General features: G+C 45.2%; 4 protein-coding genes and 1 long non-coding RNA gene across 8 annotated transcripts; all 5 read left to right on the top strand.

The window, feature by feature from the left end:
- The first annotated feature begins 5,299 nt into the window (after positions 1-5,299).
- Positions 5,300-15,728, top strand: LOC109764097 (uncharacterized). 2 transcript variants are annotated; one of them, XM_020322943.4, is made up of 7 exons: positions 5,301-5,630; positions 11,879-12,103; positions 12,232-12,481; positions 13,047-13,269; positions 13,372-13,492; positions 14,168-15,058; positions 15,165-15,481. In XM_020322943.4, exons 2-7 carry the CDS (start codon positions 11,939-11,941, stop codon positions 15,225-15,227), a joined length of 1,713 nt encoding a protein of 570 aa, XP_020178532.1. In that variant the 5' UTR covers positions 5,301-5,630; positions 11,879-11,938; the 3' UTR covers positions 15,228-15,481. The 2 variants fall into 2 exon arrangements, with proteins under 2 accessions (XP_020178531.1, XP_020178532.1); XM_020322942.4 differs by having other exon boundaries at positions 5,300-5,630; positions 14,168-15,728.
- A 4,688-nt stretch (positions 15,729-20,416) lies between these two features.
- On the top strand, positions 20,417-27,236 carry LOC109764098 (uncharacterized). Of its 2 annotated transcripts, none has more exons than XM_020322948.3 (6): positions 20,417-20,693; positions 22,978-23,168; positions 23,298-23,553; positions 24,710-24,932; positions 25,050-25,170; positions 25,626-27,236. In XM_020322948.3, exons 2-6 carry the CDS (start codon positions 23,004-23,006, stop codon positions 27,039-27,041), a joined length of 2,181 nt encoding a protein of 726 aa, XP_020178537.1. In that variant the 5' UTR covers positions 20,417-20,693; positions 22,978-23,003; the 3' UTR covers positions 27,042-27,236. The 2 variants fall into 2 exon arrangements, with proteins under 2 accessions (XP_020178537.1, XP_073356967.1); XM_073500866.1 differs by having other exon boundaries at positions 20,449-20,655.
- Positions 27,237-31,259: 4,023 nt separating this feature from the next.
- On the top strand, positions 31,260-34,383 carry LOC141025287 (uncharacterized). 2 transcript variants are annotated; one of them, XR_012186763.1, is made up of 3 exons: positions 31,260-31,844; positions 31,936-33,307; positions 33,397-34,383. It is a non-coding gene; the product is annotated as an uncharacterized lncRNA (long non-coding RNA). The 2 variants fall into 2 exon arrangements; XR_012186762.1 differs by having other exon boundaries at positions 31,936-34,383.
- Positions 34,384-37,389: 3,006 nt separating this feature from the next.
- Positions 37,390-41,597, top strand: LOC109764099 (uncharacterized). The gene is made up of 6 exons (XM_073500868.1): positions 37,390-37,641; positions 37,771-38,026; positions 38,599-38,821; positions 38,911-39,028; positions 39,709-40,216; positions 40,258-41,597. Exons 1-6 carry the CDS (start codon positions 37,477-37,479, stop codon positions 41,214-41,216), a joined length of 2,229 nt encoding a protein of 742 aa, XP_073356969.1. The 5' UTR covers positions 37,390-37,476; the 3' UTR covers positions 41,217-41,597.
- Positions 41,598-43,155: 1,558 nt separating this feature from the next.
- Positions 43,156-47,721, top strand: LOC109764100 (probable serine/threonine-protein kinase PBL28). Its single transcript, XM_073500867.1, has 3 exons — positions 43,156-44,099; positions 44,663-44,872; positions 46,151-47,721. The coding sequence occupies exon 3, from the start codon at positions 46,166-46,168 to the stop codon at positions 47,510-47,512; it is 1,347 nt and encodes a 448-aa protein (XP_073356968.1). The 5' UTR covers positions 43,156-44,099; positions 44,663-44,872; positions 46,151-46,165; the 3' UTR covers positions 47,513-47,721.
- Positions 47,722-57,646: the final 9,925 nt, after the last annotated feature.

Raw genomic sequence — 57,646 nt, 5'->3', positions numbered from 1 at the left:
GGCGAGTCTTTGAAACTAGACCCCCCATGAGTATGTTTTGACGAAAAAAATTAATGCCAATTTTGATGCTATATTGTGCAACTTTAGTACTACATTATACAACTTTTGTATTGAATGGTTCAACTTTTTTTACAAACTTAGTTTTTGTAGCTGCATGATCCAATTTTCCATGAGGTTGCAACCTAACCATGAGAACGTAATGTGCAACTAGTCTACTGTCCGACCAACAACCTAGTAGTCGATGTGAACCCTCATCCTTACTCGTGGATGTGTAGTTTTTTGTGCTTTGCACACCCTGCCCACCCCCTGCTAGTGCTATGTGCAATTTAGTCTGTTGTTCACGCCAACAGCTTATTAGTCGATGTGCAACTCCTTCCCCTCCCTTGTTGTGGATATGTAGTTTCAGTTGGCGGAGGCAATATACGGGGTTGCACAAGTCCGCCACGCAGTTGGCCGGGCCAACATACGAAGTTGCACATCTCACAGGCAGGATAGTTTGATGGTGAAACTCCACATTCATGAGGATAGTGAAAAGTTGCATATAGACAGGACGCTAAAGTTGTACATCTCACTAGCAGGGGTGGTTCGGCCTAGGTGCTAGCAGGAAAACTACACATCTATGGGATACAAGAAAAAGTTGCACATCACTGTTAGACAGTTGGCCGTGACAGTATCTTAAGTTGCACATCCACTGGTAGATAGTTGGCTGATGCAGCAAACAGCGAAAACATTCAACGCGGTTATGGGGGGTGCACACGCGCGGCGACTACCGGGCATGCAGTTGGCCAGGGCACCGGGGCAACAGACGAAATTGCATATTTCACTGTTAGAGAGTAGTTAGGGTGGTGCCACACTAGTGAAAATTGCATGGCCTAGGCAACAAATGAAGTTGCACATCTCACTAGAAGGAGGCAGTTTGGGGGTGGAGGTATCATAGAGGAAAACTGCACGTGTACGGTGTGCGATAAAAGTTGCACATCCCTCTCAGGTAGTTGCACATCAACGGCTAGTCAGTTGCACAAAACGGGGTCAAAATTGCTCAAAAAAAAATTCATCGAAACATACTCATGTGGGATCTAGTTTCGAAGAGCATGCCGCGAGAGTTCTAACAGTGAAAACGGATCTTAATTCCGACGCGCGGTTTAAAAGTTATGGTTTTTTATAAATTTAAAAATTTGAATTAATGCGTTTACATGGATGGTTTTATAATGCACTTTCCCTTTTCCTGTTTACGTGGTTTTTTTTTAATATGGAATGAAATTTTGCCATATAGGAGTATTAATTAGGGGACAAAATTAGATTAGAGGACCAAATTTTTTCTTTTTAGGCCGGCCGCTCCGAACAGCCAGGGAGCAGCCGGCCGCTGCGTAGACCTGTCCTAAAAAAATACAAACCCTGTTTAGAAAAGTAGTAGACCTCTTCTATTGTTGGCCTCTCTGTATTCACTCGCTGACAGTTTGGTATAATCTTTTTTCTGATTATAAATCTTTCATTTGCTGGCACGTGAACAAGATCCTCTTAACTAAACTATCAGGCTCTGGTTGTGGCTGGCGGTAAATTCCTTTGCAGTGGAGATAATGTTCGATTGTGTACTTGCTGCCTGTCAAATAAGAAAGAAAAGTTTATGGCCAGTGCTACAAATCAGCCGGATAATTTTCTAACAAAATCATCCGCCTCGTCGGCCGTCTGATCTGGCGCTAGTGGCCTTTCGATCTCAGCAACACAGCCCGACATCTTCTCTCCTCTCATCCCATCCAGCACACGCATTCAGTTCGATACCTGCATCTGCTCTGAAGACGACGATGTTGCAGAGCAACCCAACACCCCGCCGTGGTACCTGCGCCTGTGACATCGCAGCACCGGAGCCGCCGGTGCGCGCTGCATCACAGCTCCCAGAGCCACCGGCGACGCTGCATCGCAGCACCACGAGCCACCGAAGGCCTGCTCCATGGCAAGACCGAGCGCGACGCCACCGGCAAAGCTTCATTGCAGCTCCGGGGAAGCTTCATTGCAGCCCTGCCGGAGTCCGTTCCATCCTCATCGCCGCTTCAATGACCGCGGCGGCGCTCCAGTGCAGCCTCGGGCAGTGCTCCAATGCAGTCCCAACGGCGCGACAGAAAGCTCCAACGCAGCATCTCATGTGTGCGGCGTTGCAGCACCGGTGGTGAGCGCGCCCGCCTCCTCCCTTCGTGCTGCCTTGCAACACCGGCGGCGAGTAGCCCAGCCTCCTCCTGCATGCTGCGTTGCAGCACCGGTGGCGAGCGACGCCCGCCTCCGATTTTCGTGCTTCATTGCAACACCGGTGCGCAACGGTACACTGGTGGCCGGCGTCGCCCTTCCTGCTCGCAACGATGGCGTTGTTCAACACCGACAGCAGTTAGGCAGCGCGCGGGGAACTACAGGTCGACGCGGGTGCTGCAGGTCGCCGACTCCAGGAGTGCGGCAAGTCGCGGCCGAGGGCTGCAAGCTGCCCGCAGTTTGCTCCGACGAGGGCTAACGGCGGAGAGGTCGGGCGGCTGGCTCCGACGAGGTAATGGGGAAGTGGTGGACGACATGTGCGACAAGACAGAGGTAGGAGCGAGGGGATAGAGAAAAGGGGATCTCGGTCAGTTGGGAAAAGGAAACAAGCGCGTTGACGCAAGAGATAAGAGAAGGGACTGCACGGGAGCGTGGCGTGGCCCCATGAGGACGCGTGGCGTCCAGGCGACACGGCTGAATTCTGAAGAAATCAGCCGGATGTTTTAGAACGTTTTCCAAAGTTTATGTACGAGACTTGTAACTTCCGGATGCATCGCTTCGGCCTGGCCTTTCCCCACCCACCCTCCCGCGTCGCTCCCGTGAGCGACGGGGAGGGAACCCTAGCCGCCGGGGCAGCATCACCCCTCCTCCCCCGCCCCCGCCGGATGGCGTTGACGGGCAAAGCCCGGTTGGCGCGGCGGCGACAGGTCTCTGCTCCTCTCTACCTGTGGTGCGGTTGGCGTGGGACAACGACATCGGGCGGTGGCGCTGGGCTGTCGTGGGGCTTAGCAGGACGGTGGCGCGCCTATGGTGCGGGGTGTGGTCCTCTTCCAGATGGATACGTGCGGGCCGCCTACAGCCAGATCCGGCCAGGTCTGATGCTGTGGGGCTGGCGTGCGGCGTGGGGCGGGTGCAGCGGCGGCCTGGCTTGGCGGCTGTGGTGCTGGTGCGGGGCCATCTAGGCTCGGCTGGGTCGTGGTGGCGCCCTCTGCGGGCCGGAGGTTCCGGGCGGATCTGAGCTTCCGTCGGGCTGTGGTGGTGCGGTGTCTTCTCGCGGGTGTGGCGGTGAGGTAGAGGTCCGGTGGTGGTGGCCTTGGTTTGGACGGTGCTGACGAAGCTCTGTGTGGGAGCTGATGGGGGCGGGTGCGCCGGACGGCTGCTCGCGGCTGGAGTTGCCGGCTGCCATGAGCGGACGTCGTCCGCCTTTTCCGGGTGCGGTTGCTAGCTATGGGCTGGTGCGGTAGACTCGCCACCGGGAAGGAGTTTGACGTGGTCCTCTAGCCTGGGGTTGGTTGCTCCTCATGTGAGTTCCGAAGCGGTGTCTCCTTGGAGTCAGGTTGCTCGGCTCTGGGTTGCCTCCGTCTAGCCAAGGTGGGAGTTTGCGGCTTGGTTGGGGACGTGTCTTTACATTGTGGCGTCGGTGCGGGCCCGTGGCGTCGGTGGTGGCGGTGGTCGTGTTAGCGTTGCGTCGATGCGCGGATCGGCGCCGGTGACCACGGATATGGCGTCGTGTAAGCTCGCATGGCCATGGGATCGAGGCTCGCTCGCAAGCGGCCATCGACAGTCTCAGAGTCGTGTCCCCTCAATCAACCGGGCATTGGCTGGGGACACATGTGTGGGTGACTCCTACGATAGAGGCGCCTACCCAGACTCAGGGACTGATGCCGGGCTAGGAGTAGATGGAGTGTCGTCGCTATTCCTACCACGGTTGTGTGCGTTGTGATGTGAGCAGCGTATGGTATCTCACGACAGGGATGCTGGGGCGGCGGCCTCGGATGGCGGTCCGAATGGTTGCTCTTCAGAGGGGCATCATTGCGGTGGTGGCATGGAATGGCGTCCAAGTACCCCAAGGCGGCAAGGCCATTGCAGTTGCACTTTCTTGCCACCTCGATCAATGACTGGTGGGACAAAACCATTTTGCTCAAGCGAAAAGGAGAAGTGATTGACGAATGCGTGGCAATGACTTATGTGGCATGGAGCATTTGAAACGAGAGGAACAGGCGTATCTTTAGGAACGAGCATAAATCGGTTGAGAGGGTTTGCTTGGCAAGGGAGTGGTCCTATAAGGCATGTATAGCTGGGGTGTTTGATGCAGTACCGGACCTATTTTCTTTTGAATTTTCTTGCTGTGTCTATCCCGGTTTGTACAGTTTGCCCCCCTCCTATAATGAAAAAGGCAGAGCACCTCCCGCATTCAAAAAGTTTGAGCAACATGTATGTTGTGTTTTTGATAAAGGGCGCTTTAACATGTATGTTGTGTTGAGTAAGCTTCTGATAGGCGCACTACATGTAAGCGTGTGATGATCGAAGTGCTGCTGTGAACAGATACTGTTTGAAATCCCACCTGTAAAGTGCGACAAAGCACGCCCTCTCATGCCTCCAGTAAGAAAAGCTCAGTCGGGTTGTTGGTTATGCTTCTCTGGTGTTTATTACCTGGTGTGGATTTGTGGCTTCCATTTTATTCGCACCAACAACCTTATGATGTCAGTGATTAATTTTATTATGTTAGATATTAATTCTTGCAGTGTGTACTGTTGACTCTGTTCGTAGGGTTTGGTTAATGCTGATTGAGTTCACAACTTCACATCATCTTGCCACCAAACCAACTGCAACTGGCGTGTGTGGTGATATGAGCAGTGAGTCAGTCTCCATTCCTTTATTGTAGTCTCCACTCCTTTATTTTGTAGTCTCCATTCCTTATGGAACCTGCAGTGCAATGCGTGTTACGGACGACGATAGTGGTGTTGGCACTGAAACGATCGAGATTCAGACTTGATAGTTCAGTCAGGTTCTTCGGCTGTCCATCCTTTCGGCTAATCAACCAAACCCGGTGTAGTAGAGTAGTTTGCACCTCTCGTTGCTTGCCATGTGTTGCCGACTTGCCGTGTACTCCCTCCATAAACTAATGTAAGAGCGTTTAGATCACTACTTCAGTGTTCTAAACGTTTTTATATTAGTTTACAGAGGAAGTACCACCTACCACGCGGTGATAGAAATACTATATGGAATCTTCTACACAGTATGACGATTAAAAACAAACGCACATGGGTAGGATTGAGTTGACGACGACCGCTGGATTGAAAATTGGAAAGTACATACCGTATGTGGCGAAGTTTCGGATATACTACTAAGCGCCCCCCCCCTCCCCCCTAATCATGAACTCAGCCCAGTGATGCTTACCTCTCTACAACAACAGCACCAACCGCGGAAGTTCACAAAGCTTGAGAAACATTCCATAAGAAACCACGACCATCGAGCTGCTGCCTACACGGAGGCGACGCGCCGGAGAATTCGCTGCTGACTACGGCAGCGCGGAGGCGACGCGCCGGAGGTGGAGCTGCTGCTGCTTCTGGTCGGCCGTACGTCAAGCCGCTGCGTCGGGTACCAAATCGGTGAGTGGCTATTTCGCTCTTCCTCCAGACCCATGGATCCATCGGCGGATTCTTGTCGATTCTTTAGCGATTTCGGGATCAACCAAGCGCCGGTATAATCCATATATAACTGAAAATCACCAGAAAGGGGTCCGATTATCGTTAAGATATAGAAAAAAATAAAATAGTCCAGAACAAAATATTTAGAACAGATACAAAAAATAGACTACATGGCCAACCTCCTCTCCTCAGAATCCTTCTTAGGGCATCTCCAAAGCAGACACTCAAACCTCGAGCAAGTGTCTAGACCGCGCTATTCGGACGCACTTTGTCATCCAACACATATTCATATCGGTATGCTGACACGTCCGGACATCTGTTTTTCCGTAAATCGGAACCAAACAAAGGGAGGCTTTGCGGTAGTTAGGACATATGCTTGAGGAAACGAAAACCACCACGTACACTCTCCTCCGTATCTGCGGAAGGCCGTGATGCTATTTGACTGGTGCATGTTGCTTTTGCGGAAAGTAATCAGATAACATGTTGTTTGGCGAAAAGTGATAGCATACCTACATGTTGTTTGGCGGAAAGTTTAGCATGCATGCATGTTGTTGGTGGAAGGTAAGCTTGCATCCATGTTGTTTGTACTTTTTTTTCAAGTGCTTTTATCAATGTAAAGTGTGATTGCTTCTCACATATTTGGTGGACGATTGTTACTGTACGGAAGGCGGACAAATATTTGAGCTATAGGATTGAATGAATGGCTCTCGTATCCATGTTTGCACGACAAGCCGGACCGATTTTCCATGTCCGCTTAGGGGTCGGCTTAGCCAGAATTGGGACCAGTAGCAGAAACGTTGGCCACAGGATGGAATTTTGTCTGGCGGTGGGAAAGTTGGGCGTCTTGCGGACGGCGCTCGTGGCAGTCTAGGCGGCGGATGCCGGTGTTCCTCCTCGGTGACCAGCTGCGGGAACAAGATGCATCGGAGGATTTCCATGCGATGGTGCCGCTCCCACCGGCAGCGGAGCTTGTGGAGGAAGGATAAGATGAAGATAGGAGGAGGCCAAATGGTCAACTGGGTTAGAATCCTATGAAATATACAGTAACGGATTATAAGAATTAGCAAATTCTCATCTAACTTCTATACTATTTAATCAAACAAAAAAACAAAGAAAAAATTCCTCATGTATCTCCATGTAAACTATAACAATGTATACGTGAGTTAGACCAGACATAGTTATTTCTCATCTAGATAAGAGCTGGCCACACTCATAGAGTTAAGTACACAGTAAGTCAAGGTACCAACAACTCCAATCATACCTCTGAACTATTTTAAACCTTGTTGTTAGAGAACCGAGGACATGGCCGGTCGATCTTTTTTTATCTAAAACGAAATGACGTAAGGAAGCCAATCACCCCATTAGTTTAGTGGACGCAACGACCATCATCGTCTATATACGATTAACTAGAGCCCAACTTACTTTACATCCAACACTAATCTGGCCGGACATTTAAGCACGACCAAAAGCGTTGACGCGGCGAGCTAGGCAGCCTGGGGTCTTCCTCAAAGCACACGAGCACCGTGGTGATCCGATAGTTCTTTGCTCACCGGGCCAGCGGATTCTACAGAACTTGTTACTTCACAATACTTCGTTGCCGTGGTATGTATTTGTCGAAAAAGGGCTTTCGCCCTGTTATATATATAAAGCAATAATCAATTAATAGGAAGCATGCGAACACACAATAACACCAACCCTACTGGGATACTAGCTAGACAAGAGAAGCTCATTCGGATGAACATGAAACTAACAACGTGAACCAAGCAAAGCTAAATGAAGCACTAAACAAAAGAAGCTTGCTTGTTCCTAGCAATGTGCATAAGTCTTCCCGGAACGCCACGAGACCGCTTACCAAGCAGGCCACTGCTCCCATGGCACGCTCCTATTGCTGGGCGGGAGGTATAGAATTATATCATCAGTTTGAAGGAGGAGGGGTCCAAATAACGATGAAACAGGGAACTAAAAAACATGGACAAAGCAAAGCTAAAGCATTATAACTAAAGGAGCTTGTTTTTCCTAGCAATGAGCACGAGTCTTTTCGGAGCGCCTCGACATATCTCGCTGAGCAGCCCACCGCTCCCAAGGCACACTCCAATTGTTGGGACAGTCAATATGGGATGATACCATCAGGTTGAAGGAGAAGGGGTTCAAATAACGATGAAACAGTGAACTAAAGGACATGGACAAACAAAGCTAAAGCACTATAACTGAAGGAGCCTGCTTTTCCTAGCAATGAGCGCAAGTCTTTTCGGAGCGCCTCGACACATCTCGCCAAGCAGCCCACTGCTCCCAAGACACACTCCAATTGTTGGGCCAGGCAATATAGGATGATACCATTAGTTTGAAGGAGGAGGGGTCCAAATAATGACGAAATAGGGAACTAAAAAACATGGACAAAGCAAAGCTAAAGCACTATAACTAAAGGAGCTTGCTTGTTCCTAGCAATGTGCACAAGTCTTTTCGGAGCGCCTCGACACATCTCACCAAGCATCCCACCACTCCCAAGGCACAATACAATTGTTGGGCCAAGCGATATAGGACGATACCATCAGTTTGAAGGAGGAGGGGTGAAATAAACATCGCTTCCAATGAAGAGAATAACATCCACAGACGTCGTCGTCATCTGCCTGACCAAGGTCAAGCATGGTTGCTAGCGCCCCGCCATCCAAACCCAGAGAGCATCAATGGCAACCAACAATCACACCAATGCATCTTGGCTAAACGATACCTCCGGTAGCCTGTCAGCATGACGCTAATCCCAGCAACCCCTGGTCCCGGGATGGCCTCGTACGCCCAGAAGACTACCGTCTAAAAGAGGCCAATGACACATTAAGGTAAATCATCGGCGACAAGAAGGTCCTAGAGCAACCTTGGTATCAACATACATAGACAGACACCACCGAATGAGACACCGACGACGGGTGGCCGAAGCAGTGGTGAAGACGTCTGATGGCCTCGGATGGAGGGACGGGAAGCAAAGCCTTAGAGGAGGAGAACGTCATTCGTAGATGTCGTCGCCACCAGCAATGGTCAAAGCCTTGTGCAAGAGCCATTCACCGGCGACCCATCCTCCCTAGTCACTACATCATTCCCGCAATGTCGTGGAAGAGCGCACAGCTAACCGGCGTCCAGAAGACTACCGTCCCAAGCAAGGCGTCGGTCCCTGCCAAGCTAACCGGCCATAACCGGCTCTCCCATGCCTCGGCCACCCCGCCAGAATGCATAGTGAATCCAGCACGCTCAAGCATACACGTACAACCAACCTCCTTTTGAACCGCCGGCGAGGCGCTGCACGGGGGCTCCAGATATGCCCCCTCCAGATCCATGTCGGGGCCTCGGACAGGGCCAGAGCACATATGCGCCCCATGTCGCGAGAGAGGGAGGGTGGCCCAGACGGCCAGATCCGAGACACCTGCACCTGGCCACCGCACCAGATCCACAAACAGCGGGGGTGGAACGACCCAGGGAAGGAGGAAGGAACCCGAGAGGACGGGAGGAGCACGGAGAGGAAGGTTGCCGACGCGAGCCCCCTCCTGCCCCACGACCAGGATGCGACCGCCAACCAGCGTGCCACCCTGCCGCAACGAGTAAATTGCACAAAACCACCACTTTGAAGGCTAGGTTTGCATAAAACACTACGTTACATATTTTTTGCAGAAAACACCACGTCTTGTGTAATCGTTTTGCAAAAATCACTGATCGGCGGATTTGACCCTGTTAAGTGAGATTATGACAGGCGGGGCCCTTTTGTGCATACGTGGCGTAACGGCTCCACTCAAACGGCGTTTGATGATGGATTTGTCTAAATTTACAAACTAGTCCATGTAATTGTACAGGGACACCCCTTCAATCAAAACTAAAAAAGCAATCAGCTCCATGGATCTGGCCGGCCCAAGCACGCGAGCAGAGAAGCGGTCGGACGTTGTGTCTCGTCGCCGGAGAGGGGGCGCGCCGTCAGGATCTTGGAGGAGTGGCTGCGGCGCAGCAAGCCGGCGATGCTTGGGGCGATGGCCAGGGAGATGGTCGCCGGCAGCCGGCGTGGCTGTGCGGGCATGGCGGCGGCATCCATGGCGCTCGCCCGTGGCGTTGTGGCCCGGGCTGCTGTGACTCGGGGCCGATCCGGTCGACAGGGAGGAGTAGAGGGAGGGGAGAGGAGCCGCAGGGGCCGGCGGGCGCGCCGGTGACGCCGGCGGGCGCCGTGGTCGCTCAGGCATCGTCAAGGAGCCCTGCGGGGAAGCGCCCTCTGCTCTAGGAGCCCGTGGCGTCGCCGAAATCCCACGATGCGGCGGGACGACGTGCACGTGCAGGGGCTCACCCTCGTCGTCGAAATCCCTCTGCTCATCGGGGCACCGTGGCCGGCGATCTTGGCTCCGAGGAGGGAGTTCGTGGCTGCAGCACCTCACCTCAGTGGATCCCGTGGTGGAACTGACCCGGTCAAAAGCAACAGTCAGAGGAGGAGCTGTGGTTGCAGCACCTCACCTCAGTGGATCCCGTGGCAATCGGGCTCAACGGCGAAGGATCTGACCGGCGGCGCAGGAGGCTGTCCGTGGGGAAGAGCTCGCCCGTCGGCCGCTCCGAGGAGTGAGAAAGGGAACTAGAAAGTGGAGGATTTTTGTTTTTGACTAAAAGGACTTTTTGGTGAGAGGAAGAAAGAAGGATTGGAGAAGAAGACCCAACTGACAGGTGGACCCCGTGTCCTGTCTAACGCCGTCTGACTAGAGCCGTTACGCCACGTATGCAAAATGGGGACCCACCTGTCATAATCTCACTTAACAAGGCCGGATCCGCCGATCAGTGGTTTTTTACAAAACGATTACACAAGATGCGGTGTTTTCTGCAAAACTAGTCTTCAAAGTGGTGGTTTTGTGCAACACAATAACCGGTCGGTCTCCACCACCTTCCTCAGGCGCCGGACAGACTTGCCTGCCGGCTCCTCTTGCAACGGTGAGGGGGAGAGGGTAGGGGAGGGTGCGGCGTCATTTGACACCTCATCAAAATCCTATGTGGAAGAACGAGAAAGCAGGAGCGAGAGTGAAGCGGGCTACACATATGTTGCTCGGCTGCAGCAGCTTGGATGCAGCTCGTCAAATGCAAAAGAGCGGGCGCTAGCTCCTTTCCTTCCAATCATCTACCTTCATTCACATGCATGCATTAAATACTACTCCCTCCGTTCCTAAATATAAATCTTTTTAGACATTTCAAATGGACTACAACATATGGATGTATGTAGACATATTTTAGAGTGTAGATTCACTCATTTTGCTCCGTATGTACTCACTTGTTGGAATATCTAAAAAGACTTATATTTGGGAACGGAGAGTATAATCAATTACTCCTTCCCTCTCATAATATAATCATAATATAACATGTTTTTTTTCGAAAATCCATCTCTGCATCTGAGCTCATCTGCACTGCGCTGACGAAAAAAATCAAAACAAATACTAAAAATATTAAAAAAATTACATTTTTTTTGTGTGGTAGACAATTTGATGCGTGAGGTCCGCTCCAATTTTCAATTCATTTGGACATCTGAGGAGCTCTCAGCAAAAAAGACAAATTGGGGGTGTGTAAAAATGTTTACTGTTTATGTACTATTTTGGTCCGATTTGTCGTTTTTGTTGAGAGCTCCCAGATGTCCAAATGACGTGAAATTCGGTGCGGGCGTCATGCATCAAATTGTCTAGCACACAAAAAAATTGGAATTTTTTGATTTTGTTTTGATTTTTTACGAATTTGTTTCTAATGAGCCTCGGCACCGAAACGCCCTACTCGCTTTTTTGGCACTAGTGTAGTATCGAGAAACATCTTATATTATTTGACGGAGGGAGTATTAGCTACTACCTCTGTTCTGGTTTATAGATCCCCTTAGTATTTTGTACTAAATTTTGATCATGGATTTAATTAACAAAATGTTAATGCATGTCACAAAAAATAATATTTCCTCATATGGTCAAATTTGGGCGCAAAATACAAAGAGGGCTAATAAACCAGGACGGAGATAGTAATCTACAGCTAACTTACTATACCAGTGGACTTTTTCATGGGCTTTAGGTGATATAGCCAACAACACGCTTTGTTATTAATTAACCATGCTCTAGTAGAGTTAGTTGGACCACAAAAATAAAGGGCCCAAATTAATTTGATGTATCGTGAAAGGACTCGTTATTTATTACTTGAGTAAAAGCTAATAGTTGTCCTGTTGTCAACAGAGGGGGAAAAGATAACAGTTATCTTGTTTCAAAAGTACTGTGCTCTGGTATTGATTACAAATGGATACCAAAATCGGTACTATAAACAAGGTTCATCTAGAGCGCATGGTGCTTGATCGAAGTGCAGAGCCAACATACCTGCCGTTATCACTTTTGGAAGACATCACAGACTGTTTTTCCGATGATCAACAAATTGGCAGCGGTGGATTTTCCATAGTTTATAAGGTCAGAATTACCCCTGGCTAGTAACCTTCCTCAATTCCAGTTGAAGTTGATATAAAAAGTAAACGACATATGCACATGACAGTCAGACCACCACATGTGCACATATGTAATGCACGTTATGGTTGCAGGGAATGGTGGGGAAAAAGATGGTCGCTGTGAAGAAACTATCCCAAACGATGCATGAGAATAAATTCCACAGAGAAGTTGAATGCATTACGAAGGCCAAGCACAAAAACATAGTGCGTTTCCTTGGATACTGTTCTGACACGCAAGGGAGAATTGAAGATTACCAAGGAAAGTTTGTCATGGCAGATGTACGAAACTGGTTGCTATGTTTTGAGTACGTACCGAATGGAAGTCTCATCGAGTATATTACCGGTATGATCACAATGTTTACATATTTATGTCTTTACTAAAGGTCATTTTATTGTGTTCGATATATTAGCAATTATTCGTATAATTTAACTCATAATAAAAACAGAATTCTGATCAAAATACTACTCTCTTCGTTCCTAAATATAAGTCTTTTTAGATATTCCAATAGGGACTATATATGGAGTGAAATGGGTGAATCTACACTCTAAAACACACACACACACATATATATTTCTATTTCTATTTTGTACAAGATCTCTAAAAAGACTTATATTTAGGAATGGAGGGAGAATAATTTAAGGGGAAAATATTTCTATTTTGTCAGAGCAGATGCATGCAGTAAAGTAACGAGGTTTGAGGAAGTTAATTTTCAATCTTGTGGAACGCAGAAATGATCCAGCATAAAAAAAATGAGGGGAGACCCACTATACATTTGGGAAAGTTAAGAAACCATCGAGTATTATTCACTGCTTGTTTATGAATTTTGAGGGTAGGTTGGGACATATTTAGAAAAACTAATTTATTTATTACATTAAATTATCTCTAGTATAAAAAAATTCCTCCACAGATCCATCTCGTGGACTTGAATGGAGAGAGCGATACCAAATAATTAAGGGAATCTGTGAGGGACTACTTCATCTTCACGAGAAGCGTATCCTCCACCTAGATCTCAAGCCTAGTAATGTATTGATTGATATTCACATGGTACCCAAAATTGCTGATTTTGGCCTCTCAAGGTGCCTTGATAAAGACCAAACCCGTGACTTCACTTCAAACATATGTGGATCACTGTAAGTCAGTCTCCTGAAAGCTTTTTTTTTTCCTTTTGTTTGACACATGAACTTATATTTGTGTGCACATTCATGGATCAAACTTCATAAATCTTTTTGTAGGGGATACATGGCACCCGAATTCTTCATAGGACAAGTCACTTTTGCATCAGACATATACAGTCTTGGTATTATAATTATGGAGATTCTGACAGGAGAGAAGGGGTATCAGGAAGAACAGGATGTAAGCATAGTTTTAAGCATGTGCTCCATGTTAAGGATATATTTTCAAGTAAAGTACGCCAACGGGATAACTTAACTTGGAGATATTACCAAAATCATGCATATGCGGAGTGCTATAAATGTGATCTTAATGCTTGGGCATAGGCCAACATGGCTTAATTAAACATGCAAGGTGGTACCAAAGGCGGAGTCATTAAGGTTGCATTTGTACCACTTTATTCTCAGTAGTTTACCAAAATATTTAAGTTATGAAGAAAATGTTGAAAATGCACTAATATATCAACACTTCTCGGCATGTGTAACTCTCAAAGGCCTATATTTGGACTGAAAATGATTGCATTTTACATTTTAAATTGTGCTAGCATGTTGTTGAGCTTATCACCGAGACGGAGTTGTGTTTTATACACGAACAACTAGCTCAGCCGTTAGCTCAGACTCACGACAACCCGTGATAAATGCACTTAAGTAGGCTTCAAAAAATAAAACATCGAACTTATAACATATATGTCCATGTGAATGCATAACGGCTATATATGATCTTCTCTTCTAGGCTTTCCAGTGTATTTTTTCTCTTTCTATAGTAGCTATAAACCATCTGTAAATAGAGTTCCTGTCTTTTTTTTGAGGATTAATAGAGTTCCTATCTTGATCTGAACTCACCATTGCATCTTTAAAGGTAGTTGAGAATTGGATGAATCGGTTGGAGGCAGCAGATCAAAAGGAGACGCAGTTGGAGCAAGTAAGAGTATGCACTACGATAGGGATAGAGTGCATGGACCCTAACCCAAAGAAGAGACCGTTTGCACATCATATAGTCAATAAGCTTGATAAAACGGCAAGTATCGTCGAAACTGGCATCACTAGTCCATCTGTTGAGCAGCAGGTTAGATCCCTAAAAGAACAACACAGTCAAAGGAAAATTGTGGATCTTTCACTTGAGTATCTCCTAGAAGAACAACACAGTCAAAGGAAAATTGTGGATCTTTCATTTGAGTATCTCATAAAAGATATGAACGGGCGCACTAAAACGGAAGAACTCATGGAATTTATTGGGGCATTTAAAGATCATTGGCGGCACGCGAAAGAACATCGGTGGTCACTACGGGGAGTGCATCGTACAAAGCAAAATACCAGCCAACAACAAGGGGCAAGTATTTCTAGCTCTAACTCTGTTGTGCTCAACAAGTTGAACATCTTTAGTACAAAAGCACGCAGGAATTATGCCAGGAATGGTGGGCCTATGCTTGAGAAAATAGATATGTTGAAACTTTTCAAGAAGGAGGAGCTTAAGCCAGCTATTAAGGACAAGAACCGTATTGGAAGAGATGTCTTTGAAGAAGTTTACATAGGCCTTGTTGATAGAGTACCAGTCATAGTAAAGAAGCAGATTAGTGGTATTGTGCTACAAAATGGACAGTTTGCAAAGGAAGTCATTATCCAATCTCAAGTCCTCCACAAGAACATTGTTAGGCTCATAGGTTGTTGCGTGGAAGTTGACATCCCGATGCTAGTATATGAGTATCTCTCCAATGACAGCCTCCATGACATTCTTCACAGCAATTGCAAGGTACGTCTCAACTTGGGCGTGCGTTTAAATATTGCCACAGAATCAGCACGTGGTCTAGCTTATATGCATTCAAGGCACAATATCTTACATGGTAATATTAAATCAGAAAATATACTCTTGGATGACCATTTTGTGCCAAAGATCTCAAATTTTTGCATATCAAGATTGACCGGGAGAGGCTACAAACACACCAGAATAGCCAAGGGTGACGATGCTTATATGGATCCAGTATACCTACAAACAGGCCTACTTAGCGAATATAGTGATGTGTACAGTTTTGGAGTCGTTATATTGGAACTTCTTAGCAGGAAGAAGGCCACACACTCGGACAATAATAGCTTAGTAAGGAATTTCCTTGAGAATCACAAGCAGAGTAGGAAATCAACCGAGCTATTTGATGAGAAAATTGCAGTGGTGGAGAATCTGGAGCTTCTTGACAATCTGACACAACTTGTTGTGGAATGTCTTAGCAAAAACTTGGATCTAAGACCGAAAATGATAGATGTTGCAAAGCGGCTCCACATACTGAATGAATCTCGTGGCCAGTGGGTCTTAAGTTGACAAGTCGATGCATTTACTAGTTTAGTTTGAACTTTAAACGACATATATGTAGCATCGAATAAGCTTCTGATAGGTGCAATTAGAGTGATGTGTGATGATCGACGTGTAATTTATGTATTTTGTTGTTGCGAACAAGTCTTTGAAATCCTATACAGCTGTAAAAGTAAAACACGCTAAAAGCAACGCCTCGCAGGCCTCCTCAGCCCTGTCGACCCACTGGTACAAAAAGCTCTGTCAGATTGTTCGCTCCGTTAAATTCTCTGGCAATTTATCCGTGCTTACCGGGTCTAGATATGTGGATCCAGTTATTCTTACCCTTCCTTATGATGTTAAGAGGAGCAGCTGTACAAGAGTTAATTAGTATGGGCAATTATTTTCTGCTGATGGAGCCTATTCATAGGTGATTTATGCTGATGGAGTTCAAATCACGTTGCCAGCAAACCATTTGTATGAATTTTCGCCGTGAGTATACCTAGCAGGCTATCAAATGAGGCTTTTAATAAATGTTAAATGTGTACAGACCAAATATTTCTGATGTATACAAAAAATATACAACGTGTATGGAAAAAGTCGACATCAAAAGATATAAGTTTTCAAAATTGTTATCATGTATTTCAAAAAAATGTTAAACGTGTATACAATTTTTTTTCCTGGCGACACAAAAATGTACAACGTGTATGGAAAAAGTGAACATCCAAAAATATATGTTTAAAAAAATATTAATCGTGTATTTGGAAAATGTCAAACATGTATATAAAAATATTAAACATGTATAAAAAATGTATCAGATGTATAACAAAAATATACGATGTTTACGAAGAAAAGTAGACATCAAAGATATACTCTAAAAACTGTTAACCATATATATGAAAAATGTTAAACCACAGCTTCAAAAAAATGTTAAACTAATATTAAAATTGGTTTTGCTTGTATAAAAAATGTACAATGTGTATGAAAACAAAAGAAATTGAAACATCTTTTGGAAAAAAAATTAATCATGTACTCCCTCCATCTCATATTAATTGGTGCTAAAATAAACGTATCTAGACGTATTTCAGTGTTATATACATCCATTTTAGTGTGTCTAAGATACATATATTTTAGCATCAATTCATATGGTATGGAGGAAGTATTCGAAAAATATTAAACATGTATTTAAAAAGTATTCTCAATTTATAAAAAATAATGTACAATATGTAACAAATATGTAGATATATGTTAAAAAGGAAAAGGAGTAACCAAAGAGAAAATGGGAAAAGGAAAACAAAAAAAAAATGCAAAAAGGAGAAGGAAACAAAGAAAACAAAATGGTCAAAGAAAAGCCAGGAAAGAAACAAAAAACCATAGGAAAACAAGGAATTTTTTGAGAAAACCGATAAAGAAACTAAGAAAACATGTAAAAACAAAGAAAACTGATAAAGAAACAAATAAAACCGGAGTTAACCAAACTAAAACTAAAAACAGAAAAAAATATATTAAAAATCGCAGTCACGTTACTGGCTTTGCCCATATGTGTTCTCGCTGGGGACTCTATGCGTGAGACGGATGCTATACTTGCTATAAGTAAGATACGTGGCACCTATTTGGCGGGTAGGTCGTTGTATAGGGACCTAGCGTATACCCCCGTTTCGCGCCTGTCCAGCGGGTGGGCCGCCCAGTCTGGTCTTTTTCCCTCCGGTCTTAGGAATGTTTGATGGACCGACTTTTTCTTTTTTATTTGATTTTTCTTTCATTTTTATTTTTATTTTATTGTTTCATTATGTATTTCTTTTCTTTGTTTCTTGTTCGTTTTTTCTTTTGGTTGGGCTAGACCAAATTTGACATGGGAGGAATACATAAAAGGAGATCTGAAGGACTGGTGTATCACCAAATAACTAGCCATTGACACGTATCCGTGGAAACTTGCTATCCATGTCAAGAGCCATGAGTTGGTAGCTAGAATTTAAGGGTTTCACGCGTACCCCAACTTGTTTGGGACTAAAGGCTTTGTTGTTGTCTTTTATTTAATTTTTATTATTTCATTTTTATTTCTTTCTTTAATTTTATTTGCATTTTCATTTTATGAATATCTTTATAATTCGTGAACATTTTTATAAAAAATTAAATATTTAGGAAAACACAAACATATTTTTAAAAAATTCTGAATTGTTTTACAAATTTCTGAACATTCTCTGAAACATGAGCATCTTTAACAAATTGCCGTCATTTTTTAAACTGTGAATTTTTTTTAAATTTTTGGAACAACTTTTAAAATTCAAAAACAGTTTTTCTTTGAAAAATATTTTTTGAAATGCATGAACATTCTGGAATCATTGAACATTGTTTGAATATATGAACTGCATTTGAAATTCATGATTTTTTTATTTTTTGTTGGCGTTTAGAAAAATCATGAACATTTTTTCAAATTCAGAATTTGTTCTTAATACGCGAACATTTTTTGATTTCCTTAACATTATTTCCAAATCATGAACATTTTTTGAATATGCGGACATTATTTTCAAAATCTTATATTTTTCGAATCTGCGAACATTTTATAACTTCACGAACAATTTTCAAAATCATGAACAGTTTTTAATTCAGGGACAGTTAATGATTTCTCAAACATTCGTTTTCTGAATTTCGGTATTTTTTCAAAGTTGGATCTTTTTAAAAATTTCGAATTATTTTAAAGTTGAAAAATGAAAATGAAAGAAAAGAAAAGGAAAAAAAAAGTAATAAAAGACAGGGTCGTTCCGCCCTGCACATGGGCGGGCCCAAAAAGACGTCAACCGAAGCGAGGTATAGCATTCACGGTGGTAGGTAGTCTTTTCTTAGGGAAACTACATTGCTTTATTGATCAACAAGGTCCAAAGGAACTGTTACAATGCCATGTGGCTCATTGAGCGACACATGTCTACCCAACTCGAGAGAAAAGGGAAATTAGCTAGATTGTCTGCTTCAAAGTTTCTACTCTTATGATTCATGAATAAAATTATAGCTCTCAAACTACACAACATCGGCCTTGATTTCTCTGATGATCGCACCATGGATGCTGTGAGTATTCTCCGCAAGATCCTTGATCACCGTCTGGCAGTTTGATGACCCAATAATTCGTCTAGCAAGTAGATCCTCTGCCAGAGCTAAAGCCTCTTTACAAGTATCTGTCTTGGGCGTTGGGACATCAGTTATACCTGCAAAAGTAATCAAAGAAGACTACTAATAATCACGGAGGGAGGGAGTGTGTCTCAAAGAAAAATTACACCATGTTCAAGAATCTCATCATGTTCTAAAAAAAATCACCAAGCACGTGTTAACACCACAATGTGTTACATGTGTTGATAAATGCGTCTTTGTCATCGCCCTCCTGCCATGGATCTTCTCAACAACGATCCATTCGTTTTAATTCTTCTTTTATTGTACTCCTTAGGACTAAAAGAGAAGAAGATTCACATACTTTTCAAGATTCAAGTTTAACCACAATTTTAACCAATAAAATGGACAAAACTTAAACCATTAAATTAGTATCTGGATTTTCCCCCATGGTATGAATTTGAAGTTACAGGACTTATGCATTACTAGTCCAATTACTACTTAAAGTAAGTCTTGAAAACCGCATACATTATTATGGACTGCGGCTGGTTATTTATGTTTGTATTTGAGATTGTCTTGACCCGCCTATGTATTTGTATCCGGTCACTATTTTCTACATTGCGTGCCGCCACTCCCTCGCTTCTCCATTGTGCACACACCCTTACTCATTGATGTCATCCACAATGTGTGGAAGCTAGACGCCCTCTCTTGCCAACGACATCCATTCCGCCTTCATGTGCACCCATCGTTGATGTGTTGCAGCGATCTTCATCGCCCTGGTAGTTCGTCGGTTTTTAGGTAATGGTGGTGCTGAGCCAGAGCTCGTGCTCATGGGGCAAGTATTGTATATCCGCCCATGACTATCTTAGTCAACTACTGTTGAAACTTCTTGAGAAAAAATTGTTCACTTGTCTTTCTTGCGAAGAAGAATTAAACGAGAGTTGGCCGGTGGGTGCTGGTTCACAAAACTGAACCTCCACTCGGGATCACCAAAAGTTAGAAGGTACCCTAAGATTTAAGATTCAATAATATCAGTAATTCAATAATCATAATTTATTTTTCAACTATACTCTAGAAATCTGCAACACTTGAATTAAAACTAATGCTCAAAACACAATCATCATTCTCTATTGAAACTAAAATGTCGTTGTTTCATTCACTAAAACCCAAAACCTGCGGACATTGAAATTTGTATTATCAGACTTTGGGTTCCTATAATACTTTAAAATGACACATTTTATTTTTGAATATTGTAGTACAATTTTTCATAAATTCCAGCCTAGATCTTTGATTAAAAACAGTAGAAAACCAGAGCCGGTTCCTTTTTTATTTCACATTTTAGTTGGGAGCATTTGAGTTAATTATCATTAGTATTTACCCCACAGTTTTTTTATCATTATTATTATAATTGTTTGTGAGCATCTATGTCGTACTGTGTTTTGAAAACCAAATAGAGAACAACACTTTTATGATATAAATGAGAGGGTAATTAACCCACCCTTGCAGTGGCCTCGGACAATAATAATCTTCTGAAATATTGTACCTACACACCGTGTGGAATGACTCTCAGTTGAGTAGACACTTCTGCTTCGGTACAAAAATACTACACATATCAATTCAAAAAGGAAGTATACAAAGAGTACACAATATATCTCACTAGTCTTGAATTTATCTGTGGACGACATTTAAGCCTTCTCCGCAACCATATCCCAAGGATGTCTTTTTGAGGTCGAACAGCAGGCGCATATATCACCTCTATCTTCTCCAATTTCTTTCCCCTGTCTCAGCCTTCTCCACACAATTTCCTCCCCATTCTACACCAGACCGTCATCTAGCTGCGCTCTACCATCACGCGTTGTCGCTGCAGGCTAAGGCCGTCTGGGGTCATTGTCATCGACCATCTTCCTAAGAGCTCGGGCAGGACGCGGCGATCCAGATTTCACTGATCTCTGCACACTGGCCGGCAGGTTCTACTTCTACAGGACTAGTTAGCTTCGCTGCCGTGGTATGTATGTGCATGTGACGGGATGGCCTCTATCAACAGTTCAACACCCTACTGTATATGCTGTGTTTTTGGCTTCCTCTCAAGTAATTTTGGTCATCGATCCATCCTTCCTTCATGTGCTTGCTAATTCCTATGTCACCAGTGCTACTATAGTAAATCAAAAGACAGCTAATTAATCCAGATCAACTGAGGCTAGCGACATAAGAATCGGTTACTGTTGCTGAATTATTTACTTTACTTTTAAATCGCTCATTTGTTATACTTTGAAACCAGGCTAGCAAAATAGTGATCTTCATATTATACTTGAGTAACTAGCTAGCGAGACGAGATGCATGTACGTAAATGTGTTGTCTTTCATGATTGGGTTCGAGAGAGGCGTTTTGGCACATGGGAGCATATGCTCCTGGTTTTTAAAATATGTTTTAAACATATTTTGAAATGTCACAAAATTATGACAAAATGATTCCCGACTACATTTCAACATTCTACGTGCACAGAAACTCGTTTTGCGGAAAACCAACAACTTTATGTCAGATGTAAAAATATAAAAATAAGTGTTAAAAAGGCTTTTCATGAGACATTATTTTGTCTTTGGGAAACGCTTGTATACGGTCGACCGGCCGAGCGTTCGGCCGGTCCGCTCGCTCGCGTTGCTAGGCAGCCCAGGCCCACTACCGACTAAGCTTATCTCTATCCCCACCACTTCCATCTTATCCGCTCGCACTTTCTAGAGACCACACCAGGCATCCTCACCCTGCTCGTCCTTCAATCCCCCGGCTCTCAATCTCTCCTCCTTCTCCTTCGTGTGTTCTCTCCAGAAATCTCCCCATCAATTTGAGCTCGTTTTTACTGCCTTCTCTGCTTCCTGCAGCATTTTTCCGTCATAGATCCATGAGAGGGGTCAGCTCGTCCTTGCTTTTTTTTACCTTCTCTCTCATGCCATGTGCAGTCCGCCATGGATCCCACGAGGTTGGGCTCAAGCACATGCAGCACGCACGCTCTGCTCTTGGGAAAGGAGATTGTTGTTTCTTTTCTTGCCGTTCATCTCGGAGCTGCACCGGCATGCGATGATGCTGGAACCAGTGTTCCTTGATGTTGGAACCATTAATCCTTTTTGCTACCACAAGCGTTTGGTTTTGCTGGAACCAATACTCTTTTTTGCCATCACAGGTGCTTTGTTTTGCTACCACTGGCTTTCTGGTTTGCTGGAACGAGCTTGATTTTTTGCTACATCCGTGTTTTTTTACTTTTGCTGGGGGACAACTTCCATTTTTGTTTTGCAATATTTTGCTACCACTGTTTTCTTATTTTGCTGGATACAATGCAATTTTTTGCTACAATTCAATCGGGTGGATGGGAGCTGCATCGTTAGTTCTTTGCTGGAGCCGGCAACACATATAGCTACTACCGGCGATTTGTTTTGCTTCAACGGCGATGGGACCTAGAGAGTTTTGCTGGAACCAAATTTCTTCATGAGGTGTGGCGGCGAGATGCATTTTTTAGTTTTTATGCTGCATTTTGTTCCTTTTTGCTGGAACCATTATTTGATTTTGCTACAACGAGCATTTGATTTTGCTGGAACCGCGAATCAGAGCTGGGACCAGTTTTTCTAGCAACTGAATTTTGCTGCAACCATCCAATCGGCAAGCGGGACTGGTGAGTGGCCTCGGCAAGTGGCGACGGCGAGCCGGTGAGCTCGCGAGCAGTGGCCAGAGCTGCAATCGCCGCCACGGGGAGCTGCAACCACGGGCTCGCTTTTGCTGGTGAGAAACGCAGGAGGCGACAGCGGCGACCGGTGACGACGACGGCGACCGGCGACGAGCACAACGACAAGGGAGACGCAGGGGAGGTGCTTCGAGGCTGGCGCGTCGTCATCCATGGCGGCGCATAGGAAGCTTTTTCTTATAGAAGACGACGCCCGAGGAAGAGAAAGATGGGAATCGTGCGGCTCCTTATTATTTAATCGTACGGTGCTGGTACGACCGGCCCAAATTTGGGCCGGCACGCCGGCGCCTAACACTCGCCTTTGTCTTTTTTACACAAGGCGTATAAAATGTCGGTTTTTCACTAAACTTGGCGTGCGCACATACAATGTTGAGATGTACGTGTCAAATTTGTGTTTGGATTTTTTTGACATTTTGAAATATATTTTTCAATGGCAGGAGCATATGCTCCCATGTGCCAAAGTGAATACTTGACTACTTGAGAAAAATTCTAATAGTTGTCTTATTGTCAACGACACACACAAACTAAAAGCTAATAGTTGTGTTGTCTTGTTTCAAAGGTACTGCACTCTGGCATTGATTGCAAATGGATACCAAAATAAGAACAATACACAAGGTTGACCTAGAGCGCATGGTGCTTGATGAAAGTGCAGAGCCAACATACCTGCCATTATCACTTTTACAAGAAATCACAGATAGTTTCTCTGATGATCAACAAATTGGCAGTGGTGGGTCTGCGATTGTTTATAAGGTACGGATTACTCCCGCTTGTAAGCTTTCTCATTCCTTATCATTGTTGATCTAAAAGATAAATGACGTGCACATCACAATGACACACCACCACGTGCACACACATTGGTAATTCACATTGTGACTGCAGGGAACGGTGGGAAAAGGAATGGTCGCTGTGAAGAAGTTGTCCATAACAATTGACATGCATGAGAATAATTTCCACAAAGAGGTCGAGTGCCTAATGAAGGCCAAGCACAAGAACATAGTTCGTTTTTTGGGATATTGTTCTGACACGCAAGGGATGGTGGGGGACTATGACGGGAAATTTGTCATGGCAGATGTACGAAACTGGGTGCTATGTTTTGAGTACATACCTAACGGAAGTCTCGATAAGTATATTACCGGTATGATCGTGAAGCTTATTTCTATGTTTTTTTTCCAGGTCACTACATAGTCATAGCATCCCATATTTTGTGATAGTCCTAGCATACCATATTTTTGTGACGGTGGGGTCATGGACGAGCGCACCCTATTGCGTGTTGGGGGCCACTTGAAGGAGTCAACAAGGCAGCCATACAAAGGTGTTGGCAGTGCCTATACCAATGTGTCGGCACCGGACAAATCCTTGGGTGGTGGTACAGATGTCATATTTTCCTTTGGCACAACGATGAGCTAGGGGCAGGGCTTGGATATGGTGGCGGCGGCAGGACAGTCCTCTCCCCCTCATTCTCGGGTGCGGCGGTGAGCCCAGGGTGAAGCATGTGACCATCACTATTGTATTGTCAGGAAGGCGACAAATGCAAATGGCAGTGTCACTGCCTATGATCGCTGTAGAGGGGTGGGTTCGTTGGGGGAGAACCTTGGCGGAGCTTAGTGTACACCAACCCGGCCGTCGCACCCTCCATAGAGTAGGAGATCTCTTCATGTGGCCTTCCATTCGATTCTATTTTCATTGCAGTCTGTTTGTTTCACAAAACCGGCCGCAAGGTTGCATTTGATATAGGTTTTGCATTCATTTTTGTATTTATATTTGGAGTATTTCTATTCATTTCCATGTCCGTAAATACATAAAAATACATACAGTATAACTAATATAGATTGGTATTGTAGACTAGAACTCACCAGAAAAGTGTAGGCATATTATCCATGAATTATTTCCTCCCTTGAGTAAGGGTAGTGTTGGTCCATTACATGTGGGGCAACTAATAATGGTGATCAAAACTACCAGCGTCCGGTTTTTTCTTAACAGTTTTTTGGGTCAAAGTGCTAATCTATGTGAGAAGATATGTTTATTTTCTTCCTTGGAATAATATCATTGAATAAAATAGCAAGTGGGGAAGTTAATTTAATTAATCAATTAGAAAGTGACATGCTATAGTTGGGTGTAAACCTGCCTTTGCATATTTGAACACCGAACGTCTCAGATTTATTCTCTACTCTTCTTTGACACTAATTTCGACATCTTTGAAAACATATTGGAAATGCTTTCTATGGCATGCATCAATTGATTCACATTATTATCTCTAAGGTACGCAAATGTGGAACCCCTTTCCTCCGCAGATGCGTCTTGTGGACTTAAATGGAGAGATCGTTATCGTATTATCAAGGGAACCTGTGAGGGCTTACTTCATCTTCATGAGAACCGTATTCTTCATTTAGATCTCAAGCCCGGAAATATATTGATAGCTGATCACATGGTACCTAAAATTGCTGATTTTGGACTCTCAAGGTGCCTCGATGAAGACCAAACCCGAGCTTTTACTTCACATCTATGTGGATCTCAGTAAGCCACCGTCTCGAAAGCTCTTTTTTTTGCGGGGGTTTGAAATCTCTTATTTATTCTGCACACATCTCTATTGTGTGCACATTAATTTATTGGGCCGTATAAATTTTCTTGTAGGGGATACTTAGCACCAGAATTCTATAGAGGACAATTCACATTTGCGTCGGACATATATAGTCTTGGCATTATAATTGTGGAGATACTAACAGGAGAGAAGGGGTATCCAGAAGAGGAGAATGTAAGAACAATTTAAGTGTTTGCGCATGTTAATGATAGATTTTCAAATGAAATATGCTATGTTTTAACTGAACCTTAGAGTAATTGCAGAAATCATGTATTCCCAAACAAGAACGGTCTAAACCAATATCCACTTTTGTAGCACTGTGCCTTCAGCAGACCACATTGCATGTTTAATTAAGCCTTTGTGAGCACTAAGATCACATCCATGGCAGCCTGCAAAAGGGTAGTTTCACCCAAAAGATTGAATTTACAAAGAAATATGGAAATGCGCTTATAAATGTCAAACCACTTTTTGCATCTGTAGTTGAGTAGTCGCTGCTGCTATAAAGTTCACCATCTACTCCCTCCGTTCCATATTACTTGTCGCTGATTTAGTACAACTTTGTACTAAATCAGGGACAAGTAATATGGAACGGAGGGAGTACATTTTAACTCCTAGCTGCAACTTTGTAGGTAGTTGCAAATTGGATGAATCAGTTGGAGGCATCAGATCAGTGGCATACACAGTTGGAGCAAGTAAGAGTATGCACTAAGATAGGGATACAATGCATGGACTTGAACCCAAAGAAGAGACCAGTTGCACGCCATATACTTGATAGACTAGATAAAACAGAAATTACCATCGAAACTGGCATAAGTGGTTCATCAGTTGAGCAGCAGGTTAGTTTCCTAAAGGAACAGTATTGCCAAGAGAAAAACTCAAAGCTTTCTTATCAGTACCTTGGAAAGGAAATCAAGGAACACGCTGGAACAGAAGGACTTGCAGAATATGTAGAGATACCTAGAGAAGATCATTGGCAGCAAGGGGAGCAAGAAGCTTCCAGTGATCAGTGGCCATTAAGGGGAGTGCAAGATGTAAAGAAAACTGTAAGCCCACAAGGTGCAAGTATTTCTAGCTCTAACAATGGCGTGCTCTACAAGTTGAACAATTTGGACATCTTCGACAGAAAAGCACACAGGAATCACGTGCGGTATGGTGGGCCTACATTGGAGAATGTAAATTTTGTGAAACTTTTCAAAAAAAAGGAGCTCAGTCCAATTTTAAAGAATAAGAATCTTATTAGAAGAGATAGCTTTGGAGTAGTTTACATGGGCCTTGTTGATAGTGTGCCGGTTACAATAAGGAAGCTATTTAGTGGTAGTGTGGTACAGAATGAAGATTTTGCAAATGAAGTCATCATCCAGTCTCAAGTCATTCACGGAAATATGGTTAGGCTCATAGGTTGTTGCCTTGAATTTGAAGTCCCGATGCTAGTCCATGAGTTTCACTCTACAGCTAACCTCCATTACATTCTTCACATCAACATCAAGGTGCCTCTTAACCTTGGCGTGCGATTAAGTATTGCTGCAACATCGGCAGGTGCTCTAGCTTATGTGCATTCTGCATTTGCTACGAAAATATTACACGGTGATGTTAAACCATCAAATATACTCTTGGATAACAACTTTGTGCCAAAGATCTCAGACATCGGCATATCAAGGTTGATCGTGAGAGGCCATGAACATAGCGGAGTATGCATTGGTGACATGGCTTATATGGATCCTCTATATGTACGAACAGGCCTACTGACCGAACAAAGTGATGTCTACAGTTTTGGAGTTATCATCTTGGAGCTTGTTACTAGGAGAAAGGCCACACATATGGACAAAAACAGCTTAGTAATTAATTTCCTTGAGAACCACAAGCAGGGGAGGAAATCGACCGAGTTGTTTGACAAGGAAATTGCAGTGGCAGAAAATTTGGAGCTTCTTGACACTCTGGCAGGAATTGCTGCTGAATGCCTTAATTTTGATGTGGACCTAAGACCAACAATGGTAGATGTCGCAAATCGTCTATCCATGCTGAATCAATCATGTAATTTGAGTTGACAAGTTGATGCATTTACTAGTGGAGTTTTAACATGTATGATGTGTTGAATAAGCTTCTGATAGGTACAACTATGTATAAATGTGTGATGATCGAAGTGTGGTTGTGAAGAAATATTTTAAGTCCCACCTGTTAAGTGTGCTAAAGCACGCCCTCCCAGGCCTCCGGTAAGAAAAGCTCAGTCCGATTGTTGGTTATGCTTCTGTGGTGTTTACCTGGTCTGGATTTGTGGCTTACATCATATTCGTACCGTCCTTATGATGTTAGTGATTAAATTCTTGGACTGTTTACTGTTGACACTGTTCATAGGGTTTGGTTAACGCTGATGGACTTCACATCACGTTGCCACCAAATCAATTGTATGAATTTGCATGGTGACATGAACAATAATTCTGCGAGTAGCGGCAGCAACGCATACAGTCTGTGCTGCTAATAACCCTGCAGTGCAATGCTTGCCCAGCACAGTCCACCGTCTTGTGTTACGGACGATGACGGTGGTGTTTTGCATTGATTTCAGGTGGCCTATGCCCTACGGCCCGATATCCAGAGCAAATGTAAATTTGCATTCAGGTCGCATCTGCTGCCTCCCAAGCCAAACCTGAAAGGGGAATTAAATTCAGATTCACACAGCTGCACGCCTGCACCTCATTCAGACTTGGATATGTCTGATGTGATCTTGCTCCTACGGAGTAGTATATCAGCTGATAGTGACACGGCACCACCAAACAGATTCATCTCAGCTGCAACAGCCAAAAAAGACTGAAACGATCAAGATTCAGAGCAGCTGAGAGAGGATTCAGTCAGATTCTTGGGCTGTCAACCGGTTGACCAGCCCAACCCAACTTTTTTTAGTTCAAATTTGCATTCCTCGTTGCTGCTTGTTGTCACGCTCCTCGCACGTTTTTTTTCCCTCTGAACCTGAACTCACATCACCAATGTGCTAACGATCATTGGCGCTCGTCGGCGACAGGGGTTTCCTTTACCAAAAAGGCTTCCGCCCCGTTTTACATATAAAGCAAAGATCACCAACATCCCGATACAAACGCACGCCATCACAACAACACACATACCCAAGGCATGATACACAGGCGCTGAACGCAGCAACACCACCCCTAACTACGAAGAGATGAAGCCGCATAAGTGGACTCCAAGGTGGCGCCTTCAGCAAAGATACGACACCGAAACGCCGCCACCGCCCGATCCAAGGATCAGAGTTTTCCCTGAAGCACACGATGGGCAATGAGAGCCGCGACGACGCCTTCAAGAAGGGAACGAGTTTCGCCACCGCCGGTCTGTCCGCAGAGAGAACAGGTTTTCACCCCGGCCACACCTCACTGCCACCGAATGCCGCACCCCGGCTGCCACACCGCCCGCACGACCATGGCCACCGGGCAGCACCAAGCCGCGGGCTCTGCCCAAAAGCACCGCGCTACCACCACCGGGGCCGCCGCCCTGGCACCCAAGACCAAGGCACCACCTGACCGGAGACCCGCCGCTAGTCCAGCCGAAGAGACGAGCGAAAAGGCCCCGCCTTTCGCACCCATGGACCACCCCCAACGCCGAGACCCAAAAGGCCAGCCAAAACTAGCCTCCACCGCTCGTCCTGCAGCCCCGAGCGCGAGACGAGATCCGTCCTACCGCCGGGAACGAGACGAGCCCCGTCCTGCTGCCGGGCGCGAGACAAGCTCCGTCCTGCGGCCGGGCGCGAAACGAGCGCCGTCCTGCAGCTCCGGGCACAAGACGAGTGATGGACCGCAGCTGGGAGAGAGCCAGCCTTCCATCGAAGTATCGCCCGGACGACGAGGAGATGGAGCGATGGTCGAAGCGGTCTGACCGCAAACGAGCCGACGCCGGGGAAAGCCGCCCGTCACAGCGGGCAGATCCGCCAAACCATCGTGTAGCCGCCACGCTCCCGGGAGGCCACCACCACGTGCCGGACCTCCGCGCGCCGCCGCCCACGGCCAGAGCAACGGCTATCCCAGGGCACTGCCCCGCCCACGCCGTCCACCTGGATCCCACCGCCAGTTCCAGGACGGACGCGCCGCCACCCGCCTCGCAGCCTGAGCCGCACCACAGCGACGGGCGCGTGCTGCCCCGCTGGATCCACACCGGCAGCATGCACCCACCGCCCCCGCGCCCTGGCCCTGCGCCGTCAGCCAATCCCGTGCCAGATCTGGCAGGGATAAGGTCAACCCGCCACCACCGAAGATGCAGCCACCACACCACCAAGGAACAGCAAGGCACCGTCGCCGGGCTCCGCCGCCAGACGCCGCCTCACGCGCCCGCAGTTGTGCCGCCGAGCCCCGCAGCAGCCCGACGCCCCCGACGGCAGGTTGTCCCGCGCCAACCCGAGCCCCCGCGCGGAGAGGAAGAAGAGGCCCCGCCGCCGCCTACGCCGGCTGGGCTTCGCCAGGCGGCGGCGGGAGGGAGAGGGACGGGTCCGGAGGGCTATGGATTCCCCCGTCCGCTCGCGGGAGCGGAGCGGGTGGTCGGGTTAGTTAGCAGTGGGGATTCTTTCAGTCACGCTAGGTCATTCTATCAGGGGGTTTCCTTTCCCGCCGGCGGGGATGATGAAGGATAAAATGCCGTGTCAGCTGATGTTGAAGGATAAAATGACGTGTCAGCTGAGCATAGGAGGAGGAATATTGTAAGGCAAGGTATTACCAATTCAAATTGCAAGTCCATATGCCAGAGCATGCGATTGGAGAACGGAGAGCATGGCCGGTCGAATTACTTTATTTGATTTGATTTGAAGAAGTACGACGTCAGGAAAGGGACACGCCATTAGTTTAGTCTGTTTTCCCCGCAAAAAAAATAGTTTAGTCTGTAGACACGTCACCATGTTTTATATATGTGTTGCAGCTCAACTTGCTCTACTACTGACCACACTAATCTGCGCCCCACCATCACAGCGTTGACGTTGGGTCGTCGTCGTCTTCCTCAAACCTCAGGAGCGCCGTGGTGATCCAGATCTCACCGATCTCCGCTCAACGGCGGACAGGTTCTACAGGATTAGTCCGTTCATTACACTTCGCTGCCGTGGTATGTATGTATGTATGTTTGTACATGTGGCTTTTGTTTCAATTCCTAGATGGATGGCCTTTTGCTATCTATCAACACCCTACTGAATATATACTGTGTTTTTGTTTTGGTCTTGATTAATTTTGTTCTACCCCAATCTATTCATCCTTCCTTTTTATTTTGCGGGAGATTCATCCTTCCTTTATGAGGTTCCTAATATCTTGTTGTGCTGAATCATGCTATATAGTTTCGCGCTAGAAAAAAGAATCATGCTATAAACGATGCAGGGACGCCGATAACAACCGAACGTTCGGTCTGGGAGTTACCCAGATCGAACGATTCGTTCGCTCCCGGGGTGGGCATCGATGGAACAAACTCGTGCGCGCGCTCCATTCTAGGCTGGCCCATATAACTTCTTTTTTTTTTTCTCAATTATAAAAACCAAAAACAGTGCGGCCATTCGGGTTCAAACTCACAACCTCAGCGTTCTAAGGGTACAACAACAACCACTAGGCTATTCACCCGCTTGTGCACATTATTTTTCTCCTTCCCTTTTATTTCTTTCTTTAGTTTGCGGTTTTTTTGGGTTCCCTTGTAATTTTCCAAAAGTTTTTATTTAGTTTCTCTTTTTTCCTTTTTTTTCTTAAATAAGCAGTCTTATTTTCAAATTTGTAAAAAAATCAAAATCAATGAACTTTTATTGAAAATCGTGATTTTTTTTTCAAATTGCCTGAATGTTTTTCAAATTTGATGTTTTTTTGTAAATTTTGATGAACTTTTTCAGTTTTTCGTGAATGTTTTATCAAAATGGATAAATTTCTTTTTCAATTAGATGAACTTTTGTCCAACCCTTTTAAAAATCGATGAACATTTATCCAAAATTGATGAGCATTTTTAAAATTGAATGAAACTTTTTCCAAAACTGATGAATATGTTTTAAAAATCAATGAACTTATTTTCAAATTGTATGGACTTTTTTCATATTCAACGATTTTTTTTTCAAAATTGATGAATCTTTTCAAAACCATAAAAAATCTAAACAATTAAGATTCTTATTTTCAAATTTGTAAAAACAATTCAAAATTGATGAAATTTTATTCAAATTTATGATTTTTTTAAAAATTGCATGATTGTTTTTTTTAATTTGATGCTTTTTTTGAAAATTGATGAACTTTTTCAGTTTTTTGTGAACGTTTTCCCAAAATTGATGATTTTTTTTCAAATAGATGAACTTTTTTTCTAGAATCGATGACTATTCAAAATCGATGAACCTTTTAAAAAAATTGATGAACATTTTTTTAAATTGAATTAAACTTTCCCCAAAGTCGATGATTTTTTTTTCGAAATTAGTGAACTTATTTTCAAATTGGATGAACGTTTTTATATTCGATGAACTATTTTTTTCAATTAACATTTTTCATAACCTATGAACTTTCTTCACATCTAAAAGTGGATGAACTATTTTCTAAATAGCTTAAATTTATTTTTCAGAATATATGAACTTTTTTTGAAAGTTTTGAACCTTTTTAAAATTGATGAACTTTTTTCAAACGTACTAAAGTCCAAATAAAGAGGCAGCGGACTTTCCCCTTTCCGACTTCTTCGGGAGCAGCTCGACTAGCGTTGCACCAGCACCTGCTCCTGCACCGGCTCCCGCACCAGCTCCTGCACCGGCTCCCACACCAGCTACTGCACCGGCTCCCGCACCTGCTCATAGCAACTCGTCCTTCGTCTCGGACATGCTCGGCAATGCTTCATCTTTGGCTGAGCTCGACGCCCTCACGGTACATGTCACACCGGCCCTCTTCAATAAATGTATAATCTCCCGTTTCCGCTGTCTTTCGGATGTCTCACGTCGTAGACATGTCTTTGCAGGCCGACCTAACCCCGTGCACCATATTGTACACCATCAGCGGCCAGAAGTTTGACATGGGGAAGGCGACGATAGTGAAGCCGAAGGAACAACTGTTCCACAGCCGGCCGATCCCCCTGACGTCTTCAAGGTTTCTGTGGCCAGTGTCAAACCGGGCCACGAGAATTTGGCTCCTCCGATACTAGGGGAGATGACGACGAGACCCCGCGGCGGCTTGGCGATTGCAAGAGGTGGGTCCTGTTGTGGCCAAAGAGTCTGCTTCGTCTGGAGGCGGCCGGGAGCATGAGTAGGCCTGTTGCCGGGATGTCCCATTAAAAAGGCAGGTCCCATATTTGAAATACAAAAATAAGATCAGATAGCGCTCAAGAGGTTTTTCTCCATACGAGAAATCCTTCACTCGCAGGGAATTCAAATAGATGTGTTGAAGATCATCAAAGAAAGGAGAAGACTAAGCAGCTCAATAGGGTCTCGAGTACGACTATAGTACCACCCACAACCACGCAACCTCAGCAAGGTATGAACATCAACACCCCACCTACCCAATTAGCGTCGCCTGTCGTGTCGGGTGATAGCGGACGGGGTGAGGAAGAGGCTTCATTAGTCGCTGATGACGTCGCCGCCGTCGAAGAAGCAATGCATGATATCGATGCCATCGAATAGGATGAGGATGACGATGACACTCTACAGTATCTAAATACTGGCGCCTATGACGATGGAGGATTGATGGCTCAGCAGTATGAGTACTCAGGGTTTGAGCGTCATGAGTCGGTGCCTGAATTGCCGGAGGATGAACGTATTATATATAATCTTCCAGTAGCAAAGAAGCATAGGAAGGGACCGAGGAAAGGCAACAAAGTTGCTTCTATGATCCAGCCGCCTCAGCAGCCTCGGGTTCAAGATCGTATAGCTATCCTCGGTGCGGCAAAATGCCATATCCCCGGTCATCCGATCCTACCTAAGGCAGCGGTAGAGGCCATATATGGTGATCTAAGGAGACTTCATGATGATGTGCTGCGGAGAGAGAAAAGCCTAATCGCCTCAGAAAATCCAGGATACCCATTGTACGTGGTTAACGTGCCACGGCAAAGGTTTTACGTCGACATATTCCCCGCGGAAAATTTCTTCCTTCGATTCGATTACATCTTCGACACATTTCACTTGAAAAAGCTGGATTTTACGTTTGTCCGCCTTTTTGCCTTGTACATGAACTACATTATCGGGATTGAGCAGATACCTTATATCTGTGTCGCTGACCCGTACTTCATGCACGAGGGCTTCTTGGCAGTCTGCCCAGAGCACCGTGAGGGACTACATCGCCGATTTCATGGTCGCCAATAAGGACAAGGAGACGATTCTCGTGCCTTATCATCCCATGTAAGTCATCCACGCGGATATCCTTCCTTCGATTTCAATCATTCATTTGCACGATGGAGGCTAATTTGAGGTGTACTTATTTTGCGCAGCCACGGGAGCGCCGTCCTCATCATCCTTTACCCCCGATTCTCCCACGCTCTTTGCTTGGATTCGTCGAAGAACATGAACAAAAGGATTACACCCACATCAAGTTTGTTCTCGACAGTGCTATCTTTATCTACGGCGTACGGGGTGGAGAGATCAAGACCAGGAAGACAAGGAACCGCAGGTCTGCCTTCGGCCATAATACCGACTTCTGCTGCATCCAGCAACCGAGTGGTACTCTTAGTGATGGATTCTATGTCCTACACCACATGCTGGAGTACAGACAGGATTAGCAGAACCTTCGCATGTCACCTACATCCGGTGATGCCCATATTCTGCAATGGGTAAAGAACCTAGGAGATATCCTGGATCATCGACTTCGAGCTGAGTTCTATCACATCCAATGTGAACTTGCCAAAATCATCATGAAGGAGGTCCTCGAAAAAACAGGGATGTTTTACGAAAAAGGGCAAATGCCGCCGGAAGACGTCCGAACACGCGTAGCCGCTCAGCGTCTCGACCTGAAGCCTTTCACTAAGCTCGGGGACTATCTACCTGACTTGGATGGATGGCACGACATGTTGGAGTGATTGACGATATATGACAATGTGTCCATTTAGTCCATACTTTCTGTATCACAAAACTTTGAGTTATGCACGATGAAACTTTATTTGTGATGTAATTAAACCGTCCTCCTCAGCTAGCAAAGATCACTCTAGTTAGGGCATTTTGGGTACGATGAACTTTGTTATTTATGCTTATGATATGTTGCTTCCATTTTTGCCAAGTTTGTCTCTTTCTGTTGCCCAACTATATATCTTTCATATCATCGACTCATGTGACGATGTAGGTGCATAGATCATCGATGGCGAAGAAGTGCTACGCCAGGAGTATACGACGAGTGGCCGGAGTGTCAGGCCCAGGTGTACCGGTTTCCGAGCGACAGGCAGTAGTTAGTTTAGAAAATAGAAAACACCCTTAAAAAAAGAAAATAGGAAACACCGAAGCAACGAGATTAATTGCGTGTCGCCAGGAATAGACCCGCCCTTGGATTTCATTCGCTCGGTGGCCTCCGAGATGAAGAACTCCAGCAGCCTCATGTCGAGGTGACCTCCACCGGCTCCTGCGACGCCACCACCTCTACGGCAACATCTCCATTCATCGCCGTCGTCATCTATCTGGCCTCTCCGACCTCTTTAAACGTGCTCATGATGGGCACGCGGCTGTGTCTCTCTCCTTCCTCTCCTCCCTGTGCCCCGTAATCTCCTGCAGGAGCTCACAGTCGCCATGCGCCGCCGCTTGCCGTCGCCGTACGACGCCATGGGCGGTCCTCTCGGTCCGGCCCGAGCTTTACCACCGGCGGTCCGGTCCATGGAAAGCGGACCGCGGGACTGCTCGGTCCGGTCCGGTCCGGTCCGCCGGCGGCCGGTCCAGACGGCGGCTCGGTCAGGGCCCGGACCGGCCCGGACCGTGTCCACCCTGAAGTTTGAGTTGGCTTGGTCGGGGTTTTCGCCTGATTGTCCCTTAATAAATCAAGCAATTGTGTGGTTTTTGGACTAGTTTTTTTATAAATCCGATCAACTCTATTCCTTTTATGAAATTACAGGAGCACCCTGCCCTTAAGAAAGTTCCCTAAAAAAATACAAATGTATGGTAGTTACTTATCAGATATTACGCAGCCTTCGTTCACCTCATGCGCCAGTGACGCAACGGGTGGAATGTAGTAACTCAAAATATTTTACACCGTGTTGTCAGACAATGGCGAACCCGGCCGGCCGGCCGGCCAAATTTTGTTATCTAAAAGGAAATGACGTGTAAGGGTGTTACTCACACCATTAGGTTAGTGGACGCAACGACCATCATCATTTCTATATGATTATAGTTGGTGAGTTGGGGCTCAACTTGCTCTACATCTAACACCCTTACACCCTTAATCTGGCTGGAGCAAAATCTACGCTCTGCCATCAACGTTGACGCTGCAGGCTAGGGCATGCAGCCTGGGGTTGTTGTCGTCGTCGATCTTCCTCAAAGCACATGAGCGCCAGATCTCATCGATCACTGCTCAGCGGGCGCCTGGTTCTACAGGATTAGTTACATATCTTGCTTCCGCTGCGGTATGTATTTACATCTCTGTTTCTCTCTTGAATTTTTCAGATGATCTGTGCAGACTTGTGGCTAGCAATAAAATCTTCCTTTTCAAGACTAAATTAAACAAAGAATATGTTTCTGTTGCTGAATGATTTAATTTTAAATCGCTAAGGCCTCGTTAGTTTTGAAGGATTTTCGTAGGAAAAACATAGGATCAAGGATTCCAGAGGAAAATTTCTGCAAGATGCATAGAAAACGCGTACAGAAATTTTATTAGGAATACTATTTATTTTCTATGTTTTTGAGGACGGGCTGCCATCTGGTTAAAACGAAGGGAGAAAACGACCCAGTCAATTCCTGAAGACAGGATGCTGCTGTCTCTGAGTAGGAATCCTACCCGGTCAAACTCAGCAGGGGGTAAGGTATGAACAACTTCCGATTAGAGAATGTAGAGCATGGCCCATAGGATTTCTTTATCCCTAGTGTATCTCAGTCACACCATTTTCAGTTTAGTGGATACGACGACCATCATCGTGTAGAATTGCAGCTCAGCTTGCTCTACTACAACCCACACTAACTAATCTGGCTGCAGGACCACTACGCTCTAGCATCGAAGCGTTGACGCTGCAGCCTGGGGTCATCGTCGTCTTCCTCAAAACTCAGGCAGGCCGCGGCGATCCAAAGCTCGCCGATCTCTGCTGTCTGCTCACTGGCCGGCAGGTGGGTTCTACAGGACTAGTTGGTTCATTATACTTTGTTGCCGTTGGTATGTATAGTACATGTGGCTTCTTCTCTCTATCTCTCTTAGTTTCTGAATCGAATGGCCTCTGTCGTCAGCACCATGCTGCATATATAGTGTTTTGCTCTCATGGCGAGCAGCTAGAACGGTTCTCCGCTCCGTAGTGGAGGAGTGGAGGGTTGCCGAACAGGGTCTTAATTAGTTTCTGAATTGAATGGCCTCTGTCAGCACCATATGCTGCATATATAGTGTTTTGATTTCATCGTAATTAACTTTGGCCTACCTCTTCCCGCCGATTTCTTGTCGCGTGTGCTAGTATAGCAGCTCAAAATGACAACTAGTCTAGATCAAATCAGGCTTAGCTATATAAGCATCTGTTACTGTTGCTGAATGATTGATGCACATTAAAATCACTAACTGCTTGTCCTTGTACAGAGTCAAATTAATCATACGAGAAAATTGCTAGTCTCTACGGTAGATCTTGATCTTGTATTTCAGGCTCTTGTCATCAAATCATCAACTCGGCCGATCCATATTTGTGCTAGCTAATTAAAACAAAACAAACTGCTCACGAAGTGGTGACTTGTATCATCAACCTACTAGGATTTGTTTTTATGGAACCTCGTCAAGAGGGCAGGGTGCTACTGCAATTTCGTAAACAAGAATAGAGTTGGCTCGGTTTATAAGAAAAACTAGGCCAAAAACCACACGATTGCTTTATTAAGGGACAATCACGCGAAAACACACAGCAAAGCCCCAACTCAAACTCCACCGCCTACTCGCCCGCTACCCGGAAAGAAGTGAGTGAGCTCTTTCGAGACGCCTTGAAGAAAGAAACACGACGTCTGCAGACACCGTCGTCGCTGGCATTGACCCCATCGATCAATAAAGCTTTCTCCCAAAATTCGCCCACAACTCCCTGCAAAACCTGGTCTGGCCACACCAACAACCACCATGACAATTCAAGAAATAACCAACCATGGCCTAGTGGAGAGGAGGAACTCTTTGGCGAACACTCCAAAGGAAAAGGCCCAACCTATTAGGATTCAAGCATGCGAGCTAGCAAAATACTAGTTGTCTTTTATGATACTTGAGTAATTCACTAGCTAATGTGGAGTTGAGATGCATGTGTATACATGATCTTCGTTCTTCCACTCTGTTTTCATGGTTTAGTTATGCAATGGGGTATATGGTGGACTTAAAGTAATGTTATATATTGCTCTTGTTTTGAAGGTGTTGCACCGGGTGTTGATTGTGAATGGATAGCGACATTTGTATCAGACACAAAGTTGACCTGGAGCGGATGCTGCTTGATGAAAGTACAGAGCCAACGCGCCTGGCGTTATCGCTTTTAGAAGACATCACAAACTGTTTCTCTGATGATGAGCAAATTGGCAGCGGTGGGTTCGCCATGGTTTATAAGGTACAAATTACCTCTAGCATGATATCTCTTTCCTGATCCATTGGTGTGATCTAAAACATGAACGACATGTGCACATCAGAATCATACAACAACACATGTGCAGACAAGTAATGCGTGTTGTTACTGTAGGGAATGGTGGGAAAAGGGATGGTCGCTGTGAAGAAGCTGTCCAACACATTTGGTGTGCATGAGAATAAATTCTATAAAGAGGTTGAGTGCCTAATGAAGGTCAAGCACAAAAACATAGTGCGTTTCTTGGGATATTGTTCCGACACGCAAGGGAGAACTGCAAATTACGAAGGGAAGTTTGTCATGGCAGAGCTGCGAAATTGGTTGCTATGTTTTGAGTATGTAACGAATGGAAGCCTCGATAAGTATATTACTGGTAATGATCATAATGCCAATTCTTATATTTATTTTTATCAAATGTCATTGCGGTACCAGAGTCCAACTCAAACAATACATCTATTTGAAATGAGAAATTTCAAGATGCTCCTGAACTATTTTTAACCACCTACTCATTTTGATCTCCAACAACCTGTCAAAGTTTGTGATGTTTTATTTACTTCACGTCAGTATCTTGCATAGCTCCCAGTTATATTTATATGTAGAATATTTTTATTCATTTCCGTATACAATAAACAACGTGAAATTACATCTGATAGGACCGTTATCTGTTGGTATTCACTCTGTTTTGGGCTCTTACTGTAGACTAGAAATTCACTAGAAAAATACCCTGCTCTAGCAGGTTACTTGCACATGAGCATAAATTTGGCTTCGCCTGTTTTATTAACAAATAGTTTACTGAGTTTTATTAGCTATTCTTGGCTCTTTGAGGATAAGTTAGAACATCTTAAATGAGAACTCATTAGATGCATTGCATGATTAGGAATTTGTAGATTTACATTACATTATGAGCATCTAAGAGGCGAAATATGAAAAACCTTTGCTCCGCAGACGCATATCGCGGACTTGAATGGAGGGAGCGCTATAATATTATCAAGGGAATATGTGAGGGCTTACTTCATCTTCACGAGAAACGCATTCTCCACTTAGACCTGAAGCCTGGTAATATATTGGTAGATGATCACATGGTACCCAAAATTGCTGATTTTGGTCTATCAAGGTGCCTTGATAAAGAGCAAACCCGGGCTTCTACCTTGAACCCATGTGGATCGATGTAAGCCAGTCTCTTGAAAGCCCTTTTTTGTTTGGCACGAAGTGATATTTGAGTGCACATTTGTTGATGACGATCTAAACTTCTTGCAGGGGATATTTGGCACCAGAATCCTTCGGAGGGAAACTAACATTCGCATCAGACATATATAGTCTTGGTGTTATCATAATGGAAATAATGACAGGAGAGAAGGGATATCCAGAAGTGGATGTAAGAACAATTTAAGTGTTTGCTCGATGTTGAAGGATTCAAATAACTACATATCTTATACTCTAGTTTACCTTACAGAAACTGTAATTAAATCTCCCCAAAAGAACAGAATTTTTAAAAATCACGTCCCACTTGCATGGTATAGTCTAAAACAGTATATATTTTTGTGGCACCCCACCTTCAGTACCACATTGCTTTCTTAATTAACAAAAAATAAACTTGCATATAAGCCTCTTTGGCCTAAGATATAGCACTAGAATCGCATTTGTAGCACCACACTTACACTTGTCCTTGCCGGTCCACCTAAAAGATCGAACTTCATGAGGAAATGTAGAAAAAAGCGGCCAGCCCTGTGGCTCCCTTAGGCCTAACACCGACTGAAAGTAGGCTACAATTTTTTTAATTGTGCTAGCCCATTCTTGAACTCAAGATCTCTTTACACGCATACCATGTTGTGTTTCATACACCAACCAGCTTACTCAGGTCAATCTAACGTGGACAAATGTGAGAAATGCACTTATTCTTCAACAAATACAACGTCCAACTGACAGCATAGCTCAATTTATAATATATAATGGCTACATTTTTTCCATATTAGAATTTTGAGCATGTCTCTCTACATAGATCACTTGTCGTCGTAGTTTATTTTCTAGGTCTAAGTCACAACTGCAATTTTGTAGGTGGTTAAGACTTGGATGAATCGGTTGGAGGGATCAGATCAAATGGAGGCACACTTGGAGCAAGTGAGAGTATGCATTAAGATAGGGATGGAATGCATTGACTCGGACCCAAAGAAGAGACCAGTTGCACGGCATGTAAAGGATAGGCTTGATAAAATCACAAGTACCATGGAAACTGGCATCAGTAGTTCATCATTTGAACAAGTTAGTCTCCTAAAGGAACAATGTTGTGAAGAGAAAGTTGCAAAGCTTTCATCTGAGTACCTTGGAAAGGACATCAAGGAACATGCTGAAACAGAAGAACTTGCAAAATATATTGGGGCACCTAAAGAAGATCATTGGCAGCAAATTCGAGAAAAAGCTCCAGGTGATCAATGGTCATTATGGGGAGCGCAAGATACAAATCAAAATGTCATCCCACATTGGCAGCAAGGTCGAGAAGAAGTTCCAGGTGATCAGTGGCCATTATGGGGAGCGCAAGATACAAAGCGGATTGACATCCCACAAGGTGCAAGCAGTTCTAGCTCTAACTCTGGTTTCCTCTACAAGCTAAACAATTTGGACATCTTCAACACAAAAGCACGCAGGAACTACGAGCGGTACGGTGGGCTTACATTGGAGAAGACAAGAACTGTGAGACTTTCAGAAAGGGTGAGCTCAAACCATTTTTAAAGGATAAGAATTTGATTGGAAAAGGACGCTATGGAGAAGTTTACAGGGGACTTGTTGATGATTTTGCACCAGTCGTAGTAAGGAAGCTGATTAGTGGTACTGTGCCGGAGGATGGGGGACTATTTCCAAATGAAGTCGAGATCCAATGCCGGGTCATTCACAAAAACATCGTTAGGCTCATAGGTTGTTGCTTGGAAGTTGACACCCCGATGCTAGTCTATGAGTTTCTCTCTAGAGGTAGCCTCAGTGACATTCTTCACAGCAACAAGGTGTCTCTCAACTTGGATTTGCGTTTAAGTATTGCTGCAAAATCATCACATGGTTTAGCTTATATGCATTCAATGGCCAGTAGTAGCAATATCTTACATGGTAATTTTAGACCATCAAATATACTCTTGAATGACAACTTTGAGCCTAAGATCTCAGACTTTGGCATGTCAAGGATGGCTGTGCCACACACTGGAATAGTTGCTGGTGACATGGTTTATATGGATCCGGTATACCTACAAACAGGCGTGCTAACCAAACAAGGTGATGTGTACAGCTTTGGAGTTACCATCTTGGAGCTTGTTACTAGGAAGAGGGCCAACAGCTTAGTAAGGATATTCCTTGAGAATCACAAGCAGGGTAAGAAATCAACCGACTTGTTTGATAAACAAATTGCGGTGACGGAAGATTTGGAGCTTCTTGACACTCTGGCAAGAATTGCTGTGGAATGCCTCAACCATGATGAGGACCTAAGGCCGACAATGGTAGATGTTGCAAAGCGTCTATCTATACTGAACCGATCCCGTAATGTGGGTGGACTAGTTGATGCATCTACTAGTGGAGTTTGAACAACATGTATGTTGTGTCGAATAAGCTTCTGATAGGCACAACTATATGTTAACGTGTGATGATCGAAGTGTTGCTGTGAAAAAATCTTTGGAATGCCAACTGTAAACTGTGATGAAAGCACGCCCTCTCAGGTCTCTGTCGGATTGTTGGTTCCACTTTCTAGGAATTGTGGCTTCCATTTTATTCATACCATCCATCCTTATGATGCTAGTGATTAATTCTTGCAATGTGTACTACTTGAGTGTTGACTCTGTTCATAGGGGGTTCATTTTGATGGAGTTCATATCACACTGCCACCAACCAGTTGTATGAATTTGCAATTTTGCATGGTGATATGAACAATCAGTTAATCTATATTCCTTTATTGTAGTTCCGCGGGTAGGGGCTGCAACGCAAGCCTCTGCAACTTACACAAACGCATACACTCTGTGGCTGCTAATATTGATGCTGTGTTCGAAGAACCCTGCAGTGCGATGCTTACACAGCGTACTCCACCGTGTTATGTTGGACGATGATGGCGGTGTTTGCATTGATTTCCAGTGGCCTATGGCCTGTGTACCAGTGAGTATATTTATGGCGGGCTAATGCTGACGGAGTCCACTTCACTCTGCCACAAAACCATTTGTATGAATTTGTGTGGAGATATGAACATTCCGTGGGGTTTACCCTTCTGTTTGAAAATACAGAGTTCATAGTTCCTACATCGTGTGCTGTGAAATACCACCCGTTCTGTAGGATTGTTATCGTAATGCTTCTCTGAACTTTGGACAGGTGCAATGCACAGTCTATCGCAGTAAGAAAGCAAGGCAAACAGCTGCACATACGTTGACATCGATAGTGACAGGCGGATGAACGAGAGTTGGCTGGCAGTTACTGTTCGTGTGCACACTCCCTCATGTTCTGTTGGCCATCTAAAGAAATTAGCAGTCAAACCTCAGCTACTGAACGAAACTAACAATTCCGGATGAGCTATATCAAATTTGGGTGTATACAAAGCTAAAAAAAAGGACCGGTTTCTTTAAGGTCACAATCTAGTGAAGTTTCTTTTAAGATCATAGAGGACGCCGACTGCAGGAGTCCCCCTCCCCCCATAGCAGTGCAGTGATGTGCTCCACGGTCTCATCAATCGCAGAATCTCCTTCTCGTCGTCGTAAGGCGTTGGGGGTGCAGGACAGAGACAGACCCATGTTGATTGTCTTTCAGCACAGATTCAATTTTGGGTGATATCAGGCGCTTTGTTCGTCTTGTGCATTTTCACTCATCCGCAAGGACATGACATATATGATGCCATTGTAAACTGAAGCTTGTCAAATTGCAAGAATTTAAGCCTAGGACATCATCAATGAATAGTGAACGGAACGAAACATTTCAGAACAGTTCACTCTGAACTGTTCTGAAACATTTTAGATACTCATTAGATAACTGAACTGTGCAAAAGTGCTTGATACTCATTAGATAATGCATAGCATGGTAATACATATCTCTTTTGTGGAATTTCTCTAGATCCATGCCTAGAGAATAAATAAATAAAATTGTAGCTCTACAGATGGCGGTGACTTATGATAGTGGCTGCTAACCTTGGGTTCGTGTAGCGGCAGTGGCGGCCAGAGGCGGAGCCGGGGCGTCGCGGCCGGGCAGGCGTGCCGCCGGAGTTGGAAGGGAGGCGGGCGCTTAGGTGTGGTGAGGCATGAAGGGGGAGGGGAGGCCGGGGATCGGTCGCCGCCGAGAAGGCTTGTTGCCGCAGCTGGAGGCTGTCGGCGATGAGCGGCGGCTGGCGGCGCGGCCGTGCCTTGGAGGCGGGTGTCGGCCAGGAATGGGCCGGAAAATGGTTGCCTTCCTGGGCCGGGAAATGGTTGGCCTACACGAATGAGCCAGGATGTGGGTTCCTTCACCTTCTGGGCCTGGCCTTCTCTTTCTCTCCGCCAGGCCCGCCCTCTCATCCCCCTCTCGTCCCCTTCCTCCCTCGACCGTCGCCGGCCGCCGCTCCTCATACTTGACCCGCCGCATGCCGCCGTATCTCCCGGCCGCATGGGGCCACTCTGTCCACCGCCCGTCCCCTCTTACTCTTCGACCCCGCCCACACGCGCGTGATCTCTCTGGCGACGGCATCCCTTCAACCTTCCGGCGCATCAGGTCGTTGCGGATGCGGGCGGCGCCGGCCGCTGAGCAGCGTGACCCTTCAGGTAAAGGCGAGTTGTAGCTGCACTGGAAAAGGTAGTAACGGAGTGGAGCTCATCGGTGGGGTAGCCGTTCACGGCGGTGGCGGTGGCGGCGGGGGTTTGAGCATTTTAGGTGAGATCGCGGACAGGGATGCGCGTCGCGGGGAACATTTGAGACGCCGGCAGGGGAGGCAGCGCCAGCAGCCAGCCGGAGGAGCAACGGCGGCCTATCTGGTAAAAACGACCCAGTCAATTCCTGAAGATAGATGCCGATGTCACTTGCTGAGTAGGAACCCTACTTGGTCAAAGCAATCAGGGGGTAATTAAGGACAAGGTATGAACAACTTCTTTTATTTTATTTTTGCGGGTAACGTATGAACAATTTGTGATTAGAGAACGTGGAACATAGCCCATAAGGATTTCTTTATCCCTAGGGTAGCTCAATTACGCCATTAGTTTAGTGGACGCAACGACTGTCATCGTGTATAATTGCAGCCCAACTTGCTCTACTACACCCCACACTAATCTCGCTGGAGGATAACGACGCTCTAGCTACCATTAAAGCGTTGACGCTGCAGCCTGGGGTCGTCGTCGCCTTCCTCTAAGCTCGGGATCCAGAGCACCGTGGTGATCCAGATCTCACCGATCTCTGCTGTCTGCTCGCCGGCCCGGGGCGGGTGGGTTCTACAGGACTACTTGGTTCATTATACTTCGTTGCCGTTGGTATGTATGGTACATGTGGCTTCTTCTCTCTATCTCTCTTAGTTTCTGAATTGAATGGCCTCTGTCAGCACCATGCTGCATATATAGTGTTTTGATTTCTTCTTAATTAACTTTGGCCTACCTCTTCCCGATTTCTCGTCGCGTGTGCTAGTATAGCAGCCCAAAAGGACAACTATGTAGATAAAATCAGGCTTAGCTATATAAGCATCTGTTGCTGTTGCCGAATGATTGATGCACTTTAAAATCACTAACTTCTTGTCCCTGTACGAAGTCAAATTAATCAGACAAGATAATTGCTAGTCTCCACAGTAGATCTATGATCTTTGTATTGCAGCTTTTCGTAGTCAAATCGTCAACTTGATCGATCCGTATTATGCTAGCTAATTAAAATCTAACAAACTGTTCACGTATTAGTGACTTGTATCCTAAACCTATTAGGAATCAAAAATGCAAATTAGCAAAACAGTTTTCTTTAATGATACTTGGGTAATTCACAAGCTAGTAATGGAGTAGTATGCTAGCTAGCTAATTAAAATCCGTATGTGTTTGCTCTTGTTTCGAAGGTACTGCACCGTGGTGTTAATTACAAATGGATACCGAAATTATTATCAGACACAAAGATGACCTGGAACGCATGCTGCTTGATGGAAATGCAGAGCCAACGTACCTGCCGTTATCACTTTTAGAAGATATCACAAACTGTTTCTCCGATGCTCAGCAAATAGGCAGTGGTGGGTTCGAGGTGGTTTATTACCTTGATAAGTATATTACCGGTAATGTTCGTAACATCTATATTAATATTTATTTTCTTCACCAAATGCCATTACATAGTCCAAGTGTCCCACACAAACAATACCACAATTTAAAATTAGAATTTCAAGATTCTCTCATACCATTTTGATCCAACGGCCTGTTATAAGATGCATGTTGACCAATTACTCATAAAAAGGAACGCCCTGTTAAATATTTATTGTTATATTTATTTCACCTCGCTGTCTTGCATAGTTCATACTTGCATTCATTTGTAGAGTATTTGTACTCCTTTCCATGCATGTTTATTAAAAAGACGTGAACTTACATTGGTAGTACTATCACCAGAAAATACAGACTTTTGATCTATGAAAAAAATTCTCCTCCCTAAAAAATAATGGCCCATGAGTCCATGACATGTGGGGCAACCAATGGTAATCAAAGGTAGCTACCTTTTGTGTGCGGAAATGTAGCCAGGTTTGGCTTTGCTTTAACTCTTGCTGGTCAAAATACTAAATGTTTATTTAGCTAAGGGAGAAAATGATATCCTTTTCTTGGAATAAATACATGCAACAAATATGGATTTGGGGAAGTTGATTCTTTTCCATTTTTTGAAAAGGAGAGGCAACCTGTTGTAGCAGGTTAAGTTGCACATGGGCATGAATTTGGATTTGCCTATTTTAACAACAAACAGCTGATTGAGATTTATGCTATTCTTGCCTCTTGGAGGATAAACCGGAACATATCTATAAAACTCATTTCTTCCATTGTTAGGCATTTGTGATTTGCATTAAATTATATGTATCAAAAGGAGTAAAATCTGAAACCCCCTTCATCCATAGATGCGTCTTGCGGACTTGAATGGAGGAAGCGCTATAAGATTATCAAGGGAATATGTGAGGGCTTACTTCATCTTCATGAGTTATGCATTCTCCACTTGGATCTGAAGCCTGGTAATATATTGGTAGATGAACACATGGCACCCAAAATTGCTGATTTTGGTCTATCAAGGTGCCTTGATAAAGAGCAAACCCAAGTTTTTACTCCATGTGGATAAAGTATTGTGTTTCATACACCAACTAGCTTACCTGATAGGTCAAACTAAAGTGGACACATGTGAGAAATGCACTTATATTTCAACAAATGTAACATCCAATCGAGAACATAGCTCAATTTTTAATGATGGCTATCTTTTTCCATTTTGCAATTTCCAGCATGTTTGTTTTTCCTCTCTCTCTCTGGAGTAGCGGTAGACCACATAGTTTATTATCTAGATCTTAACTTACAATTGCAATTTTTAGGTGGTTGGCACTTGGATGAATCGGTTGGAGGGATCACATGGATGGGAGACACAGATGGAGCAAGTAAAAGTATGCATTAAGATAGGGGTACAGTGCATGGAGTCGGACCGAAAGAAGAGGCCTGTTGCACGTCATATAATTGACAGGCTTGATGACACAGCAAATACCGTCGAAGCTGGTATCAATAGTTCATCAGTTGACGACCAGGTTGGTTTTCTAAAGGAACAATATTGTGAAGAGAAAATTGCAGATCTTTCATCTGAGTACATGGGAAAGGGTATCAGGGAATCCTCAGAAGAACTCGCGGAACATGTTGGGACACTAAGAGAAGAACATTGGCAGCAAGAACAAGAAGATGCTCCAGTTGATCTATGGTCATCATGCTGGGAACAGCAATATACGGAGCAACAAGGTGCAAGCATTTCTAGCTCTAACTCTGGTGTGTTTCATAAGTTGAAGAATCTGGACATCTTCGGCAGAAAAGCACCCAGGGATCTTTACTCGAGGAAGGGTGGGCCTAGATTGGACTTTCCAAATTTGAGAAAGTTCAAACAGGGTGAGCTTGAGCCAATTTTGAAGTATGAGAATCTTATTATAAAAGATGTCTTTGGAGAAGTTTACAGAGGCCTTGTCTGCAATGTACCAATAACAGTTAGGAAGCTGATTAGTGAAACTGAATGTTTAGATGAAATCGTAATCCAGTCTCAAGTCATTCACAAAAACATAGTTAGGCTCAGAGGCTGTTGCCTTGAATTTGACAACCACATGCTAGTCTATGACTTCCTCTCCACGGATAGCCTGCATGACATTCTTCACATCAACGTCGAGGTGCCTCTCAACCTTGGCGTGCGATTAAGTATTGCTGCAGCATCAGCAGGTGCGCTAGCTTATGCGCATTCAAAGGCGAGTATCAAACTTCTCCATGGTGATCTTAAACCAGCAAATATACTCTTCAATGGCAACTTTGTGCCAAAGATCTTTGGCTTTGGCGTGTCAAGGATGGCTGGCAGCCAAATCATTCCTGACATATCTTATATGGATCCGGTATACCTAGAAACAGGCCGGCTAACTAAAAAAAGTGATGTCTACAGTTTTGGACTTATCATCTTGGAGCTTCTTACAAGGAAGAAGGCAACAAATCCTGACAATAACAGCTTAGTAAGGAATTTCCTTGAGAATCACAAGCATGGGAGGAAATCAACCGAATTTTTTGACAAGGAAACTGCAGTGACAGGAGATTTGGCGCTCCTTGACAATCTGGCAGATATTGCTGGGGAGTGTCTTATCCTTGATGTGGACCTAAGACCGGGAATGAAAGAGGTTGAACGGCGCATTGTGCTGATTCAATCCCGTAAGTTGTGAGTGGACAAGTCGATGCATTTACATGTAGAGTTTGAACATATATGTTGTGTCGAATAAGCTAACCTGGTCTGGAACTGTGGCTTCCATTTTATTCGTACCATCCTTATGATTTTAGTTATTAATTCTTGCACTGTGTACTGTTGAGTGTTGACTTTGTTCATAGGGGGTTCATCAATGCTGATGTAGTTCACATCAGGGGCTGCTTCAAACTGTTTGTCTGAATCTGTGTGGTTATATAAAACATTGCACCAGTACTAGATGCCTAATGAATTCGAAAAAAGTCCACCAAATTTTGAATAAAAAGTTCTCATATTTGAGAAAAAGTTCACCGATTTTGATAAAAATAAAGTTCACAAATTTGAAAAAAGTTCATCAATTTAGAAAAAATATATCACGAAAATGAAAAAGTTCATGGTTTTCAAGAAAAAAGTACATGATTGGAATAAAGTTTTGAATTTGAAAAAAATCACCTAATCTAGAAAAGAAAAGAGGAAGAGAATGGAAAACAGAAAAAAAATGATGAAAATCAGCCAAAGTAAAACAAAAAAAGAAACAGAGTCTAGAAGGCGCAGAATAAGAAGTAAAAGGTGCAGGTGAGCCGTTCGAGTTGGTTACTACGTTTGGAAGGGAACACTGAGATACGGAGTTCAAATCTCACCACATGCAATATTTGTGAAGTTTAAAACAAAGAAAATGGGCTGAGCCCGTGATGCAGGGGGGGGTGTGCGCCGGTTTGCTGAGTTGGCTTTTATTTTATGCGAGTGTGCTGAGATGGCTTTAACCAGCGCTCAAGCCAATTTTAAAGGATATAAGAATCTGCTTTCAAGAGGTCCCTTTGTAGAAGTTTACCTGGGCATTCTTGATGAAGTACTAGCGAGAGAATGATCGATTTGTAAATGAAGCCATCGCCCAATCTGAACACATTCACAAGAACATTGTTAGGCTTGTAAGTTGTTGCGTGGAAGTTGACAACCCAATGCTAGTCTATGAGTTCTTCTCCAAAGATAGCCTCCATGAAATTCTTCACAGCAACAAGAGGGTGCCTCTCAACTTGGATGTGCTTTCAAGTATGAAGTAACAGGTGTTATAGCTTATATGCATTCAGCACTTGACACAAAATTCTTACACGGTGATGTTAAGTTAGCAAATATACTCTTGGATGACCAATTTGTGCCAAAGATCTCAGACTCTGGCATGTGAAAGGGGGGGGGGGGTGGCTAAATTTTGAATTTAGTAAATGATTTCCTTGACAATCACAAGCAGGGGTGGAAAGCAGCTGAGTTGTTCGACAAGGAAATTGTGACTACACAAGATTTGGAGCTGCTGGACAAGCTGGCAAAAATTACCGTGGAATGCCTTGACCGTGATGTGCGCAGAAGACCAACAATGGTAGATGTTGCAGAGCACCTTTCCATACTGAATCAATCCCGTAGATAAGCTGTGAGTTGACATGTTGACAAAATATATACTGCATATCGGATTGTTTGTTCAGTTCTTCTGGTGTTCAACCGTTGTTTACCTGGTCTTGATTTATTAATTTTTTGCCGGAATTTGTAGCTTCCATTTTACTCGTACCATCTTCATGATGTTAGAGCAACACTACAATGATGAGTATTCAACAAAATCTACCACAATTCATCAAACCGTGCCCATAATCTACCATTTTACAAATTTGTGCAACAAACTACCACTTTTTCTATAATCTTTAACTAAAAACAACCACATCGACTTAATGATTGATTAGCCAAAAATTAAACCTCATTAAGTGATTAGCGCCAGGTGATGGTAACTTCTCCATGCCCGCTCATCCACAATCGGGACCACGCTAGCTAGCTCACGCGCTTACCGCGGCCGGCCGAAGCTAGCTAGTTCACCACATACGCAGTCAGAGCTAGCTAGCTAGCTATCTCACGCATGCACTGCGGCCAGCCAGAGCTAGCTAGCCATGCGCGACCGCCGCTTGGTGCTGCTGCTTGCCGTCCGCAGTTGCTGCTTGCTTCCGCCACCGCCGCTGCTTGTCGTTGCTCCCGCTTGCCGCCGCCGCCGCCGCTGCCGCTGCCGCATGCCTCTGCTGCCGCTTGCCACTCTCGCAGCTGCTGCATGCCTACGCTCCGCTTGCTGCTGGCTGCTGTGGTGTCGGGGCTACGGGAGAGAGACCGGCCATCGCCCACAAAGTCGCTAACGAGTTCCGGTGACGAGCTCGCCGGCGGACATTGCTTTTTTACTTTATTTTATAGGGACCCGATCGCTTTTAAAAAATTCTATAGGGACCTGATTGCATTTCAAAAAATATTTCGGCCCCCACTTGTCATAACATGTCAACAGTCAACCTGGCGAGTGGACCTTACGATGCCATGCCAGCACTTACATACGGGCCAGGCCTGTCATAAGCGCGTTTAAAATGGACGAATCGGGGATCCAAAGCCATTTCTCAAGTTCATTGGAAACCTGGGGATTCGCATTTTTGGAGTGGCGTGATGAAAGCCAAGGAATTCTTTTTCTAATTTGGGACCTTCTCGGTTAGGGACGGTTCTCAGGTTCGATTCTGGGAAGACACCTGGCTAGGAAACAACCCTCTAATGGTGCAATATCCAAGCTTGTACAGGATTGTCAGACATAAATTTGTCAAGATCAAACAAGTTTTTAGGACAACAAAACCCTGATATTTCTTTCCGTAGGGACCTTCTTGGCCCTCACCTGGCAGCATGGAATGAATTACTCACTCGCCTGGAGGACATTCAACTGTCAGGTGAGCCGGACGTCTTTCGATGGAACTTGCATCAGAATGGCAAATTTTCTGTCAAATCCATGTATGATGCAATGGTTCATTGTGATGTTCCAGTTGATAACAGGAAATTGTGGAAGCTCAAAATTCCTCTAAGAGTGAAGATTTTCCTCTGGTTTCTAAATAGAGGAGTCATCCTAACGAGAGATAATCTGGCACGACGAAACTGGCAAGGCTCTAAGACATGTGTCTTTTTCCAACATGACGAGTCTATTAGACACTTATTTTTGAGTGCAAGTTCGCTCGCGCAGTTTGGGCCATAGTTCAAGTAGCTTCAAATTTATACCCACCATGTAGTGCACGGAATATGTTCGGCAACTGGTTGCGGGGTATTGATAAATAATTTTCTGCACATATTCTCGTGGGAGCGGCGGCCTTATACTGGGCACTGTGGCTTACCAGGAACGATGTGAATTTTAATAACAAATGTGTCTCATCTCCTATGCAGGTTATTCATGTTTGTATACGATGGCTCCGTACTTGGTCTATCCTGCAGAGGCAGGAGGACAGGGACCTTTTTATGATGGCGTCTACACGGCTGGAGCGTTCGGCCAGGGAGGTTTTCTATCCCATGGATGGCGGTGTGATCTACGGATAGGGATCTGCCGCTCCTTAGGCTCGACCTGATTTATTTGCTTCGCATTGTACCGAATTATTTTTATTTCTAGGGCACTTTCGACTTTTTGGTTGTGTGCATCTAGCTATGCAAAGACCGGACTTTCTTTCGATGCGATTGTATCATCTTGATATATCTATTCAATGAAATGTCCTTTTTCAAAAAAAATGTCCACCACCGTACTGCTGACGGTCCGCCCCTGTGCCTGCGCCTGGAGCTGCAGGTCGGTGAGCAAGGCCTGCAGATCGGCGGCGGCGACGAGCATATCACCCTTCTTGCTGCCACTCTCCTTGCAGGGCGGCGGGAGGGGCAGCAGCAGGTCAACCTTATTGCCATTGCCTTGCGTAGACGGCGCCGGAGCCACTCGTGGTAGGCCGTGGCCAGCAACCGCTGCTCTCCGCCGCTGAGGCATCCGCCGTCTCCACTCGGGCGCCAGCGTGATCTCCTGCGCTGTGTTGCGCACTTGTTTGCATCTGCCAGAATTGAGGAAGAGGGTCTGACACGTAGGGTCCACATGACAGTGAGAGTAGCCTGCAATCCCGTCTGGGATCATCTCATTCCCGGTGCACCAAACATGTCTAGGTTTCGATTTAGACCGGGAGTCGCAAGTTCAGCGGGAGTCAACAACCACGGGTGTGTTTTGTAGCAATTGCCACCACAACATTGTTGTTCCCCTTTGAGACATGCTAAGTATATGCATCTGCTGTTGTATGATAGCAATGTATCATGTATGTGCTGAGACATGGTGAGCAGGGACTTTGTTTGGCAGCTTGTATGTATTTAAACATGCTGAACAAATTTCAAATATTTTTTTACTAGTCAGCAAAATGTGAAAAACATGAACAAAAAATCAAACACATTCCTTTTTAAAGAAATTTTACATATATTTTAAAAATATATTTTTAACTTTTGAATATTATTTAAGAATTTATACAAATTTTGAAATTCTAAGCATTTTTTTAGGGTCAAGGTAAGCATGGCTGCCTCCATGCACCCTATCTGGACGTGCCCAACTCAGCATGGTTGAGACTTGAGAGGTCTTTTGCATGAGATGGGCATAGTCGAGGTGAGCCCATACACTCTGCCAAGCGGCAGAATGGACAAATCTAATCTCGAGACGGAAGTATTTCACAAACTGAACTGTTCAAGAAAATTTTTCATTCAGCTGACTCTTTTGTGTAGCGCCCGACATTCAGGCGTCACACTACACTGTGTAGCGCCTAACACTCAGGCGCTACACATCTGACCAGTATGACAAGCATCTGTTGTCTAAAAATTACTAAGTCACTGTGTAACACCTAAGAGCTAAGAGTGTAGCGCTTGACGTCTGGGCGCTACACAATTGAGCTGCCTGCACTGCGCCTCGATGCACTCTGCAAGGGAGAGAAGCGTAGACGAACTCCGTTGTTGACGGTCAAAGAGAGGACGGCGTGTCAACCTGCATGGCCCATGGCGTGGTCACTGCTCAGCCGAGCTAGTCCCGCGTGTGCATGCATGTACTGCAATCGACCTGCACTGGCTTAGCGATTGATCGTCTCGTCGAGTCTAGTCTACTCTGCATGCGTGTCCCATCAAATTAACAAAAGCTACTACCTATACGTACGTTGATGAACAAGCCATGTGCATGTGATTGGAGCTTCACATTAGCCATGCAATCCGCGGGCAGAGGCAGCTCAATTGTGCAAGCGCCCAAACGTCAGCTACATTATACACATTGACTTAGTAACTTTTAAAGAATAAATGTATTTCATGCTGGTCAGATGTATAGCGCCGGAGAGGCAGGCACTGCACAGTATAGTGTGACGCCTAGATGTCGGACGCTACACAAAAAGATCAGCTAAATGAAATTATTTTTCTAACAGTTTAATTTGTGAAATACTTTTATCACAAGGTCAGATTTGTTAAATTTGCCCTGCCAAGCAGTCGAAATGAGCTCATGCACCCTACTAGCAGCGACCGTGACATGCGAGACGAGTGAGCGAGAGCTCGACAGTTGCTTTTTGTACATGCACCCCCAGGTTCTCTTTGGGCGGCACGCCGTGTGAGCAGTCAAACCTGTGTGATCCTTGCTGGCAGGCAAACCATTCATATGGATTGGCGTTGCGATATATGCAAACATTATGCCCTTGTGACCGCGATGCTGTAGAGAGTGCAAGGTGGCAGTTTGCTGCCTCCTGGGAAAGGAAATTGTTCTTCTTGTTTAGTTGACGGTTCCTCCTTTTTTTTTCTCTATTTCAAAACACGGTTCATACTTGTTCCTGGTCCGTTCCACTTAACCAAACAGACTTACTTGTAATGGGAAAGAAAAGATTGAGACAAGGAAAAATAAAATAAAAGCCTCCCAATGCATGGATCAAAACCAGTAGAGTAGATCCCCGAGTGGCCCTCCCCCCCCCCCCGCGCTCGACCTCCCCAGGGCGGCTCGGGCGGCGGCGCCCCCTCCCCCGGCTAAACCTACCCTCCCCATTGTCCCCTCCCTCCGCCACCGCCGGGCGATGCCCACGCGGATCTGGCGGAGGCGGGCACTAGTTCCCCGTTGGGCGTGCTCATGAGCTGGGGGAGCTTTGTGTGGGGTCCGCCGGCGTGCGTGACTCCGGCGTGTGGCGGTTCTGCGGGTGGTGGTCGGGGGCGGTGTTGAGGATGCGCTCGCAGCTCCCTCACGGTGGCCTCCTTCGTTTCGGTGCCGTCTCCCTGCTGCGGGTATTGGGGTGGGCAGCTGCGTGTCTGATTGGATCTGGCCGGCGGGGGTGGCCTCTACGAGGCGCGCATGGTGGTGCTCCCCCTCCACCTCCCATGTGGTGTGTTCTGCTGGTGCTGCTGCCTGCAGGCGCGCACAAGTGATAGACATGCCTGCCGGCTACGGCTTGGCACGATCCTGGCGGAGGAGGGCGGCATGGGCAGGCTGGATCCGTCGGGTCTGGTCTGCGGTGGGCCGGATCTGGTCACGTGCGGCGGCGGGCTGCAGTGGCCCTTGCTATGTGGTGTTGCAGGGAGCAGCAATTCACGGACTCCCACGGGTGCCGCTTACCTCCTTGGAGGCATCGCTGCCATGGTGACTTCACCTTCGAGGCACTAGGGGAAGCCCTTGTTCTTGGTCCACCCGGAAACGGTCCATGGCGGCGTGTTTCGCGTCGCATTCCTTCTCTGTGTATCGGAAAGGTATAGATCGAGATTAGGATTTGTTACTCCGTGTGTCGGAGAGGTATCTCTGGGCCCTCTCGGTAATGATCATCACTATAAAGCCTTGCAAGCAATGTGACTAATGAGTTAGTTACGGGATGATGCATTACGAAACGAGTAAAGAGACTTGCCGGTAACGAGATTGAACTAGGTATGATGATACCCACGATCGAATCTCGGGAAAGTAATATACCGATGACAAGGGGAACAACGTATGTCGTTATGCGGTTTGACCGATAAAGATCTTCGTAGAATATGTAGGAGCCAATATGAGCATCCAGGTTCTGCTATTGGTTATTGACCGGAGATGTGTCTCGGTCATGTCTACATAGTTCTCGAACCCGTAGGGTCCGCACGCTTAACGTTCGATGATGATTTGTATTATGAGTTATGTGATTTGATGTACTGAAGTTTATTCGGAGTCCCGGATGTGATCACGGACATGACGAGGAGTCTCGAAATGGTCGAGACATAAAGATCGATATATTGGAAGGTTATATTCGGGCACCGGAATGGTTCCGAAGTGTTTCGGGTATTTTCCGGAGTTCCGGGAGGTTACCGGAACCCCCCCGGGGGGGGGGGGTAAATGGGCCTTCATGGGCCCTAGTGGAAGAGAGGAGGCAGCAGCCAGGTGGAGGCACGACCCCCAAGCCCAAACTAAATTGGACTAGGGTTGGACCGGGGGGGGCCTTTCCTTCTGTCTTCCTCCTCTTTCCCCCCTTCTCCTTGTGTGGGAATAGGAAAGCGGGGGGAGGGGGGGATCCTACTTGGACCGGGAGTCCAAGTAGGACTCCCCCCTTGGCGCGCCACACCTATGGCCGGCCTCCTCTCCTCCCCCCTTTATATACGTGGGAGGGGGGCATCCCAAAGACACACCAAAGTTTCTCTTAGCCGTGTGCGGTGCCCCCCTCCACAGTTACACACCTCAGTCATATCGTCGTAGTGCTTAGGTGAAGCCCTGCGCCGGTAACTTCATCATCACCGTCACCACGCCGTCGTGCTGACGGAACTCTCCCTCGGCCTCAACTGATCAAGAGTTCGAGGGACGTCACCGAGCTGAACGTGTGCTGATCGCGGAGGTGCCGTACGTTCGGTACTTGATCGGTTGGATCGCGAGGACGTTCGACTACATCAACCGCGTTACTAAACGCTTCGGCTTTCGGTCTACGAGGGTACGTAGACACACTCTCCCCGCTCGTTGCTATGCTTCTCCTAGATAGATCTTGCGTGGTCGTAGGCAAATTTTTGAAATACTACGTTCCCCAACAGCCTTGCGGCCGGCTGGGGTCGACGGCGGCGTCTTCTTGGCTCGGCCACTCCTTGGAGTGGTTCTGATTCTTTCATCCGAAGCCGGCTTAGCGGGGTGTGATCCTCTCTGGACCACCTCGTTCCTGTACGGCACCTCTTCCCTTTGCGGGGTGTTGTTGGGTGGCGACCAGACGGCCAACGTTCAAGGCTCACCTTGCTTGGTCAGATGAAGATGGAAGATGAGATCCTAGGAGAAACCCCTAGCCCAGGTCCCCTGGTGCGGATGATGGCGGCGCAGCTGGCGTCGCAACCCTTCTTGAAGGCATCATCTTGGGGTCTGCTTGGGTGTCGTGCGACGGCGCTTGCTGCAGGATGGTGGTGGTTGTGGTGCGGCCGGATGGGTTGATGGTGGTATGTGCTTGTTTATGGTGGTGTTCTTTGGTGTCGTCCCTGTTGCTGTGCATGCTCAAGACATCCCATGGCTGCCGTTGTGGTGCGGCGAGCTTCGTGCTCTTGGCGTTATCTCGGTTCATCTTTGCTCGATGATGCCGCAAGATGCCTCCCCAACTTGCTAATCGTTCCTGAATTTTCATGGCGGAGCTCCCAGTCAAGGTTCATGCTTGTCACTCGTTGAGTGTGGATGCTCCTCTGTTGCGCTGTGGTGTTCGGTACGCACGCCGGTGCGGTGCGTTAGGCTGCTTGCCAAGTGTTGGTATTGTGATGCCTTGACGACTCCCCTCATCTACTTGTGCCTCTCGTGGTGTTGTCCTTGGTCTGCTAGCTAGGCGCGCCTTGTCTGGGGCGTCCTCTCTTTTTGTTTCTCTTCATAGTCTACCCTCTTTTGTACGGTTTTCAACTTGGTTTTTCTCATAAACGGGGTCAATTTGTTTAGTTTTTTGATCCGGTTTTCCTTATAAACTGGATCAATCTCATGGCATTACGGCCTTTTGAAATATATTCAGGTGGGGAGCCTTTCCCCCCGGTGACCATTTAAAAAAAAACCAGTAGAGTCTCGTCTGGCCCAACCCAAACGCACGTGTCGATCGTATGGGCCAAAGCGTTTGAACCGTGTCTAACTGTGGATCATCGCCGAAGTGCTCCATCTGGACTGCAGCTCCTGTTGAGATTTAATAAATTTTCTGGTGTTTCTTTCTTTCATTCTCCCAGGGAAAGTAATGAGGCGGCACATGTGCTTGCATCTACTTCCTCTGTAAACTAATATAAAAATGTTTAGATTACTAAAATAGTGATCTAAACACTCTTATATTAGTTTACGGAGCGAGTAGATTAGAGGGAAACCTGTCAACTATTTTAAGGACTTCGCTGGTATTTGCTGAATTGGGCCATCCCAGTAGCATAGTCGCTCGCGCGCACAATAATTTCGTTTTTCTCAGTTGTTTTCTTTTATTTTTCTATTTTTACACATGTCTATTTTTTCTCAGTACCCAATGTACATTTTAATGCACACATTAAATTTTTATAAACTTTTGATATTTTCAAATACATTGTGGACATTTTAATTTAAATGTTTACAAAACTTTTTTGAATACATGGTAATATTTTTCCAACTACATGTTTTACATTTTCTTAATCACAATAAACATTTTGTAAAACTACACGAACACTCTTTTACATGGTTCAACATTATTAAATTTGCATACACTTTTTTCAAACACATGTCACATATATACTGTTAAGCTTATGACACAATTTTTACAACACGCAAACATTTTTTTACATTGTACAAAAAGTGTTCGCACTTTAAAATGTGTTTAGGTTTCAGAAATATTTTATGTTTCAAAAGTATTTGCACTTTAAAAAATTTCTCAGGTTTAAAAAAATATTTATGTTTCAAAATCTGTTCTCTTTTTCAAAGTTGTTGGTTTTTAAAAGTATTTGAAAATTTTCAAGATTCCAGAAATAAATAAAATACTTGTTTGCCCCTAAAAAAGTTTTCAAAGTTCGACGCTTTGGTTTCCGATTAAATATTTTTTGGCCTCTTATTTTTCAGTCATAGTCGTCTGGTGTAGTGGCTAGCGAAATCAGGTCAACCTTGCTAGGTCCCAAGTTCGACTTCAAGGCATGTTTTTTGTTTTGGAATTAGTACCTCGCGTGTTAAGAAAAAGAAAGAAATAATTATTAAGTTGTGTGTTAAGAAAAAAAGAATCACCTTATATCTGGTGGGCCGGCTAATGCGGCTTGAAGCTACGTCGGTATTTCCCCAAAAAGGAAGGGATAATGCAGCACAGCGGCGGTAGATATTTCGCTCAGTTATGAGACCAAGATTATTGAACCAGTAGGAGAA

The sequence above is a fragment of the Aegilops tauschii genome, chromosome 6 (assembly GCF_002575655.3).
Source record: "Aegilops tauschii subsp. strangulata cultivar AL8/78 chromosome 6, Aet v6.0, whole genome shotgun sequence".
Taxonomy (NCBI): Eukaryota; Viridiplantae; Streptophyta; class Magnoliopsida; order Poales; family Poaceae; genus Aegilops; species Aegilops tauschii.
Note: the sequence above shows the minus strand (reverse complement) of the source record. Positions and strands in the feature narration are given on the sequence as shown.

Excerpts from the sequence above, each read along its gene's own strand:
- LOC109764097 (XM_020322942.4), top strand. The coding sequence starts at position 11,939 with ATGGATACCAAAATCGGTACTATAAACAAGGTTCATCTAGAGCGCATG. Across the intron at positions 12,482-13,046 it reads TCTCATCGAGTATATTACCG|ATCCATCTCGTGGACTTGAA; the intron begins GTATGATCACAA and ends ATTCCTCCACAG. Across the intron at positions 13,270-13,371 it reads TCAAACATATGTGGATCACT|GGGATACATGGCACCCGAAT; the intron begins GTAAGTCAGTCT and ends ATCTTTTTGTAG.
- LOC109764098 (XM_020322948.3), top strand. The coding sequence starts at position 23,004 with ATGGATACCAAAATAAGAACAATACACAAGGTTGACCTAGAGCGCATG. Across the intron at positions 23,554-24,709 it reads TCTCGATAAGTATATTACCG|ATGCGTCTTGTGGACTTAAA; the intron begins GTATGATCGTGA and ends TTTCCTCCGCAG. Across the intron at positions 24,933-25,049 it reads TCACATCTATGTGGATCTCA|GGGATACTTAGCACCAGAAT; the intron begins GTAAGCCACCGT and ends ATTTTCTTGTAG.
- LOC109764099 (XM_073500868.1), top strand. The coding sequence starts at position 37,477 with ATGGATAGCGACATTTGTATCAGACACAAAGTTGACCTGGAGCGGATG. Across the intron at positions 37,642-37,770 it reads GGTTCGCCATGGTTTATAAG|GGAATGGTGGGAAAAGGGAT; the intron begins GTACAAATTACC and ends TTGTTACTGTAG. Across the intron at positions 39,029-39,708 it reads AGGGATATCCAGAAGTGGAT|GTGGTTAAGACTTGGATGAA; the intron begins GTAAGAACAATT and ends GCAATTTTGTAG.
- LOC109764100 (XM_073500867.1), top strand. The coding sequence starts at position 46,166 with ATGAATCGGTTGGAGGGATCACATGGATGGGAGACACAGATGGAGCAA.